At 46.4% G+C, this 60,948-nt stretch overlaps 1 protein-coding gene across 2 annotated transcripts; it reads right to left on the reverse strand.

The window, feature by feature from the left end:
- Nucleotides 1-27,844: 27,844 nt before the first annotated feature.
- On the reverse strand, nucleotides 27,845-55,819 carry ankrd50l (ankyrin repeat domain 50-like). Of its 2 annotated transcripts, none has more exons than XM_060826396.1 (5): nucleotides 55,643-55,819; nucleotides 41,888-42,436; nucleotides 35,488-35,717; nucleotides 31,295-34,838; nucleotides 27,845-29,428 (listed from the first exon to the last, which is right to left on the reverse strand). In XM_060826396.1, exons 2-4 carry the CDS (start codon nucleotides 42,286-42,288, stop codon nucleotides 31,297-31,299), a joined length of 4,173 nt encoding a protein of 1,390 aa, XP_060682379.1. In that variant the 5' UTR covers nucleotides 42,289-42,436; nucleotides 55,643-55,819; the 3' UTR covers nucleotides 27,845-29,428; nucleotides 31,295-31,296. The 2 variants fall into 2 exon arrangements, with proteins under 2 accessions (XP_060682379.1, XP_060682380.1); XM_060826397.1 differs by lacking the exon at nucleotides 55,643-55,819 and adding an exon at nucleotides 46,705-46,725.
- Between the last annotated feature and the right edge of the window lie 5,129 nt (nucleotides 55,820-60,948).

The raw sequence follows: 60,948 nt of genomic DNA on the forward strand, positions 1-60,948 counted from the left end.
GTGTGGCAGCAGTGCTAACCACTGAGCCACTGTACCGCCCATAATAATTCACTAACCCAAGGAAAGACCTAATCTCCAGTACAGATGTGAGAGCTGGGGCTCTTTTGATCACCTTCAATTTATCTTCCAGTAGGTCACCTGGGGTGTCTGGAACACACATTTTTCCCTCCAAAAGTTATTTGCCCACCTGGGAGCAATGTTTAAGTATTATGATCAGGTTCTCCAAGTGCTCTTTATTGGTCTTCCCTGTTATTAGCACATCATCCAGATAAATGGCAATCTGGGGTAGCCCTTGTAAAATGTTCTCCATGGTCTGGCAGAAAAGGATGCTGCCTGATGATATCCCAAATGCCAGCATTGTACATTGATGTAAGCCCGAATGGGTATTAATTGTAAAATCCTTCTGGGACTCCTCAACCAGTTGCAATTCCAGTTAGACGTGGCTCATGTCATTTTTGCAAAGGAGATCCCCCTCTCCCGACCCCCATCCCCCCACCCTACCAACTTTGCATATAGGTCCTCTATGTGAGGGATCAGGTATTTATCTAGCTGTGAGAAGTGGTTGACCATTTACTATTTGCTTAACATTCCCTCAAAGGTGAACCGACCCGTTAGGTTTCATTATCACTTTGACTGATGCTGCCCGTTCCACAGACTGCAGTGAATTGATGATTGCTTCGCTCTCCAGCCTCCTGATTTCTGGCTCGACCTTTGCACATAAGAGGGGGCTTGCAAAATCTTGGAATTGTTTCCTGATCAACATATAAAATGGCTTTGGCCCCTTTGATAGTCCCAAGCCTTTTCTGAAATTCTCCTGAATATTTCCCCCGGACTTCACTCAGGCAACCATTTTCTAATTGAAAATGTTGAGCCAATCCGTTTAAATCTTTCTCAACCAATTCCACCCCAATAGGTTTGGGCCCAAGTCTTTCACTACCATCAATGGTAACTGTTTCTCATAGGAGACCAGAACCAAAGTCGTACCCTTAATTTGCAAGGGGAGTTGCAAATGTGAATGTTCTCAGTCTGGCTGGGGTCTAATGCAAACTTGACGGTCATGGTTCCAAGTGAATCTTGTTAACCACAGATTCTGCAATCATAGGTGCAGCTGCGCCAGTATCGATCTCCATTGGAACTGAGTGACTTTTTTTTATCTATTAATTTTAATTGGTTCCAATTTGGATGTCGCTAAGCAATTTAGTTATTCTAACCCACATGTAGGGGCATCTCCTAGGCTTTGCACTCTCCTGAGTAAAGGAGACCTTTGCTGTCTCGGGTCCGGTTACCAGCAGCAACTACAATGGCTTGCAAGCCCAGATCCTGAAGAGCCACTTGGCCGAGGCTTGGCTTTGTTGCGGGGTGCTGCTGTGGGCTGGCCGAAGGTCCATCTGCTCAGGATATGCCCTGCGTGAGGCTCTGAGATTGCCTACACTCAAGTGGTGTACCCCCAAGCTCAGTTGGACAGGTGGAGAATGGCCTGTAGCTTGCCACTAAGCTGGCCCCTTTTGTCTAAAAGCCGTTCCTTTTCTCAAGGATATGGTGTCCTTGGTTTTTTTCAGAGGGGTAATAAAACACTTCCAGCTCTGATTACCAAAAGAGAAAATGCTGGAAAATCTCAGCAGGTCTGGCAGCATCTGTAAGGAGAGAAAAGAGCTGATGTTTCGAGTCGAACTGACTCTGTCAAACTTTGACAAAGGGTCAGTTAGACTCGAAATGTCAGCTCTTTCTCTCCTTACAGATGCTGCCAGACCTGCTGAGATTTTCCAGCATTTTCTCTTTTGGTTTCGGATTCCAGCATCCGCAGTAATTTGCTTTTATCCAGCTCTGATTAGTCTGGTTTGGTACAGAGATTAAAGTTGATTGAGAGGCCTTTTTTGTTTATATGTAAACAGATGAGACTTAAGGCCAAAGTGGTCATGTTTTAGAAGTGACCTGTATAATGGAAAGAGAGTGCTCAGCTCTCTAGCTGAGCAGTTTAGACCAGAACTAGTTAGGTGTTCAGCTGTGTGGAAACAGGCTGTCTGTCTCTCTGCCCTTCTAACTTCAACCTGTAAGCATCTGTTCCATTTTAACTGTTTCTTAAGGGGGTTTGCTTATTGGGGCTGTTATGTATTTTCGGAACAGCAAAATTAAGTCGATTTTAGATAGACTGCATTCTGTAGGCGTTCTTTTTTCTTTGAATTTCATTGCATAATTTTGTGAATAAAGTTTTGACTGTTTTAAAACTGGGTAGTCAACCTCGCTACCTTATTCCGGGTAATTTTCATTGTACACCTACCAAAACAAATTGCAAAGTTATGGTCTGGGCTGCCTGCTTAAGAATGTTTTGAATGGTCTGGCCTAGTCCATAACAAGGTCCCCATGCTCCACTTAGTGCATTTTCTAATGATAGAGCCAGTTGTAGTGCCTGTTTGAAGTCCAGTTGGGCTTCAGCTAATAGGAGCTTCTGCATGGTCATGTCATTAATCCCACAAAACAAGTGATCCCTCAGCGTCTCATTCAGGGTTAATCCAACATCACATGCCTCTGCCGGTTATCACAACTTGTCAAAAATCCTGATCTGGATCCTCCTGATTCTCTAAAAGCTAAATAAAATAGATAGCGTGTCAGAATTAGAGGAGGCTTAGGGTTGTAATATTCCTTACCAACACTCTTGGAAGGCTTTAATATCTACTGAAGTAACTACATCCCATCACCAAGTCACCCGTTACTTGTGGCCAGCCAGCTCAGAATCACTCGCCTGAACCAAGGAGATTCCAATCTCCTGTTTTTTTTTCTTGTTTCTCTTGGTTATATCGGTCAGTCAGGGCTTTCCTGACTGGACTGTGTTAATAACCCCAATCAATGATCTCATAGTCAACAAGATCCAATTGGTACCAATCACTACAGTGGACATGTTAAAAAGACTTCAGTAATTCTGGGTGACTTTAATCTTCATGCAGATTGGGATAGTCAGATTAGTAGAAGAGCACGAACAGCCAAGTTTCTGGTATTGAGATTGTCTCTAATGCAACGAGGGGTACGTCAGCTTCCAAGAGATCAATTGTGTTAGGGGATTCTGTAGTCAGAGGTACAGACAGACGTTTCTGTGGCCAGCAGAAAAAAAGCAGAATGGTGTGTTGTTTCCCTGGTGCCAGGATCAAGGATGTCTCAGAGAGGGTGCAGAATTTTCCCACGGGGGAGAGGGGCCAGCAGGAGGTCATTGTCCACATTGGAACCAACAATATAGGAAGGGAAAAGGTTGAGATTCTGAAGGGAGAATTCAGAGAGTTAGGCAGGAATTTAAAAAGGAGTTCCTCAAGGGTAGAAATATCTGGATTACTCCCAGACCTGCAAGCTAGTGAGGGCAGGAATAGGAGGATAGAGCAGATGAATGCATGGCTGAGGAGCTGGTGTATGGGAGAAGGATTCACATTTTTGGATCATTGGAATCTCTTTTGGGGTAGAAGTGACCTGCACAAGAAGGACAGATTGCACCTAAATTGGAAGGGGACTAATATACTGGCAGGGAAATTTGCTAGAACTGCTTGGGAGGATTTAAACTAGTAAGGTGGGGGGGTGGGACCCAGGGAGATAGTGAGGAAAGAGATCAATCTGAGACGGGTACAGTTGAGAACAGAAGTGAGTCAAACAGTCAGGGCAGGCAGGGACAAGGTAGGACTAATAAAATAAACTGCATTTATTTCAATGCCAGGGGCCTAACAGGGAAGGCAGATGAACTCAGGGCATGGTTAGAAACATGGGACTGGGATATCAGAGCAATTACAGAAACATGGCTCAGGGATGGGCAGGACTGGCAGCTTAATGTTCCAGGATACAAATGTTACAGGAAGGATAGAAAGGGAGGCAAGAGAGGAGGGGGAGTGGCATTTTTGATAAGGGATAACATTATAGCTGTGCTGAGGGAGGATATTCCCGGAAATACATCCAGGGAAGTTATTTGGGTGGAACAGAGAAATAAGAAAGAGATGATCACCTTATTGGAATTGTATTATAGACCTTCCAATAGTCAGAGGGAAATTAAGAAACAAACTTGTAAGGAGTTCAAAGTTTGGGAGAAGATTTGTAGCTCGGGTGCTCGTTGTTGTGGCTCTGTTCGCCGAGCTGGGAATTTGTGTTGCAAACGTTTCGTCCCCTGTCTAGGTGACATCCTCAGTGCTTGGGAACCTCCTGTGAAGCGCTTCTGTGATGTCTCCTCCGGCATTTATAGTGGCTTGTCTCTGCCGCTTCCGGTTGTCAGTTCTTGCTGTCCTCTGCAGTGGCCGGTATATTGGGTCCAGGTCGATGTGCTTATTGATTGAATCTATGGATGAGTGCCATGCCTCTAGGAATTTCCTGGCTGTTCTCTGTTTGGCTTGTCCTATAATAGTAGTGTTGTCCCAGTCGAATTCATGTTGTCTGTCATCTGTGTGTGTAGCTACTAAGGATTGCTGGTTGTATCGTTTCGTGGCTAGTTGATGTTCATGGATGTGGGTTGTTAGCTATCTTCCTGTTTGTCCTATGTAGTGTTTTGTGCAGTCCTTGCATGGGATTTTGTACACTACATTGGTTTTGCTCATGCTGGGTATCGGGTCCTTCGTTCTGGTGAGTTGTCTGAGAGTGGCTGTTGGTTTGTGTGCTGTTATGAGTCCTTGTGGTCGCAGTAGTCTGGCTGTCAGTTTGGAAATGCTCTTGATAGTGTGGGAGTGTGGCAAGTCCTTTGGGTTGCGGCATGTCCTCGTTCCGTTGTCTTTCCCTTAGGCATCTGTTGATGAAATTGCGCGGGTATCTGTTTTTGGTGAATACTTTGTATCAGTGTTCTTCTTCCTCTTTTTGCAGTTTTGGTGTGCTGCAGTGTGTTGTGGCCCTTTTGAATAATGTCCTGATGCAACTTTGTTTGTCTGTGTTGGGGTGGTTGCTTTCATAGTTCAGGACTTGGTCTGTGTGTGTGGCTTTCCTGTATACCTTTGTGCTGAATTCTCCATTGGGTGTTCTCTGGTACAACAACTCACTAGAACAAAGGACCCGATACCCAGCATGAGCAAAACCAATGTAGTGTACAAAATCCCATGCAAGGACTGCACAAAACACTACATAGGACAAACAGGAAGACAGCTAACGACCCGCATCCACAAACACCAACTAGCCACGAAACAACAGGACCAGCTGTCCTTAGTAGCCACACACACAGATGACAAACAACATGAATTCGACTGGGACAACACTACTATTATTGTGCAAGCCAAACAGAGAACAGCCAGGGAATTCCTAGAGGCATGGCACTCATCCACAGATTCTATCAACAGACACATCGACCTGGACCCAATATACCGGCCACTGCAGCGGACAGCAACTGACAACTGGAAGCGGCAGAGACAAGCCACTATAAATGCCGGAGGAAAGATCACAGAAGCGCTTCACAGGAGGCTCCCAAGCACTGAGGATGTCACCTAGACAGGGGACGAAACGTTTGCAACAAAAACTCCCAGCTCGGTGAACAGAACCACAACAAACTTGTAAGAAGATCTCAGCTAACTGTAAGAATAATAGGGTAGTTATGGTAGGAGATTTTAACTTTCCAAACATAGACTGGGACTGCCATAGTGTTAATGGTTTAGATGGTGAGGAATTTCTTAAGTGCGTACAAGACAATTTTCTGATTTAGTATGTGGATGTACCTACTAGAGAAGGTGCAAAACTAGACCTACTCTTGGGAAATAAGGCAGGGCAGGTGACTGAGGTGAGAGTGGGGGGTCACTTTGGGGCCAGCAACCATAATTCTATTTGTTTTAAAATCGCGATGGAAAAGGACAGAGCAGATCTAAAAGTTGAAGTTCTAAATTAGAGAAAGGCCAATTTTGATGGTATTCGGCAAGAACTTTTGAAAGCTGATTGGAGGCAGATGTACGCAGGTAAAGGGACGGCTGGAAAATGGGAAGCCTTCAGAAATGAGATAACAAGAATCCAGAGAAGGTATATTCCTGTCAGGGTGAAAGGGAAGGCTGGTAGGTATAGGGAATGCTGGATAACTAAAGAAATTGAGGGTTTGGTTAAGAAAAAGAAGAAAGCATATGTCAGGTATAGACAGGATAGATCGAGTGAATCCTTAGAAGAGTATAAAGGAAGTAAGGAGTGTACTTAAGAGGGAAATCAGGAGGGCAGAAAGGGGACATGAGATAGGTTTGACAAATAGAATTAAGGAGAGCCCAAAGGGTTTTTACAAATACATTAAGGACAAAAGGGTAACTAGGGAGAGAACAGGGCCCCTCAAAGATCAGCAAGGCGGCCTTTGTGTGGAGCCACAGAAAATGGGGGAGATACTAAATGAATATTTTGCATCAGTATTTACGGTGGAAAAGGATATGGAAGATATAGACTGCAGGGAAATAGATGGTGACATCTTGCAACATGTCCAGATTATAGAGGAGGCAGTGCTGGATGTCTTGAAACGGTTAAAGGTGGATAAAGCCCCAGGACCTGATCAGGTGTACCCGAGAACTCTGTGGGAAGCTAGAGAAGTGATTGCTGGGCCTCTTGCTGAGATATTTGTATCATCGATAGCCATAGGTGAGGTGCCGGAAGACTGGAGGTTGGCTAACGTGGTGCCACTGTTTAGGAAAGATGGTAAGGACAAGCCAGGGAACTATAGACCAGTGAGCCTGACGTCGGTGGTGGGCATGTTGTTGGAGGGAATCCTGAGGGACAGGATGTACATGTATTTGGAAAGGCAAGGACTGATTTGGGATAGTCAACATGGCTTTGTGCATGGGAAATCATGTCTCACAAACTTGATTGAGTTTTTTTTTCTGGAGAAGTAACAAAGAGGATTGATGAGGGCAGAGCAGTAGATGTGATCTATATGGACTTCAGTAAGGTGATCGACAAGGTTCCCCATGGGAGACTGATTAGCAAGGTTAGATCTCATGGAATACAGGGAGAACTACCCATTTGGATACAGAACTGGCTCAAAGGTAGAAGACAGAGGGTGGAGGTGGAGGGTTGTTTTTCAGACTGGTGGCCTGTGACCAGTGGAGTGCCACAAGGATCGGTGTTGGGCCCTCTACTTTTTGTCATTTACATAAATGATTTGGATGTGAGCATAAAAGGTACAATTAGTAAGTTTGCAGATGACACCAAAGTTGGAGGTGTAGTGGACAGCAAAGAGGGTTACCTCAGATTACAACAGGATCTGGACCAGATGGGCCAATGGGCTGAGAAGTGGCAGATAGAGTTTAATTCAGATAAATGCGAGGTGCTGCATTTTGGGAAAGCAAATCTTAGCAGGACTTATACACTTAATGGTAAGGTCCTAGGGAGTGTTTCTGAATAAAGAGATCTTTGAGTGCAGGTTCATAGCTCCTTGAAAGTGGATTCACAGGTAGATAGGATAGTGAAGAAGGCGTTTGGTATGCTTTCCTTTATTGGTCAGAGTACTGAGTACAGGAGTTGGGAGGTTATGTTGCAGCTGTACAGGACATTGGTTAGGCCACTGTTGGAATATTGCATGCAATTCTGGTCTCCTTCCTATCGGAAAGATTTTGTGAAACTTGAAAGGGTTCAGAAAAGATTTACAAGGATGTTGCCAGAGTTGGAGGATTTGAGCTACAGGGAGAGGCTGAACAGGCTGGGGCTGTTTTCCCTGGAGCGTCGGAGGCTGAGGGGTGACCTTATAGAGATTTACAAAATTATGAAGGGTATGGATAGGATAAATAGACAAAGTCTTTTCCCTGGGAATGGGGAGTCCAGACTAGAGGGCATAGATTTAGGGTGAGAGGGGAAAGATATAAAAGAGACCTAAGGAGCAACATTTTCACGCAGAGAGTGGTATGCGTATGGAATGAGATGCCAGAGGATGTGGTGGAGACTGGTACAATTGCAACATTAAAGAGGCATTTGGATGGGTATATGAATAGGCAGGGTTTGGAGGGATATGGGCTGGGTGCTGGTAAGTGGGACTAGATTGGGTTGGACCAGTTGGTTGGCATGGACAGGTTGGACCGAAGGGTCTGTTTCCGTGCTGTACATTTTTATGACTCTAAGCCATGGGGAAAAACTCAGAGAGTGTATTTGAGATATTTTCCTGGAGCAATATGTTCAGTGTGAAATGATGGACTTTGGATGAAGGAACAAAATGAGGGAGTAGTCAGTGAATGGCAGGATACTAGGAAGGTCAGTTGGACAGAGGGATCTTGGGGTCTTGTCCACGGATCCATGAAGGTGGCAGATCAAGTTAATGGAGGTAGCTAAGAAGGTCAATGGGACATTTACCTCTTTCAGTTAAGGCATAGATGATAGGAATAGGGATGTTACATTGGAAAAAAACAAAACACTGTGGATGTTGGAAGTCAGAAACAAGAACAGAAATTACTGGCAAACCTCAGCAGATCTGGCAGCAACTGTTCAAGAGAAAACAGAGGTGACGTTTTAGGTCCAGTAACCTGAAATAACTCCACAAAGGCTGGTATCCTGTTGCCAACTCACCCTTTATTTATATGTGCATAGTACATGACACTGACCCAGCTAGCTTAAAGTCAGCTCCTAGAGTGAGCAGAACGCCTAACACACCTGTTTATATCTGTTAGCCAGATATAAATTAACCAGACCAAATTAACAGTGCCAACCAGGGACCTCATATTCTCTGCAATCCACCTGGCTGATCTTGTTCCAATCACTACATAATCTTTCTTCAAAACTGATAGTAGTTAGACAAATGCTGGCGTATATATGCTGAAGATGGGGAGGGGGAGGGAGGTGGAAATTTTGATTTATTTATTGTCATGTCTATTTTGACAAAACGTGCAGTGAAAAGTGTTGTATAGTGTTGAAACTCTCAGGCACCATCTTAATATGCAGAAAAAGAAGTCAGGACTTAGTATATAAAGGCAGAAAAATAAAGAAATAGAAAAAAGGTGTTCAACTTGACAGTCCTCCATGGGTCATGACCCATGGGCTTTGTCCCTGCCCTTGGAACAAAGGTCATCGGTGTCATCTTGCCTCCACTGATACCCTCGCCACCATCAGTCCTCACTGGACTTTGCCAATTCAGAGGCCACTGATGTTGCCAGGTACTGCACCAGCCCAAACTCAACACTGGAAGAAAGTGAGGTCTGCAGACGCTGGAGATCAGAGTCGAGAGTGTGTTGCTGGAAAGGCACAGTAGGTCAGGCAGCATCCAAGGAGCAGGAGAAACCTCCCAAACCCGATGCTGCCACCACCATGAGTCTGCTTCAGGCCCACTTCAACTCACCAGCTGCTGCCAATGATGTGCGGTCTCATACTCACCTCTGCGCCACCTCCATGAATCTGCGCTGGATACAAATGTGAGCACGATCTCAAACTCACCTCCACTGCAGCAGCCAGGAGTCAGCACTAGGGCCACCTCATTGATGCAGAAGCTGCCGGCAACCCAAACACACCACGAATCCACGTCTGGCTCACTGACCGCTGCCAGTACCGTCACTGCAAATGAGCTCTTCGATAAGACGTAAGTAAAAGGGGAAGAGAAAAGAAATAAAAACACAAGAAAAGGGAGAGAAACAAAGAAAATAAAATGAAAAGAAACGCGGACAGAGGGAATGAACCCCGGGCTCAGAAGCCCTACTCCACTGCCATCTTACCAGAAGAACTGGAAGAGATTGCAGACGCCCAGATGGAGCACACAGAGAGACAAAAATAGTTGGGCAGCCAAACACATAGGTAAACATCAGTCTGGGGGGATGAACAGCTGCTTGTGGTGGTGGATGGGGTGATTCAGGCCATTTCTCAAGGAAGAAAACCACAATTGGAATTACCCAGACATATTGTTTCCCCCTGCTCCTACACCTTCATAACCGCTTTACATGTCCATTCCCCATCAGAGTGGTCTTAAGGCTGTCCACTTTGTCCTGGAAGAAAGGCCTGAACTGTTCCCATCCACTACTACCCTCTTCTGCCTGGCTGGGCTCGTCCTCACTCTGAAAAACTTCTCTTTTAACTCCTCTCACTTCCTTCACATTAAAAGGGTAGCCAGGGTACGCGCATGGGCTCCAGTTCTGTCTGCCTCTTTGTCAGGTACATGGAACATTCTTTGTTCCAGTCCTACTCCAGCCCCCATCCATATCTTTTTCTCTGGTCTATTGATAACATGCTTCCCTGTCTCATCCAGATTTGGAAACATGCATCAATTTTGCTTCCAACTCTCACCATTATCTGGTCCATCTCTGACTCCTCCCTTCACTTCCTTGACATCTCTGTTTCCATTTCTGGGGATAGCCTGGTCACCAATATCCAATACAAATCTATCGACTCACACAGTTATCTTGACTATACATTCTCACACCCCACTTCCTTAAAAGATTCTATTCCATTCTGCCAGGTTCTCCATCTCTGATACATCCAATGATACCAGCTCCAAAATATCCACCTTTTTCCTCAACCACTGATTCCCCACCATCAACGTTGACAGCACCCTCAGCCAGGTCTGATCAATCTCCCACATTTTTGCTCTCACCACCTCTTTTCTCTTCTGCAACAGCGATAGGATCTCCCTTGTCCTCACTTACCACCCCACTAGCATACACATTCACAAGATCATTAGCCGTAACTTTCCAACACCTCAAATAGGATGTCATCACCAGACTCATATTCCTCTCTCCATTCTTAGACCTGTCTGTTTATCTCCTCCTTCCTCAGCATCCAAGATCCTAGACATTGCTTTCAGGTAATGCAGCGATTTATCTGCACTTCAGTCAATCTAGTTTATTGCATTCACTGCTCATGATGTGGGCTCTTCTACATTGCTGAGATGAAGTGCAGACTAGGTGACCATTTTGCTGAACACCTCCACTCTGTCCACCGGAGTGACCCTGCCCTTTCCAGTTCTTGGCCGTTTCAATAAACCATATTGCTGTCAGACCAATAGTTCTGACCTGGCCCTGCTGCAATGTTCCAACCATAACGCAAGCCCAAGGAACAATACCTCATTTTCCACTTGGGCCTTTACAGCTGTAGTTTCAGAGCCTGATTGCATACTGTCTGTCGTCCAATTTTTATATATTCTGTCTCTTCAACTTTGCACTCCTACCCCTCAACCCCACTTTCTCCATCATTAACAACTCCTTTGTTTTTAACATGTGGCCTCTACACTTTATTTCCCTTTGCTCTCCTCTGCCTATGTCAAAATTATTTTAAAAAGCCATTTACTAACAACTCTCAGTTTTGAAGAAGACTTGTATGGGTTTTGAAATGTTAACTTCATTTTTCTCTCTCTACAGAAGCTGTCAGACCTGCTCAGTTTCTCCAACATTCTCTGTGTTTATCTCAAAGATATGATGAGAGCTAAATGTATTCTTTCATGGGTTCCACTTCCATTTCTGAATGCTCACAGTTCTGGATTTGGTGTATTATTGCTCCTGTTTAGGACACCTCCATTCTGAAGTGTCCCCTAAGTCTCCCTCTTCTTCCATAACTCCTTTTGCAATGGAATTCTTAGCCAGACTTTCCTTTGGACCCTCCAGAATTCTAATGCTGTCTGCTGTCCTTTATAAGACAATGAATACTCAGGTGACCAATTACCAGTATCACATTGCCTCCAATAAACTTGTACCAGTGGGTACAGTACCAAACAGCACAAATGACCCGAAAATGATGCACACATCAGGTTGCCAATAATTTCAGCCAATTACCTCAGGGATCTGTATGTTTCTCTTTCAGACTTGCTCGATCTCCACTTGTGTGGCCCTCCCTTTCTGTCAGTGAACATTATGAACAAAGCAGTCATTTAAATTTAATCATAGAGAACACAATGCTGGCTTTGGTTTCAGTTACACGAGATGATCACCTGCAGTTCCTGTGCAGTCATTTCATTGTTTGATCTCTGAAAACTATGAGAAGAATTTGCAATTAAAAGGAAATGAACTGTGATCGAAGGTTTGCTTTGTGTTTGGGTCTTGTGCTCCAGACTTGAGTCTGTGGTTACGACCTGTTTGTTTTCGGTCTCTATATCAGCAAGCCCAGGCTAAGTGGTAAGACATGAAGACAATTTTTCACTTAAAAAGTGCTATATTCTAACCTATACCCATGAAAAGCTCCTTCAGTTCAACCTGTGATAACGTCCCACTCTCACCTTTCATGCTAGGTGATCTGTGCTGATGACTCAGCTTCTATATTAGCCCCTAGTGATCCACTGTTGTGAGTGCTCACCCAAGGGTCTTTGTGTCCAGTGGGCTGGTATAAAGCTCCTTGCAAGAACAAGGGCAGGACTTATACATAGAGTCCCAGAGCTCTACAGCATGTAAACAGACTACTCAGTCCACCTTGTTTATGCTGACCACATATCCTAAATTAATCTAGTCCCATTTTCCAGCATCCTGATGAAGAGCTTATGCCCGAAACATCGATTCACCTGCTCCTCTGATGCTGCCTGACCTGATGTGCTTTTCCAGCACCACACTCACGGCATGGAAACAGACCTAATCCAGGCTGAACATAATCCCAAACTAAACTAGTCCCATCTGCCTGCTCCTGGCCAATATCCCTGAAAACCTTTCCTATTCATATCTATCCAAACATCTTATAAAAATTGTAATTGTACCCACATCCACCACTTTCTCAGGAAGGTCATTGAACACATGACTCACTGTCCGTGTAAAACAATTGCCCCTGTGCCTTTTTAAAATCTCTCTCCTCTCACCTTAAAAATGTAACCCCTCATCTTGAAATCCATCATCCTAGGGAAAAGACAACTCCCGTTAACTCTATCTGTATCCCTCATTATTTTAAAACTTCTACAGAACAGAGAGGTAGGGGTTCAGGTATATAATTCTTTGAAATTTGTGTCACAGGTAGACAGGCTGGTTAAGGATGCGTTCAGTGCACTTGCCTTTATTGCTCAGACCTTTGAGTAAAGGAGTTGGGACATCATGTTGAGATTGTGCAGGATGTTGGTGAGTCCCCTGCTGGAATATTTGTGCAGTCTGGTTGCCCTGTTATAGGAAAGATATCATTAAACTACAGAGGGTTCAAAAAAGATTTACCAAGATGTTGCCAGGACCGGAGGGTTTATATTATAAAAATATAAACTTTTGCATTGGGGTTCGAGGGGTGACCTTATAGACGTTTATAAAATCATGAGGGACATCAATAATAGCAAAGGTCTTATCCCTAAGATGGGGGAGTTCAAAACTAGGGGACAGATTTTTAAGATGAGAGGAGGAGGATTTAAAAAGGACATGAGGGACAGCTTTCTTACACAGTGTGGAATGAACTGCAAGAAAACGTGGTGGATGTGGAGGCAGTTCTAACATTGAAGACATTTGGAGACATATACGAATAGGAAAGGTTTGGAGAGATATGGGCCAGGTGCAGGCAGGTGGGGCTGGTTTAGTTTGAGAACGTGGTCAGCATGTATTAATTGGACTGGAGGATCTGTTTTCATGCTGAATGACTCTGTGACTTGATGACTATATGGACAATGTGAGAGCACATTTAATGAGTTGACTGTTTTCCTGTAGGTAAGAATTGAGCCGAAAGTGGACGAACTTGATCTTCACCAGTTAAGGAAACATTCAATCTCATCTCATTATCATACACATCACAACAAGACAGCAATGGAGGAATATGTAAACCTGTTGACCAAGCTTCAAAAAGGCTATCAGAGGCTTGAAGACCTCAGATCTAACAATATTAAGGAACATGAAAAGGTCTACAATTCCTCTGAATGTGTTCGGTTGTTAATTCTTCAACAAGAACAAGTCTTCCTGAACAAAATAGAGGAAGAACAGTGTGAACTGAAGAGACAGCTGACAACCCTACAGGATTCTAACCAAATAAGCCTCCAAGAAGGAATCTCCAAAATTGACCAGAGACAAGAGCAGATTTTACTGCTTTGCTCTGAACTTCAGACATTGATAAATTCTGAAGGCAAGCACACAGATGGCAGAGAGATTCAGAAACAAATAGCCAAGTTGTTCTCCAAAGACAAGAGCTTCAATATCACATTGAAGAAGCCTCAGTTTGTTCCTAGGCTCCATCAGGGCCTGAAACTGGGAGAGATAGTATCAGAGGAACAATCAATTCAATTCTCCTTCTCTTTATGCCAAAGTGATGAGGTTTGGAGTCCGGTGATTCTTGGACAGCAGAAAGGTAACTCAGTGGTGCAACATAAAGTTGAGGCAGGGAATGCAACTTTAAGTGACAGAGCAGAATGTATTACATATAGTGCAGTCTCTTGGCAAAATCCAGACTGCAGCAGCATTAGTCAAAACTATACTCTGTCAGAAAATCCTTCAAATGTTCAAGATGCTTTAGGTTTCTCCTTACAGGGCGGCATGGAGGGTAAAGTGAACTGGAAAGGGACTGATGGAGAAATACTGAACAAAGGGATGGTGCTTCACCAGAGCTCCCAGCTTTGCAGCAACATGCTAGCCTCAGGAAATAAGAGTCCTCTGAAGGTTACTGACCATCAAACAACTCCATTTCCAAACACAGTGAACTGTAGTCCAAGGCAGAGGGAAAATCCTGGAGGTGAAGATTACACAAAGTGTGCACCTTCAGCCTTTCCTGAAAAGGGGAATACTTCAGCCTCATGTCTGGATGGTGAATGTGTTCCTCTGATTTCACCAAATGAACTGGAGAAATTAGACATGCTGGAAGAGAGAGTGAACAGAGATCCCTCAATGATTCAAGACATAGATATTCATGATTCAATGAGCTGTCAGTCCCCTGGTGTACAAAGTTCAAGTCTGTCCAGTCAAAATAGGAATGAACTAGGAATAGCATCTTTGGCTGAGGAATCCTTACATTCATCTGTGACCTCTCATACTTTACAGACTCAAAGGGATCAACAGCAAATTAATAGTAACTACTCAGTGATGAGAAATCACATTGAACCTGCACTGGCTTCTCAAACTATCACCTCTCCAACTAACAGCCATGAAGTCTCATCAACACAGATCCATCGAAAGACTTGTGTACCCTTTAGTGATCTCCACAACTCTGTCTCACAATTTCACAGGGCTGTGACGTACAGAAATGAAGCAAATCAATCAAACCCCACCAAACAACAGGAGTGTCTTGAAGCTGACTCAACAGTTGATTCATCTCAGACAGAAACTTCCCAACCAACTGATCATGATTCACTTTACAGAGTGACTGCAGCTTTTATCTTTGATGACGATGCGGAAGATCTCACCTTTATTGAACATCCTATTGGGATGAACACGAAAGCAATGAACCAGACCAAGGAAAATGATCCTGAGCTCTGCAGGGCACAAGCCATCAAAGCCAGTCATGTGCCTTCTGCATTGCAAAGGGGTAGTCTTAAAATGTCACATTGGACATCAATTAACTCGATCAGCAAAGCACCAAGCAAGCATGACTGGAGGAATATTGCAGCAAGTGACACTGAGACCCCAAAAATGAACAGAAGATTTAAGATGAGCTTCAGTAAAAGTTGTCTGGATCTATCTGCAAATGACAGACCTATAATCCCGGATCTCAGGACTTCCAATAATTCCGAACAAAATAAGCTCGAACATCTTTCACAAAGGAGTTTCTCATCCACTGAAAGCCTGGACTCTTCCAGTACCTTCCTGGTCAATTCACCTCAAAGCTTTGAAGAGAGGAAGAAAATGCCCAGCAGGGCTTTGAAACCTCGGTCAGCATCAAGATCACTGCAGCATCACTCAAAAGGGAAATACCAGTCTCATTTTACCAAAACTGTTGGATGTGAGACTAATGAGAAAGGCTCATCTCAAATCAGGAATTCGAGAGGGGGGTCCCCAATTCCAATTAGAAGACAGAGAACAAATATAAACAGTGGCTCATTTCCAAACTCTAAAGAACGTCCATCCTTTTCTGTAGATAAGATTAAGTCTCCGAGTCACCATAGAATGTCGTGTATTAATTTCTCAGAGTTCAAAGTTCACAGGTCACAGTTTCAGCCAAAAGTGACTAGGAAACCTGAAGACTCAATTCGAGGAGATGGGAAGATCTCACGATCTCCAATGTCACAGTTCAGCTTTATTTCTGACAGTGGGGCCTCTGCTAAGGTGGCTGCGTGGATGAAAGCCAATGACCATTATCGAAGAGAGAAATCTCATTCATCCCTCGCTGCTTCAAAAGCTTGGAGCAAAAGTGAGACCAACCTGAGCTGCCAAGTCCAGAGAGGAGCTCATTTCTTCAAAAATGTCCTTGTTGAACAGTTTGGAAAGTTTGGTTGTGGTCAAACAGATCTGAACCTTCCTTATGGTATCCACACTACTCCCCAAGGTGCCATGTATGTGGTGGATTATGGGAACAAGAGGCTGAAGGCCATGGACAGAAAAGGCAATGTCACCCAACAAATTCGATTAGAGCGCGGCACTTACTTTGACATTTCAGTGAGTAGCCAGGGCCTGCTTGCCCTGAGCAACATCTCCAATAAGTCATTGGATATTTACAGCAAGCATGGAAAACTCCTTAGCATCATCACTGAGGACTTCCAAAATCCACGGGGTATCACTGTCAACATGTCTGACCAGTTCCTCATCACTGACACAAAGCAAGGAACCATTTCAGTCTTGACACTGGACCCACAAACCGCACAAAAGCTGGACAGCAAGGTCGTGTCTGGCTTTAATAAGCCTTATTTTATCAGCATCAATAGCTCAGAGCGTGTTGCTGTCTCAGAGAGAGGTTTTGATGGTGGTTGCTGTGTGAAGGTTCTGGACAGAGACTTACAGGTTCTTCGTGTCCTGGGCAGCACCAAACCCAGTTTGACCACTGAGCTTTCAAACCCATGGGGTGTCTGCATCGATGAGCAAGACAATGTATTGGTGGCAGATTGGAGACACAAGCACTCAATCATCCTGTTCTCTCCATTAGGTCCTGCCAGCATTGTTGTAGAGAGTGGACTCAACAGCCCTCGGGGCCTTGGGCTTGTCCAAGATGGGCACATTGCTGTGGTGGACAGCATGCACAATTGTATCAAGGTGTTTCGTTACCGATAGGGTCAATTCACCAATTGACAAATACTCACTGAATCAGTATAAATTGACCACACAGAGTTCCACCCCTATAGCCTCCCACCAAAATCAAAATTATTAATGTAGTTTTTAAAAAAATTATGCCTAATTCTGAATGTTTTTGAACTATTCCTATTGCGTTGATCTTGGTAACCTTTTATTTCACATTCTGAATCTTTTTTACTCTGGCAGATGGCAGTCAAAGGGGTTTTCCCAGCATCCTGGCCAACATTCCTACCTTAATAAATATGAGCAGAACAGACAATCTGATTGGGGGAGGTCCTGCTCAGTGTTGCTTTGGATACACATTTATAATTTGAACCCAAGTGAGGAGCTGGTGAGATTATCAGAACAAAAGATTTTGTTGGTGACAGACAGAAAGGACAATGTGGTGTAAGCATTTTTGGTATTGTGTTCTTCAAGTGAAGAGAGGTTGGTTCATCTTGACTTACAAGATATAAAAGCTGAATTGGGTCATTTGGTCCATTGAGTCTGTTCCATCATTCCATCATTCATGTGTTTCTCAGCCCTATTCTCCTGCCTTCCCCCTATGGCCCTTGATCCCTATACTAATCAAGAACCTATTTATCTCTGTCTCAAATGCATTAAATGACTTGCCCTTCACGGCTCTCTGTGTAATGAGTTCCACAGTTTAATAGCTTTTGGCTGAAGAAATTCCTTCTCATCTCAGCTCTCATCCTTTCACTTTGAGGCTGTGCCCTTGAGTCCTTGTCTCTCCCACTAGTGGAAACATCTTCTCCACATCCAGGAGAGTCAATGGCCTAGTGGTATTACCATGAGACTGTAAGCCCAGAAAGAGGTCATATTCAGGGGACCTGGTTCTATTTGCCCCACTACAACAAATGATGGAATTTGGATCCAATAAAAATCTGGAATTAAGAGTCTAGTGATAACCATGAAATTGTTGCTGATTGTTGTAAAAACCCATCTGGGTCATTAATATCCTTTAGGGAAGGAAATCTGCCATCCTTACCTGGTCTGGCCTACGTGTGACTCCAGACCCACAGCAATGTGGTTGATTCTCAACTGCCCTCTGGGCAATAAGGTATGGACAGTAAATGCTGGCCTAACCCGTGATGACCTCATTGCAAGAGTTAATTTAAATAAATTTAAACTTTATTCAGGCCTTTTGGTGTTGAGCCCTATGTCAGTGGTGGTTAATTTATTAGAGGGGATTCTGAGACCCAGGGTTTACATGCATTTTGAAAGGCAAGGACTGATTAGGGATAGTCAGCATGGCTTTGTGAGTGTCTCACTAAATTGATTGATGTTTTGAAGATGTGACAAAGACATTGCATCGCACTGACCAGACATCTCGATCGGACCTAGTCCCATTTGCCAGCACTTGGCCCATATCGCTCTGAACCCTTCCTATTCATGTACCCATCCAGATGCCTTTTAAATGTTCTTTTTACCCACCTCCATCACTTTGTCTGGCATATATACACCACCCTCTGTATGAAAAAGTTCCCCTCTCACCTTAAACCTAAGTCCTCTAGTTTTGGAGTCCCCCAACCTAGAAAAAGACCTTGGCTATTCACCTTATTGATATCCTTCTTGATTAAGACTCCCTCAGCCTCCAATGCTCCAGGGAAAAAAGTCTCAGCATATTTCGCCTCTCCCTATAATTCAAACCCTCCAGTCCTGGCAACATCCTTGTAAGTCTTTTCTGAACCCTCTTCAAGTTTAACAACGACTATAGAAGGGTGACCAGAATTGTCCACAGTATTCCAGATGTGGCTGCACCAATGTCCTGCACAGCTGCAACATGACATCCCAACTCCTATACTCTGACCAAGTTCTGACCAATGAAGGCAAGTACGCCAAATGCCTTCTTCATCAGCCTGTCTACCTGCAACTCTGCTTTTGAGGAACTATACACCTACACCCCCAAATCTCTTTGTTTGGCAACACTCCCCAGGGCCCTACCATTGACTGTATCGGTCCTGCCCTGAATTGCCTTACTAAAATACAACACCTCACATTTATCTCTTTGTGTCATCTACAAACTTAGCAACAATGCCCTCAGTTCCTTTGTCCAGATTGTTAATGTATAACGTGAAGGATTGTCCCAACATAATCTTGCAGAACTCTAATAGTCACCGGTTACCATCTGAAAAATATTTATTTATTCCTCATTTCTGCCTTCTGCCAGTCAGCCAATCCTCTATCCACGCCAGTACCTTGCCCCTAACACCATGGGCTGTTTTCCTATTTAGCAGCCTCCTGTGCGGCACCTTGTCAAAGACTTTCTGAAAATCCAAACAGATCATGTCCACTGGATCTCTTTTGTCTAACTTGCTCATTACCTCCTCAAAAAATTCTAACAGATTTTCCCCTTGAGAAAGCCATGTTGATTATTTTACCATACACTTCCAAGTACTCCACAATCACAGGCTTAACAATGGACTCGAAATGGACATTTGAGGAAAGATTGGGTTTGTATTTGCTGGAATTTAGAAGAATGAGGGGGGATCTCATAGAAACATATAAAATCCTGATGGACTGGACAGGCTAGATGCAGGAAGAATTATCCCAATGTGGGGATAATCCAGAACAAGGGGTCACAGTCTAAGGCATACGCCATTCAGGACTGGGATGAGGAAGAATTTCTTCACTCAGCGAGTTGGGAACCTGTGAATTCTCTCCCACATGAAGCTGTTGGGGCCAGTTCACTCAATATATTCCAGAGGAAACTGGACATGGCCCTTGAGGCTAAAGGGATCAAATGGAGAGTGTGTGGGAATGGGATAGTGAGATTGCATGATCAGCCATGGTCATATTGAATGGTGACGCAGGCTCGAGGACACCAAACTGCCTACTCCCGCACCTATTTTCTATGTTTCTATGTTAAACTGGACTGTTACATTTGTCATTTTTCGGTCCTCTGGGACTTAATGATTGTTCAGGATGATGGGGTTGAATCATGCAGTCAAGGAATGAAACCGAAAGATGAGGTCAGCATCAGTGTACACATGGACATCCTCCATTTGTATAGTGCTAGAATGCTTTACAGCCAATAGAGAACTTTAGAATGAGCAAGCTCAGTTGTAATTTAGAAAATGTAGATAATTTGCTTTTATATTGAGTCTTTAGTCTAAATAAACATCATCACAGAAATGTCATGAAAAATCATTTGGAACCAAGCCACATCAGGAGCTATTATTGTAGGTGACCAAAATCTCAAAGGAGCATATTGAAGAAGAAAAGAGGGGAAGAGAGTTCCACTGTGGGCAGAGAAATCCAGCAGCTAAGGGCAAGTCACCAATGAAGTAGCAATTAAAATTGGGGCTGCTCAGGAGGCTGGAGTTGGTGGAGTGTAGAGATCTTGGTTTTAAGGTTGTAAGTGATAACGGAACTATTACAGTGGACTGTCCCATGCCCCTCACTTGAGTACTTTCAGAAAGAAAGCTCTATCATCACGCCAAAAAAGGAGACTTTGGGGCTGCTTGATAAGGTCAGTTTTGTGAAGCATCTCAAGTGAAAGAAGTGCAGATACTTTGAGGGTGATACCACAGGTTAGGGCCTGGTAGAGTGAAGAATGTGCAGCTGAGGCCAGAAGTGGAAAAAAACAGAAACTTCTTCAATATTGAGATAGGGAGCAGCAACAGCTTGCTGAGATGTGAATGAGGAGAGAATTTTCAATTAAAAGCAAGGGTGAACACAGCCAGTGTAGGCCAAAAATCAGAGATATGAGACAGCAGGAAATGAGGTAGGTCTCAACATAAGAACACAAATTCTAAATTTACCTAACTCTTTCCTCCTTAAGTTTTATTTTAAATCACTGAATTAGAATTCCTTCAGAAAGATCTTCATTGTTTTACTGAATTTCTCACTGTAAGATACATGTAACAATAAAATCATTCATTTATTCAAAAAATAATTCATTCAAAAAATCATTTATTCATTCTTTCATTCAAAGAACCTTCACTGTGGTCAGCAGCAGTACAATAGATAGTGAGGTTCCAGTTGTACTACTCCGTGTAATTATCATTGCAGTGTTCAAAACATTTTATTCTTTGAGTTTAAACAATGTGAAATAGATAATTGAGTAACATAATGAATTGCCCTACATAATATGTTTCTGTTATACGTCGCTGAGTGTATACATATTAAGATGATTGGTGTGTGATTTATATGTACCTAAACTTTTTTTATGTTTGGATTTTAAACTAGTGACATATGGGTGTTAGGCATTATTATGAAGGGGTTTAAACATTAACTAGGTCAGTCCTGGAAAGGCTCGGAAAGGAATTTGCAAGTGTAGTGTTCCTGTGTATCTGTCCTTCAGGTGAAGTCAATGAAGTGAAGTGGTGAATTTCTAAAGTGCATGTTGCAGGTAGTACACAGCAGACTGTTGGTGGTGGAGGGAATGGATGATTGTGGACGTGGTGCCAACCAAGTGAGCTGTTTTGTCCTGGAGGGTGTCAAGCATCTTAAGCATTGTAGGAGATGCCTCCATCCAGGCAATTGCAATGAATTCCATCACACTCCATATTCCTGTGCCTTGTCGATGGTGGAAATGCTTTGGGAGTCAGAAGGTAAGTTATTTGCTGTAGTGTAGCGAGCCTCTGACCTGCTCTTGCAGCCACTTTGTTTATTTGGTGAGTCAAGTTGAGCTTCTGGTCAATGGTAACCCCCACGATGCTGATAGTCGGGATTCAGTGATGGTGACACCATTGAATGTGAAGGGATGGTGTTTAGATTGACCCTTATTATAGATGGTCATTGCCTGGCATTTGTATGGCGAATATTACTTGTCACGCATCAGTTCAAGCCTGGACATTGTCCAAATCTTGTTGCATTTGAACATGGACTGCTTCAGTATCTGAGGAGTCATGGATGGTGTTGAACATGGTGTAATCATTAGCAAACATCCCTACTTTTGACTTTATCATAGAGGAAAGTCATTCATGTAACTCAGTGAGTCAAATGGACTACCTCCGCTCCTACATCTTCGGATCTTAGGTCACCAGTTTGAAAGCTGCAAGTTCCTAGCCAAGCCACTCACCGTCCTAACTTGAAAACTTATTGCTATTCCTTCAGTGTTACTGGGTCAAAATCCTGCAATTCCCTCCCGAAGGCATCGTGAGTCAACCTACAGTGTCTAGACTGCAGCAGTTCAACAAAGCAGCTCACCACCACCTTCTCCAGGGTTACTAGGGATAGGCAATAAATGTTGGCCCAGCCCCATGACCACTTTTTTTTAAAAATGACATTGCAAAATATGGAAATGTAAACAAGACTATTAGTGAGCCTGAAGGTATGCTCCAAGTCCTCATGCAAGACTTTAATAAAAGCATTCATTAATACCATTTCATCAACTGGAAGTTGTAGGTGGTTTAATCTCGTTTAGAAGTCCCATCTTTATTGAGCAATGTTCTTATCACAACATAATCCTCATTATTCTTCTACAGGTAACCCAAGCTTAAATATAAAATGTTGCTTGCTTTCCAAAACCGATTATATTTTAAAAGTTTATTATATCCCCTACCGACACTCTCCCAATGAATAGAAGATTAGTAAATCAAAAATTATTTTCCAAATTACAAAGTGAATTTATAGGGAAACAGAGGAAAATGTTTCCACTTACTGCAAAGACTAAAACTTTGGTTTATAAATAAGAATCCCAAATAAATCCTGTGGAGGACTTAGGGGAAACCAAGAGATTGCTGAGAATGCAACTCACTGTCTTGAAGAGTGGTGGAGGTGAGTAACATTGATGCTGGATAAACATGATGGAGAACAAATATGGCTTGCTGATTAAATGTGATTAAGAGAAATGACTGATGTGCAGCTCTATACTGGCATGATCCAGGTCAGTCCAATAACCTTTGTTTATCCTGTACTTTCCCAATCCACACAATAATGGCAAATCTTGGGCTTCAATTTTAGTTTCTTATCCACTCCCCAAATCCCTCGATTTCCTGAAAGACCTGAGAACCTGTCAATCCCAGCTTCACACTCTAGACGATAACATATCCACATTTCTCAGCAAACAGAAAACAAGCTCTCCATTTTTAATGAACCATGTCCTCATCTCAGTCCTAAGTGACTGACCCCTCACCCCAACACTGTGCCTGCGTTTTAGATTCCTAACCAGGCAGCTGGTCTCTCCATATTGACCTTATCAAAGACCTTTAGAATTTTGGATGCCTTAATTAGACCATCTCTAATTCTACCAAATAAGATACCATACACCAGTTTACTAGACCTCTTTTCAAACGACAGTCTATTGATGATAAAAGGAGATATACCTCATGGATCTGTACCACTCCCATTAGAGAGTTTCCCTTATAGCAATAGTCTTCACAGACACCAGCTGAGTGGCAGGTGTGCCATTTGCTGCAAAGACACTGTTCGGACTGGAAGATCAATCAAGGATATTACTCTCAACACGCCTGCTTCAGTCTCTTTCCCAAACTACGAGTTAGTTAGTGCACTATCCATGTGTAAAACAAATGGGGGCCTGCCACATTTGCTTCCAGCAGGAGAAGCAAAACACTGCTGCTCAGCAACTGTGTGCACCTGCATTTTCCACAGAGAATGGAGCTGCTCTGCACAGAGTGCCCAGCAGGTGGAAACAGTACCCAGAGATTGGCTGAGCTGAGAGTTTCATTGCTGTGAGATTTCTGAGTTTACATTCATCCCCTGCTGAACGTACTGAGCAGAAGTGATTTGTTAAGAACCTGGGGAGAAAGGCAAAAATTGTATTGTTGTTTTAAAATATACATGTCCCTTTCTGAGGCTGGCATTTATTACCCATCCCTAATTGGCATGAGAAAGTAATGGTGTGCTGCCTTGTTGAACCATTCAATGTGCTGGACCCTAACTGAATGACCACCTCCGGGGTCAGTTTAGAATCAATCACATTAGAACATAGAACATAGAAGGATACAGCGCAGTACAGGCCCTTCGGCCCTCGATGTTGCGCCGACCGAGTCCTACCTAACCTATACTAGCCCAATAACTTCCAAATGCCTATCCAATGCCCGCTTAAATGAACATAAAGAAGGAGAGTTCACCACTGATACGGGCAGGGCATTCCATGAACTCACAACCCGCTGTGTGAAGAATCTACCCCTAACATCTGTCCTATACCTACCACCCCTTAATTTAAAGCTATGTCCCCTAGTAACACCTGACTCCATTAGCGGTAAAAGGTTCTTAGTATCTACCCTATCTAAACCCCTAATCATCTTATACACTTCTATCAGATCTCCCCTAAACCTTCTCTTCTCCAATGAGAACAGCCCCAAGTGCCTCAGCCTTTCCTCATACGATCTTCCTACCATTCCAGGCAACATCCTGGTAAACCTCCTCTGCACTCGTTCTAAAGCTTCCACATCCTTCCTATAGTATGGCGACCAAAACTGCACACAATACTCCAGATGAGGCCTCACCAGAGTCTTATACAACTGCAACATGACCTCAGGACTCCGGAACTCAATTCCTCTGCCAATAAAGCCCAGTACACCATATGCCTTCCTCACAGCACTATTTACTTGGGTGGCAACTTTCAGAGATCTGTGTACATAGACACCAAGATCCCTCTGCTCATCCACACTACCAAGTAGCCTACCATTAGCCCAGTAATCCATCATCTTGTTATTCCTACCAAAGTGAACGACTTCGCACTTAGCTACATTGAATTCCATTTGCCACATTTCCGCCCAGCTCTGCAACTTATCTATATCCCGCTGTAACCTACCACTTCCTTCCTCACTATCCACAACTCCACCGACTTTTGTGTCATCCGCAAACTTGCTTACCCAGCTTTCAAGTCCTTCCTCTAGATCATTTATAAAGATAACAAAAAGCAATGGTCCCAAAACAGATCCTTGTGGTACACCGCTAGTAACTGCGCTCCAAGATGAACATAATCCATCAACTACTACCCTCTGTCTCCTTCCAGCCAGCCAATTCCTAATCCAAACCTCTAATGTATCCTCAATGCCATACCTCCGAAGTTTTAGCATTAGCCTACCATGGGGAACCTTATCGAACGCCTTACTAAAATCCATTTACACAACATCTACTGCTTTACCCTCATCCACTTCCTTAGTCACCTTCTCAAAGAACTCAATAAGGTTTGTGAGGCACGACCTGCCCTTCACCAAACCATGCTGGCTATCCCTGATCACGTTATTCCTACCCAGATGTTCATAAATCTTATCCCTTACCATTCTCTCTAAGACTTTGCCCACCACTGAAGTCAGACTCACTGGCCTATAGTTACTAGGGCTATCCCTACTCCCTTTCTTGAACAATGGGACCACATTCGCTATCCTCCAGTCCTCTGGTACTATTCCCGTTGACAATGACGACATAAAAATCCAGGCCAATGGCTCTGCTATCTCCTCCCTAGCTTCCCATAGGATCCTGGGGTAAATGCCATCAGGCCCAGGAGACTTATCTATATTCATCCTTTCCAATATTCCCAAAACCTCTTCCCTGCATATTTCCAGGGCATCCATTCTAATTATTTGTGATTCCATATTCACATCAGCAACAGTGTCCTGTTCCTGAGTGAATACTGATGAAAAGTACTGATTTAATGTCTCTCCAATCTCCTCCGCCTCCACACACAACTTCCCACTACTATCCTTGACTGGACCGATACCTACCCTAGTCATCCTTTTATTCTTGACATACCTATAGAAAGCCTTTGGGTTTTCCCTAATCCTACCAGCTAAAGACTTTTCATGTCCCCTTCTCGCTTTTCTTAGCTCCCTCTTTAGCTCCTTCCTGGCTACCTTATAACTCTCAATCGCCCCTACTGAACCTTCACGCCTCATCTTTACATATGCCGCCTTCTTCCCTTTCACAAGGGACTCCAATTCCTTACTAAACCACGGCTGCCTCACAAGGCCCTTTACACCATGCCTGACTGGTACATACCTATCGAGGACACGCAGTAGCTGCTCCTTGAACAATCCCCACATCTCATTAGTGTTCTTCTCTTGAAGCCTGTTTTTCCAATCCACACAACCTAAGTCATGCCTCACTGCATCATAATTTCCCTGCCCCCAGCTATAGCTCTTGCCCTGCGGCGCACGATTATCCCTCTCCATCACTAAAGTAAAAAATTGCTCTAGGTCTGCAGTGGTACATGGCCAGACCCAGTAAAGTTGGCAGAAGATGACTTTCCCGAAAGGACACTGGGCCTGGGGTTTTCATTCCCTAAAGGACACTGGGCCTGGGGGTTTTCCTTCCCTAAAGGACACTGGGCCTGGGGGTTTTCCTTCCCTAAAGGACACTGGGCCTGGGGGTTTTCCTTCCCTAAAGGACACTGGGCCTGGAGTTTTCCCCATTCAGCAGCATCTCGGTTATTCTGATTGCAATTCTAAAACTGAATTTGAATTTTCCAATATCCCATGTCAGATTTCAAATCACAGACCGGATTTTTAACAAAGCAACTGTGGTTAAGTGAAAAAGCATGAATCCCAACTTGTATAAATAGCACATTGAGATTATGGCTCAGATAACTTCATAACCTTCTGTACATTTGGTCTCAATGCAAAGAGAAATGAACTCAGCCTGCAACAAGCTGGTATCGGGAGCTATCCCAATATTTAATTTGATTTGCAAAAGTGGAAATCACATGAACTCAAGTGTGCAAAATAGGAACTGGAGCCCAACTCTAAGACTGACTCAAAGGTTCTGTTACAGGAAAAGGAACTTGCAATCTTACAGTACCTTTCACAAGCATAGGACTTTCAAAAGTTCTTTCTAGTCTTTGTAAAGTAGTTAGTGCTACGAAGTAGGAAACAGAGCAATCAACATGCAGACAGCATTGAAATAATGGCCATGTCTGAAATACCTCCCCAGAGGCCGGTGTTCCATCACCGAGTCACTGTTTATTTATACATGACAAGGTCTTGTCACTAGTACAGCTCCCTCAGAGCCAGCTCTCAAGGCTGTCAGCATGTGGGATACTCCTGTTTTTAACTGTCAGCCAGGGCTCCATGAATAGACCTCAATCAGGGAACTCCGATTCTATGAGGTCCACCTGGCTGACAGCTAAAATCACGACAATGTCACCTGTTTCAGTGATGTTTGTTGAGGGATAAGTATTAACTCGAGGTCATTTGGGACAGTTGTCCCCTGCTCAATTTCTAAAGTACCCAGATTACCAGCAGCGTGTACCATCTACAAGATGCACTGCAGAAATTCGCCAAGGCTCCTTAGACAGCAGTTTCCACACCTATGACCACTTCCATCTAGAAGGGCAAGGGCAGCAGATACATGGGAACACAACCCCCTGAAAGCTCCCCTCCAAGCCACTCACCATCCTGACTTGGAAATGTATCGCTATTCCTTCAGTGTCACTGGGTCAGAATCCTGGAATCCCCTCCCTGAGGCATTGAGGGTTTATCTAGAGCACATGGACCATAGCGGTTCAAGAAGGCACTACCACTTTCCTAATGGTAGTAAGGGACAGGCAATAAATGCTGCTCCAGCCACTGATCCCCATCCCCTGTGAATGAATAACAAAGTCCCAGAGTGTCTGCCCATGGTTTGTGTATTCTCTAGAGGGTGGAGTATTGTTTTTGAATCCTCTAGCTTATCTCTCCACGCTTCAGGCTCTCTGCCTTTATTCCTGATGAAGGGCTTTTGCCCGAAACGTTGATTTCGCTGCTCCTCGGATGCTGCCTCAACTGTTGTGCTCTTCCAGCACCACTGATCCAGAATCTGGTTTCCAGCATCTGCAGTCATTGTTTTTACCTAGAGAATGTTGCTAGCTGAGCCCAGGGGATTGGTGCCACAAGTGCTAAAGGATTTCTGTCTGTTTTTACCTGTTCACATGGACAGCATAGTGAATGAGCCAGCAGCAGTTTAGACACAAGAAAACAATGCACTTAAATCCAAAACCGTTGTATTTGGCATGAGAGGGAAAGAATCTCCAGTAGTAACACTTTTATCTCAAAAAAATCCATGTATAAAAACCAGAAAGAGAGGAAACAGCAGCCAGCTGAATATTTCAGAAATGATCAGTAACCCTCCATACAAATGAACATCAGAACAGCACCAAAATTAGCAAATCAATTCAACACTGCCCAGCAACCCCTGCTTGCCCCTCTAAAAAACACAATCAGAAATTTTACAGTACATGAGAAAATGGGGAGTTAGGGCAACCATTGAGATTTTTTTCCCAAAGCCCAAAATCAGCCCCAAAGGTAATCTGGAATGCTGAGGTCAGGCTCGGAGGGTCAGGTGAATGCTTGTGAATCTCTCCCTAATTCCATCAAGAAACCCAAACGCCGCAATCCGTCTCCCAAACTCAGAGTCCAACATCTGTGACCCCCACTCAGGACTTAACTTGGTCAAGGTTCCCCTCCACTGGAGCCCTGGATTCTCTTCATTGCTGTCCTTTTCTTGTGAACACTCTGTGAAGCAGTAATAAGCAGATGTACCCATTTCAACATCCAGCAAGTATAACTGTGTATTTCTCTCAACCTGGGAAATGGCTCCCTCTCACTGCCCCCTGAGAGGTAAACAAGGGGCAATGATGAGCTGGCATATGTCTGGGGCAGAGGAAGGTTGGTGGACTGTTCCCCAGAGGAAATATTGCAAATTGTGTGGAGAGCAATACATTATGGGGCTGGAGAGTCCAGTTCATGCTGCACATAAACACAGCCTCCCAACATATTCCCATCTCAGCCAACAAAACTATTGAAAACTTTCTTCAATCTAATATAACCAGCATTCACAAACCAAAGATACAATCTGTGGTACTTGCATGATTCACATGGACAAATACATCACCATTAATCATCGACAACATCATGGGCACAACTAGTTGTGTCATTTGAACTGCTCGGATGGGCATATACACCATTATAATGATAAAACAGGGACACAGCTTGTGATGGGTTGATGAGAATAATATAGGACACAGAAGGTTGCTTCCCATCATTGCCAGTGGTACAATGTGACTGTACTCCTAAACTCAGATGAACCTGCTCATATTGAACACAGTTTAAACTCCAATGTCTTGACTAGGGGTCAGAGGGCAAGATCTAGAGGAGTAGAGGGAAGGGGCATCCACTCCAATCAGGGATTAGGAAACATCCCCACTGACCTTTCACACTCACTTCCCATGAGCATTAACGCTGAAGGAAATAAAATTAAGAAAAATAAAAATTGTATCCTGATTGCATCAGGAAAAGCCCCGAATACTGTACACACTGTTTTACAGCAGATGTAGGCCATTAAACATAGCAGACTGCAATGCATATTCACAGAATTATACATTGATATGATGAGGAAAAGGTCAGTCCTTTCCCTGAATTACGTGGTGCTATCCCAGAGAACTGAGCCTGATGAATACTGCTGCGTCTCTCTGACATCCCATCCTACGGCACAGAATAACAAACAAGCCAGGGAGCCCGAACCCAGCGCAGTGATTCTCTGTGCAAACAAGCCAGTCACCAGAAGCATTCCTGAAAAAAGGACAGAAAGATCAGGTGAGTGAAAGCTATTTCTTCCTCATTGTCTCACTCACTGCTCTGTAACAGAAAAACAAAGAAAGATTTAACACACTCTACACAGCATTCAGAGAGTGCCGCACTGTCGGAGGTCAGTACCAACGGAGTGTCACACTATCTGAAGGTCAGGACTGAGGGGTCATCGCATTGCTGAATGGTCAGTACTGAGGGAGCATCACATTATCTGAGAGTCAGTACTGAAGGAGTGTTGCAATGTTGGAGGTCCGGTGCTGAGGGAGTGCCACACTATCAGAGGATCAGTACTGAGGGAGCGCTGCATTGTCGGACAGTTGTCACACCGTCGGAGAGTCAGCACTGAGGGAGTGTCGCAATGTTGAAGGATCAGTACTGAGGGAATGCCACACTGTCAGAGGGTCAGTGCTGAGGGAGTGTCGCACTGTTGAGGGTCAGTATTGAGGGAGTGCCGCACTATCAGACGGTCAGCGGTGACAGAGCGCCGCACTGTTGGTTGGATCAGTGCGGAGATCACTTGTCCAAATGGCTGTGCACCCAGCAGGTCATACCCCATCAACCATATCCAGTGTCACACTGACAACGCCATTATAGCACTAAGAGGTAACAAGCAGAATAACTAAAAGGGAAGCAGGGGATGTAACATATTTGGATTTTCAGAAAGTGTTTTATAAGATACCCAAATAAGGCTACTTAATAAGATTAGAGTCCATTGTGTTGGGATGATATATTGACATGGATAGCTGGTTGGCTAACTAATATAGGACTCAGAGTTGGGATGAGGGGACCTATTTTCAGACTGGCAACCTGTAATTAGTGGAAAGCCAAGAATCAGCACTGTGGTTTTCAACCCATTTTTGAATGAGGAAAGTGAATGTACTATCGCCAAGTTTATTAATGACACAAAATTACAGGGGAAGGCAAGTAGGGAGGGTGACACAAAGATTCTACAAAGGGATTTAAACAGTTAAGTAAATGGGTAAAAAAACTTGCAAGACAAGACATAATGTGGGAAAATGTGTGGTTATGCACTTTGACAGGAAGCATAGACAAAGTAAATGTTATTTAAATGGAGAAAGACTTCAGAAAGCAACAGCATTGAGGGATTTGGAAGTCCACAATCATGAATCACAAAAAGCTATCATCCAAGTTCACCAGGTACTAGGCAAGAATGGCCTAATGGCCTTCTTTCAAAGGAAATGTCGTGTAAATGTAGGGACGTATTGCTGAAACGATACAAGGCACACATCAGGCCAGAACTGAAAGACTGGAAACAGTTGTGGTCCCTTTTACTGTCCTTGGAGACAGTCCAGAGAATGTTTATTCGGCTGATCCTGGGTATGATGGGATTTCTTTATGAGGGGAGATTGGACTTTTATTTAATGGAGTTTAAGAGAATGACAGGAGACTTTATGACAATATGCAAGATTGTTCGAGGCCTTGACAGCACAGACGTGGAGAAGCTGTTTTCCCTTGTGGGAGAGTCTAGGACCAGAGGCCATCATTTCAATAATAGGTCACACATTTAAGACAAAGCTGAGGAAGAATTTCCTCTCTCGGGGGGGAGTGAATCTGTGGAATTCCTTTACCACAGAGAGCTACGAGGTTGGGACTTGAAGTATATTTAAGGCTGAGACAGAATTTTAATCAGTGATGGAATTGAGGGCTATGGGGAAAAGACAGGAATGTGAGTTGAGGATTATCAAATCAGCCCATGATCTAATCGAGTGGATAAGACTTGATGGACTGAATGATTTCCTTCAGCTCTTTTCGCTTAGCACAGCCATTGTAATATATCTGGTCAGTCAGTGACATAACAACAGCTTACCCCTCATAACAACAGCTTACCCTCATAACGGTGTTTCCTTCTTGTAATTAAAACCACTCGTTGGGCCCTCGAATTGAAGTTTGATAGCTTGTTTGAGATTTAGTTCAGGATCCAGGGTTGTGATTGTGATCAATGGCTCCATCATCACTTTCTCTACTGCGCTGGTGCTGTTCAACTTCTGGGGAGAGGCCTTTGGGCTCCTGGGATCTCTGCTGTGAGACTTGCTGAGGATTCCATTCTGTTTCTCCTCCAGCCCTGAGGACACAGTTTGTTTGTCACGGCACCAATAAAAGGGGGAGATCTCCCGCTCAGTGTGCAGTTTGTTGTTGTCAACTGATGTTATGAGTGGTGATCCAATCTTTGAGCTCCCCTTGGTGATTTCAGCTTTGGACGTTTGCTCTGGGACACTGGTCAGAGCAACTTTCCCTGATGCTCCCTTCTTGCCCTTGGGACTGGTCTGTGTCAACTCAATGCCCAGCACTGGACTCGATAAGCATGAGCTCCCCCCATGTCTGCTGGGGCTCTTTGCTGACTCTGATATGGCACTGGTCTGTGAGCTGACTTTGGGTTTGACCAGTGTTGACGAAGGGGAGGTGAGGATGGAGTGTCGGCTGCGGCTGCGAGGCAGAGAGTGTTGCTGGATCTGTTGAGTGAAGGTCAAGCTATCGATGGGCACTGTCTGGTCAGTGGCCAGGGAATGGGAGGTGGAGGAGGTGACAATGGAGGAGTTTTTAGAACTTTTCAAAGAGTTGTTGGACATGAGAGACTTGCGATGATCCACAGTGGAATCTGGGGACCCCGAGGGAGAGCTTGTTGCCCCCATTTGCTTTTTCTCACTGACCATGCGGTTGGTAGAAAGCGTCTCCACAGCCACCACACTGGGACTTCCCGAACTGTTGGATGTACCAGAGGACAGAGTCTTCACGGTGGTGGTGTGTTGCTCCCCTTTCTGCCCAGGCACTGGTGCCACATAACCGTTGAATGCCGGTGCACCAAATTTCTCTAACAATTTCATGATTTTTGTCTGCCCACGTTTGGCTGCCACTCTCATTGGGGTCCGGCCATATGAGTCAGCATGCTTAGGATCTGCTCCCCTCTCCACAAGGATCCTTACCACCTCAGTATGACCTTCCTGAGAGGCTATGCAGAGGCCGGTGGCTCCCTGGTTACAGGCATGATCAACAGGAGCACCACTTTCAATCAGAAACTGCACCACAGACGAGTGGCCTTGCCAAGCTGCTGAATGCAGGGCTGAGCGATGGTCATTATCCAAGGCGTTCACCTCTGCTCCATACTTGACCAGTAACTTTACCAACTCCAGGTTACCCTGCCAGCTACACACGTGCAGAACTGTCCGTCCGTCCAAGTCCCGTGCCTCCAGGTTGGCAGCTCCTTCGTCCAGGAGCAGCTGCAGCATCTCCATCTGGTTGTCCAAGGCCAAGAGGTACAGCAAAGGCCTCCCGTCTGCATCCTTCACGTCTACACTTGCCCCTTTGCTCAACAGCATCTTCACCACATCCTTATGACCTTCGAGAGCTGCAGAACACAACGCTGTTCGCCCATCATAGCCTCGCCAGTCCACAGGAGATTTATATCCCAGCAGGACCTCAACACACTGGCAATGGCCTTCCTGAGCTGCCAGGATCACTGGGATCCTTCCATCATTGTCCACTTCTGTCACCCTGGCACCCTGCTCAATTAGTGCCAGACAGACAGAGCAGTGACCCTCAAAGCTGGCCATGTGAAGGGGTGACCAGCCCATGTCATCGCGGTGATTCTCATCCAGACCTCTGTCCAGGAGGGTCTGGACCACCTCAGTGTTACCATGAGCAGCAGCAATGCTGAGTACGGTTCGACCTTCACTGTCAATGGTGTCCACAGCCGCTCCCCAGAACAGCAGAGCATTGACAACAGCTGCATGACCCATGGAGGCTGCAGCCAGGAGTGGCGTACGCCCAGTGGAGTCTGCCTCATCCACATCGGCTCCACCCTCCAGCAGCAGATCCACCACGTCTGCGTGACCTTCATATGCAGCCACCAAAAGCGGGGTCAGGCCATCGCGGTCCCGGTGCCCCACCTCCGCACCCTGCTCAATAAGCAGGCTCACCACATTGGCATAGCCACGGCTGGCAGGTACACAGAGTGCTGCCACAGACAGCGCCGAACGCCCATCTGCATCTCGGTGATTGATGTCAGCACCGTGGTCCAGCAGGATCTCCACCATCTCTCGGTGACCCATGTAGGCAGCAGCAATCAGCGCAGTGCGTCCATCGGTGTCCACCTTGTTGACATCAGCCCCATGCCGTAGCAGGGTGAGGGCAATGTCTTCGTGCCCACCCCAGGCGGCAGCCCGTAGTGCAGTGCGATGGTCAGTGTCTACACTGTCCACCTCAGCTCCCCCAGACTCCAGCAGCACAGTGACAGCTTCAGAGTGCCCTCCCCAGGCCGCTGACCGCAGTGCAGTCCAGCCTTCCTGGTCAGCATGATTGATGTTGGCATTGTGTGAAATCAGGCAGTGAAGGACTTTAGTGTGGCCCATGCGAGCTGCCAGGGTTAAGGGTGTCTGTCCTTGATGGTCTTCAGTTTCTAGATCAGCCTGCCTGGACAGCAGCAGGTTGACCACCTCCAAGTTGCCACTATAAGCTGCGTTGGCAAGCAGTGTGCGCCCATTCGAATCACGCTGGTGGACACTTGCCCCATTCTCCAGCAGCATCCGGATGGAATCCTCCCTCTCCAGTGCGCGGTGAATGACTCCCGAGGAATCTGCTCCCTCCCGGTCAGCCGCGTAGGCACCGGCTTTGACCAGCAGCTGCAAGACCTCCTGCTCCACCGGCAAAATGGAGGCCAGGGAGTCTCGGCTGACTGGTGCCCCACTCCACACCATCCACAACGCCAGGCAGGAAGGCTCAGGCTGGAGCTGGGAGTGGACGAGGTGCCGGGCGTATTCTTGTACCTGAGCAGCGGTCAGTTCCTTGGCACGGCAAGTCAGAGCCATGGCCAGCATGGCATGCCCCTGTGCCACATTGCACAGGTACTTCTGAGTGCAATATTTAACATCCAGCAGCCACTCAGCAAAGCTGTGGTGAAACACAATCTTAGTGCCCCCTTCCCCATCTAGCAGGAGTTTGGACAATGTCTCCATCTTGCGCTGGAAATCATTGGCTGTTAAACAAGTGCCTTTGGTCCACACAGCTTCAAACAACTGCCGGGGGGTCAGAGGTCTCTGGGCAGCCAGCATCACATTGAGAATTGGCTGGATCTTGGTGAACTGCTTGCGGGTGAAGAGTCGTTGGCACAGCCAAAGGTAGAGGCCATTGAGGGTGCCCGGAATATCACGAATCTCACGCAGCATGATAAAATTATCCAGCACCCCGTCCAACACTCTCTCCAAGTATAGGAAGCAGCCATTGCTCTTGATGTGAAGCTGATTTAACATTTCCGCAGTGTCACGGCTCAGGTGCTGCCTCAGAGCTTCCTCCTGGTCTAATCGGCACAGAATATACTGCTGCACGTCCTTCACAATGTGGGATTTACGGAGATCGTCCAGGCAAATTTTCCGGAAACCTGTCAAAAGTAAGAGCAGGTAGAATGAGTAATTTGCTGCTGGCTCCTGTAGAATGGTCATGCAAAACACGGACAGGACACGCAATTCATTCAATTCAAACGCAAAGGAGCCCATCTGGGTCCATTTTGCCTTTGACCATCTCTTTGAAAGAACGATCCAATTCACCACTGACTCTTCCCCACAGCCCAGCAATTAATTTTCCTTCCAGTTATTTCTCTAATTCCCTTTAGAATATAGAACATGGCAGTGCAGTACAGGCCCTTCGGTTGCACCACCCTGTGGAACCAATCTGAAGCCTGTCTATCCTACACTATTTCATTTTCATCCATATGTTTATCCAATGACCATTTAAATGCCTTTAAAGTTGGAGAGTCTACTACTGCTGCAGACGGTGCGTTCCACACCCCTAGTATTCTCTGAGTAAAGAAGTTACTCTTGATTCTGCTTTCTCCTCAGGCATCATGCTCCAGATCATAACACCCCACGCCTTCAAAAAACTATCCCTAACACCTGCTCGTATTCATTTGCTGATTCTCTTCGATCTGTGACCCTTTGGTGACTAACCCTCCTGCCCCGGGAACAGAGTCTTCTGTTAAAACTTTCTGCCAATCTGAACTCCTCGATAAACCTCCCCTGAACCATCCTCACCTGAAAACATTCTGCTAATTGTTTTATTTTGTTTTCGAGCTGAACACGCCAGGAGTAACCAGGACGGGAAGAGTTCCTGGTGATTGGACAGAAGCTCAGCGATGGTCCCACTCTTCCCAGAAGGCTTCCAGTCGGCATCTTTGAAGATCTCCCCTTCATCGATGGAGTCCACGAGCAGCAGGAGATTCTGTGATGGGGGCTGCAGGTCCAGCAGAGGAAGAAGGAGGGCTCTGCGTGAGGGAAAGTGGAAAGCTGAGAGTCAATCTGAGACACTTCCATCCTTATCTCAGGAAACCTAACTTTCATATAGAAAAAGCCAGCCCTGACACGTGAACACTATACCAATAACTCACAAAACACTGCAGACAGGCAGGGGAAATGCGTTGATGGACTGCAGCAAGAGAAAGCAAGACTCAAAGAAAGAGGTGGATTTTGGTCAGGGTGTAGGCTAAAGGAACATCCACAAACATTGGGAACACTTGAGATAACAGAGTGAGAGGAATGGAGAGAATGATGAGATAGTGAGGAGGGTGGGATAGGGGCAAGAGGAACTTACCGAGATAGAGAGGGGTGAAGGGGCTAGAGGGGGTTACAGAGATAGGCAGGGGGTGTAGGGGCTAGAGGGGGTTACAGAGGTAGGGAGGGGATGGGGTTAGAGGGGGTTACAGAGGTAGGGTGGGGGTGTAGGGGATGGAGGAACTTACAGAGATAGAGAGGGGTGAAGGGGCTAGAGGGGATTACAGAGATAGGGAGGGGGATGGGATAGGGGCAAGAGGAACTTAGAGATAGAAAGGGGCGTAGGGGTTAGAGGGGGTTACAGAGGAAAGGAGGAGGTGTAGCAGCTAGAGGGGGTTACAGAGGTAGGGTGGGGGTGTAGGGGCTAGAGGAACTTACAGAGATAGAGTGGGGTGAAGGGCTGGGTGAGGTGACAGAGGTAGAGAGGGGTGTAGGGGCTAGAGGGGGGTTACAGAGGTAGGGAAGGGGTGTAGGGGCTAGAGGGGGTTACAGAGATAGGGAGGGGGTGTAGGGGCTAGAGGGGGTTACAGGGACAGAGAGGGGTGTAGGGTCTGGAGGAGGTTACAGAGGTAGGGAAGGGGAGAAGGGACGGGAAGGGTTACAGAGGTAGGGATGGGGTGTAGGGGCTAGAGGGGGTTACAGACATAGGGAGGGAGTGTAGGATCTGGAGGGGGTTACAGAGATAGAGAGGGGGTGTAGGGTCTGGAGGGGTTACAGAGGTAGGGAGGGGGAGAAGGGACTGGAGGGGGTTACAGAGGTAGGGAGGGGTGTAGGGGCTTGAGGGTGAGGAGGGAGGGGTTAGACCACAGAGAGCTTTGAAATCTGGGGTCAGAATTATAAAATTGAGGTGCTCCTGAAATGGACATGCTGATAATGTTAAGGACAGCAAATGTTTCTCTTCCTCAAAAGGCAGTCGATGCAGAATATTTCTAAGGCAAAATCGATAAATTCTTGATTACCAAAGGTTATTGGGAGAGGTGTGGGTTGAGGTTAAAATCAGATCAGCTGTGATCTTGTTGAATGGTGAAGCAGGCTCGAAGGGCCGAGTGGCCTCCTCCTATTCCAACCAGCTTATTGTTGGTAGAATGTGGAAGGTAGTCTAGAGAGATCTGGAACCGAGGAGATTGGAGCTTTGGTGGTGAGCTGAGAAAGGGGTGAATGTGGTGATCCTCATGTAGGGAATTCAAGTGGCGTTGGTGATGGAGGATGGGGAGGAAGGCTGAGACACAGAAAGCGGTTCGATAATTGAATAATACATGAAACACAGTTGTGTGTGTGTGTCTATGCGTGTGCAGCAAAGATCACAAGCCAAATCGAATCTACCCCTCCAATTCACATTCTGAGTGTGGCTCAGGGAGACCTGAATACAACTGAAGACAAAGACAACCAAATGGTCTCATGTTCAGTTGCACTTTTCACTTGTAACCAGGGCTGGGCAGTATGCAGCAAGAAGCACATGTTGAGGGAACTGATGAAAACCTGCAGCATCATATACATCTGACCATCGCTGGCTACATAGGGCCTGATAGAAAAGGAGCACATGACTGACCAGACTTATTAGCTGAAAATGTGTTGCTGGTCAAAGCACAGCAGGCCAGGCAGCATCTCAGGAATAGGGAATTCGACGTTTCCAGCATAAGCCCTTGGGCTTATGCTCGAAACGTCGAATTCCCTATTCCTGAGATGCTGCCTGGCCTGCTGTGCTTTGACCAGCAACACATTTTCAGCTCTGATCTCCAGCATCTGCAGACCTCATTTTTTACTGACCAGACTTATTACAATAGCTAATGACCCTGAGCACACAGGGAGTATCCGAATCAGCTAACACTGGAATGTGCACAACAGACACATCACACATTCCTCACATTCTCGCCCTTATGTTCAGCTTCAACATCACACTCTGCAGAAACTTGTCCACCTCCCAGGACAGGGAGTGTACTGGGTGGGGTTAAAAACAATGACTGCAGATGCTGGAAACCAGATTCTGGATCAGTGGTGCTGGAAGAGCACAGCAGGTCAGGCAGCATCCGAGGAGCAGCGAAATCAACGTTTCGGGTAAAAGTCCTTCATCAGGAATAAAGGCAATGAGCCTGAAGGGTGGAGGGATAAACTAGAGGAGGGTGGGGGTGGGGAGAAAGTAGCATAGAGTACAATAGGTGAGTGGGGGAGGGGATGAAGGTGATAGGTCAGGGAGGAGAGGGTGGAGTGGATAGGTGGAAAAAGAGATAGGCAGGTAGGACAAGTCCAGACAAGTCAAGGGGACAGTGCTGAGCTGGAAGTTTGGAACTAGGGTGAGGTGGGGGAAGGGGAAATGAGGAAACTGTTGAAGTCCATATTAATGCCCTGGGGTTGAAGTGTTCCGAGGCGGAAGATGAGGCGTTCTTCCTCCAGGCGTCTGGTGGTGAGGGAGCAGCGGTGAAGGAGGCCCAGGACCTCCATGTCCTCAGCAGAGTGGGAGGGGGAGTTGAAATGTTGGGCCATGGGGCGGTGTGGTTGATTGGTGCAGGTATCTCAGAGATGTTCCCTAAAGCGCTCTGCTAGGAGGTGCGCAGTCTCCCCAATGTAGAGGAGACCGCATCGGGAGCAACAGATACAATAAATGATATTAGTGGATGCGCAGGTAAAACTTTGATGAATGTGGAAGGCTCCTTTAGGGCCTTGGATAGAGGTGAGGGAGGAGGTGTGGGCACAGGTTTTACAGTTCCTGCGGTGGCAAGGGAAGGTGTCAGGATGGGAGGGTGGGTTGTAGGGGGGGCGTGGACCTGACCAGTTAGTCACGGACAGAACGGTCTTTGTGGAAGGCGGAAAAGGGTGGGGAGGGAAATATATCCCTGATGGTGGGGTCTTTTTGGAGGTGGCAGAAATGTCGGCGGATGATTTTGTTTATGCGAATGTTTGTAGGGTGGAAGGTGAGCACCAGGGGCGTTCTGACCTTGTTACGGTTGGAGGGGTGGGGTCTGAGGGCAGAGGTGCGGGGTGTGGACGAGATGCGTTGGAGTAAAAAATGAGGTCTGCAAATGCTGGAGATCACAGCTGCAAATGTGTTGCTGGTCAAAGCACAGCAGGCCAGGCAGCATCTCAGGAATAGAGAATTCGACGTTTCGAGCATTAGCCCTTCATCAGGAAGGACGTTTCGAGCATAAGCCCTTCATCAGGAGATGCGTTGGAAGGCAACTTTAACCACGTGGGAAGGGAAATTGCAGTCTCTAAAGAAGGAGGCCATCTGGTGTGTTCTGTGGTGGAACTGGTCCTCCTGGGAGCAGATACAGCGGAGGCGGAGGAATTGGGAATATGGGATGGCATTTTTGCAAGAGGTAGGGTGGGAAGAGGTGTAATCCAGGTAGCTGTGGAGTCGGTGGGTTTATAAAAAATGTCAGTGTCAAGTTGGTCATCGTTAATGGAGATGGAGAGGTCCAGGAAGGGGAGGGAGGTGTCAGAGATGGTCCAGGTAAATTTAATGTCAGGGTGGAATGTGTTGGTGAAGTTGATGAATTGCTCAACCTCCTCGCGGGAGCACGAGGTGGCGCCAATGAGGTCATCAATGTAGCGGAAGAAGAGGTAGGGAGTGGTGCCGGTGTAATTACGGAAGATCAACTGTTGTACGTAGCCAACAAAGAGACAGGCATAAATGGGGCCCATACGTGTGCCCATGGCTACCCCTTTGGTCTGGAGGAAGTGGGAGTATTTGAAGGAGAAATTGTTAAGGGTGAGGATCAGTTCGGCCAAACGAATGAGAGTGTCAGTGGAAGGGTACTGTTGGGGACGTCTGGAGAGGAAAACAACGGAGGGACTTGGAGGCCCTGGTCATGGCAGATGGAGGTGTAGAGGGATTGGATATCCATGGTGAGGGATAAGGGTAAAGCTCCCTCTACTGTTTTAAACTGAAAGTAAAGCTCTCTCTATACTGTCCTCATCAAATGCTCCTAATTATCGGTTGGTGGGATCTTACTGGCCACAAACGTAACCTTGCCGTTTTCCAGATTACCGCAGTCAGCACTCGATGGTTCTATGATTGTAAAAGTGACTGCTTTCGACTTTTGAAATTTTTGGCAGTTGGGATTTGGGTGTAAGGTGTGCTGCTGCCCCTCGATAGTGAATCTGGAAACAGAACCCCAAAAGCAGCAGGAGTGGCTCACCACACACACACACACACACACACACACACACACACACACACACACACACACACACACACACACCTTACTGTAAGACAGAGACTAGTTTTTCTAGCCTGATGTGACACACCCTGACAAATTGACTCAGCACCCAGTCACATCACGACAACTCTCAGACTGCCTGAGTTTCCAATGCAGTCAGGGAGAGGTTACAATGAATCATCGCGACCTGCCTTCATTTGGACTGATCAGTGCCCAAAACCTGAACTCCAATAAAATTCAACCTGTTCCCAAGCTCAGAGAGAATCAGAGAGTAAGTGAGCACAGTCCTGAAGTTCATGACCAAATAACAAGGTCAAAGTGAGACAGTGAAAGCCCAAGACTGACAAAAGACAGTCACACTCCCCTCAGACTGAGATGGCACCTCCTCCAATTCCCCAGATTTACTCGGACCATCGCCCTCCCGGCCCCCAGTCTGACCGGGACCACTCCCCATCAAAGTGATTCCAATTTAGCTCAAGCTCCTTGATGCCACACTCGGTCAAACATGACCTTATAAATCAGAGGTCAGAATCTCATCTCGAGGTCACAGTTGACACCGATGTTGTGAACTATCTAGTGCAGCCTCAGATGGGGGTGAGTCTGTTTGGAACACTGTGAAAATGCATTTCTGTAGCTGTATCAGAATAACCTTCAATTCAATGTCTGAGGTGATACCAGTAGCGATATAAAAATAAACAATTACAGAAACTGGAAATCTGAAATAAAAACAGAAAGTGTTCGAGGAACACGGCAAGTCTGGTAGCATCTGGGACGAGAAAAACAGAGTTAATGTTTCAAGTCTGGTATGACAGCTGTATTCTGAAGGAGACTCATACGTGATTAAAACACTACACCGCCCCCCCCCAAAGATGCTGCCAGACTCACTGAGTTCTCCAGCATTTCCCGTTTTTGTCTTGATCCCAGCTGCAGCTGGTTCAGAGTCAGTGACACTCCAACAGAGGGTTATTCATGAGCAAATGGAGGCATATTTGGCTGGGACCATTCAGTCCCTTTCACCTGCATTCCCATTCAGTTTAAATTAGATTACTGTTGATCTGTATCTCCCCAGGGCACAGCCTCAAAGTGAAGAGATGTCCCTTTAACTGAGATGAAGGGGAATTCCTTCAGCCAGAGATTAGTCAACCTCTGGAACTCATTGCCACAGAGGGCTGTGGAAGCCAGGTCATTGAGTATATTTAAGTCAGAGGTAGATAGTTACTTGATTGGTAAGGAGTTCAAAGGTTATGGAGTGAAGGCAGAAGAACGGGGTTGAGAAACACCAGTAATGATCGAATGGTGGATCAGACTTAATGGGCCAAATGGCCCAATTCCACTCCTATATCTTATGGTCCAATTACCCTGCAACTGCAAACTCTTGAATGGTGTCAATCAACACAAATCTCTTTCTTTGGAAGCTCACACTAATGCACAGATTCAGTGGGGGCTCAGTGGTGTCAGGAGAATTGTGCAGTTGAGCCCACAATCAAATTAAGCATGACACTGAATAACAGAGATGGCTAGAGGGGCAGAGTGGCCTACTGCTTCTCTGAATTCATGTCAGCTGCTTTTCAGGAGAGACAGTTCCAAGTGACAAGGAATGTCAGAGGAAGTACTTCCAGACATCACTCTGAATGGCCGTGCTTCAATTTTCATGTTAATTCTTCCACGTTCTGACTCTTAGCAATGATGATGAAATCAACAGTCACAGGGCATCTTATTAATGTTACCTTTTGAAGGTTTCATCGGGGTTTTTCTCACACTCGCTGCGCTCCAGTAATGCCTGCAATGAAACCTCCCGCAGTCTCTCCCTGTAACTGGGCAGCCAAGAGCTTCTCTCAATCTGCTCCACCAGGCTCAGGACAAATCCACTGACCGACAACGTCTGGACATCCTGAGCTTGGCAGAAGTGATAGGCCACAGTCCTGACCGATAGGTCAAACCGCTGGCCATGCTCAGAGACTGGCCACAGCACCTCACTGCACAGGGCAGTCTTACCGCTGCCTGGACCCCCAGTCACCAAGACCCCAGTGCTCCGGCTGCATGCACCATAGTCCAGGCAGCGCTGCAACTTGTGCAAAGCCCATTGTCGACAGTAGAATCTCTTCCCCTGCAGCAAGCTCTGAGTCATTGCTCAATCCTTTCCATGCTCCCAGTTCTGCACTTCATTCATGCTGGACTCCGGAACGGGTGTGGCCATGGCGAGTAATCACAGCGGGAATGCCCGAAGCTCGGCTGTCTTGGATCTGCAGCAAACACATGTCACGGCATGTGGGAACCTGGGGAGGGGGGGGGGGGGGGGGGAGAGAGAGAGAGAGAAAACATGTGTCAGACAGATTCAAAAACTGAAATTCAACTGAAGTCTCAGTAAGGTACCGGCAAAGTGTACCATCTGTTGGAACGTGGCAAACAGAGAAATAAATTGATGCACAGTCAGCTGCACAAACAATGTGATAATGACAAAATAAAACTGATCACTTCATACTGACTGGACGATTAAATATTCGCCACACCAACAGGAGAACTGATTCCACGGGTAAATTTATATTTGCCAGAGACACACACACTGCCTCTGTTTCACAACCCATCTGAAAAGATTGACCCTCCGCCTGACCCTCTGACGGTGCAACAGTCCCTCAGCACTGACCGTCCAACAATGCTGGCATTCCCTTCATACCAATCCTCTGACAGTGCGGCACTCCCTCAGCACTGACCCTCCAGTGTAGCACTCCCTCAGCACTGACCTCCGACAATGCAGCACTCCCTCTGCACTGACCCTCCGACGGTGCAGCACTCTCTCTGCCCTGACCCTCCGACAGTACAACGCTATCAGTGGGGTACAGTCCCACACTTGATCCCAATCGTTTTCCAAACTATAGGATTTGAAGAAGTAAAGAAGAGGTCTGATGGGGACAAAGCTGTGGATATGATCTACATGGACTTCAGTAAGGCATTTGACAAGGTTCCCCATGGGAGACTGATTAGCAAGGTGAGATCTCACGGAATACAGGGAGAACTAGCCATTTGGATACAGAACTGGCTCAAAGGTAGAAGACAGAGGGTGGTGGTGGAGGGTTGTTTTTCAGACTGGAGACCTGTGACCAGTGGAGTGCCACAAGGATTGGTGCTGGGTCCTCTACTTTTTGTCATCTATAAAATGATTTGGATGTTAGCATAAGAGGTATAGTTAGTAAGTTTGCAGATGACACCAAAATTTGAGGTGTATTGGACAGTGAAGGAGGTTACCTCAGATTACAATAGGATCTTGATCAGATGGGCCAATGGGCTGAGGAGTAGCAGATGGAGTTTAATTCAGATAAATGTGAGGTGCTGCATTTTGGGAAAGCAAATCTTAGCAGGACTTATACACTTAATGGTAAGGTCCTAGGGAGTGTTGCTGAACAAAGAGACCTTGGAGTGCAGGTTCATAGCTCCTTGAAAGTGGAGTCACAGGTAGATAGGATAGTGAAGGTGGTATCTGGTATGCTTTCCTTTACTGTATTAGTCAGAGCACTGAATATAGGAATTGGGAGGTCAAGTTGCGGCTGTACAGAACATTGGTTAGGTCACGTTTGGAATATTGTGTGTAATTCTGGTCCCCTTCCTATCGGAAGGATGTTGTGAAACTTAAAAGATTTAAGGATATTTCCAGGGTTGGAGGGTTTGAACTTTTGGGAGTGGCTGAATAGGTTGGGGTTGTTAGTCCTGGAGCATTGGAGGCTGAGGGGTGACCTTGTAGAGGTCCAAATGATAAGGGTAAATAGCCAAGGTCTTTTTCCCAGGGTAAGGGAGTCCAGAACTAGAGGGCATAGGTTTAAGGTGAGAGGAGAAAATATTCAAAAGGGACCTAAGGGTGGCTCATGCCCTAAACGTCAATTCTCCTGCTCCTTTGATGCTGCCTGACCTGCTGCACTTTTCCAGCAACACATTTTCAGCTCTGATCTCCAGCATCTGCAGTCCTCACTTTGTCCACAGTGACCCTCAGGTCAAACCAACAGCAGTTGTCTCTCTCTTTTTCTCATGCACAACCCACAATCACCTGATGAAGGAGCAGCATTCCGAAAGCTAGTGCTTCCAAATAAATTCCAAATGGGTGGCACGGTGGCTCAGTGGTTAGCATTGCTGCCTCACAGCGCCAGAGACCCAGGTTCAATTCCCACCTTGGGCAACTCTCCATGTGGAGTTTGCACATTCTCCCCGTGTCTGTGTGGGTTTCTTCCAGGTACTCTGGTTTCCTCCCACAATCCAAAGATGTGCAGGTTAGGTGAATTGGCCATGCTAAATTGCCCGTAGTACCCATTGCTTTCCTGCGGTGAGGTGTAATCCATTGCCGCGTTAGTGCTCCCCAAGTCCATTTGAGCCGTAATGTTCCACAGTAAACAGGCCCTTCAACCCACTACATGTACGCTGACAAATGAACTACTACATTAATCCTATTACCCTGCATGTGCTCAATAGCCTACGATGCCCAGGTGTTTTAAGTGCTTATCCATATGCCTCTTGAATTCTGAGAGTATCTCCCTCCACCACCCTCTCAGGCAGCACCTTCCATATTTCTACCATCATCTGGGGGAAAACATTTTCTGAGATCTCCTCTAAATGCTTCACCTTAAACATATGTTGTCTGGTCTTAGACACGTCTGCCATGGGGAAAGATTCTCACAATCTACTCTGTCTTGTCTCTCTCATAATTGTGTATGCATCAATCAGACCCCCCCTCAGCTTCTTCTGTTCCAGAGAAACAAGCCCGGCTTGTCCTGTCTCTCCTCATAACGGAGACTCTCCATCCCAGGCAGCATCCTGCTGAATCTCCCCTGCATCAAAGTAGGCACAAAGTATTTGTTGATGACTGTGCCCATACCTCTGGGCCAACACACACACACATTACCTTCTATAGAACAGTACAGCACAAGAACAGGCCCTTTGGCCCATCACTATAACCCCATCTAGGATCTAAATGTGTTTATCATCCACTCAAACAGTATCCTCATCCCATTCCCAATATATTAACCAAGTACATAACTCACCCTAAAAGCTGACATGGTCCTGTGTTTAAGCTGTCAGTTCCACAGCTTGCAAAAACAGTGTTTTGTGAAAACAGTATTTTGCATTCACTCCCAGCTCACATTGAAAGCAACATTTGTAAACATTGAAGAGGAAAATAACAGGCTGTAGAAGACTAGGTTGGTGATCGAGACATACACATGGAAGATTCAATTCAATAGAGAAGGTGAACTGATCCATTTTCAGGAAATAAAATCATTGGTCTAATTGGAATTTAAAACAGCAGAATGTGCTGGGGCTTTATACATGCACATTAAAGTAGACAGGGCAAGTTAAAGAGTATATTGTGAAGCCTGACCCTAACTATAACCCTAATGCACTACTTAATGCTCACAGACATAGAGTATAAAAACAAGGAGGAATGGATAAACCTTTATAAAACTCTACTTCGACCTGCAGTGGAGATTCCTGTCCAGTTCTGGACCCCTCACTTTCAACTGTCAGGATCTTGGAGAGGATGCAGAGAACGTGGTACCAGAGACCAACCTCACAACGCAGGGGACAGTGTACTGGGAGCTCTCCTCTGTGTTTAATCCTAGGCTGCCCCTGAAGCATTTGATGGGGTCAGTGTAGAGAGAGCTTTACTTTCAGTTTAAAGAGTAAAGGTATTTTACTTTAATGTTAAAAGAGTAGAGAGAGCTTTATGCTGTTCCTAACCCTGTGCTATACCTTAACAGGAGAATCAACGTTTTGGGCATAAGCCCTTCTTCAGGAATGATTCCTGAACAAGGGCTCATGCCCGAAACGTCAATTCTCCTGTTCCTTTGATGCTGCCTGACCTGCTGCGCTTTTCCAGCAACACATTTTTAAGCTCTGATCTCCAGCATCTGCAGTCCTCACTTTCTCCTGTGCTATTCCTGTCCCTAGAGTGCTTAGTGGGAACAGTGCTGAGGAAGCTTTACTTTCAGTTTAACAGAGTCGAGAGGCTCTGCACTATTACTAACCCCATGCTGTCCCTGTGTGGGCGTATTTGATGGGGTCAGTGTTAAGGTAGCTTTACTTTCTGTTTAAAAGCGTGCAAGGAGCTTTACTCTGTAGCTAAGTGTGTAACGTCTTCAACAAATTCTCTGTGCAGTCCAAACTTGTGGAAAGATCTCTTTCATATCCTGATCACAAACCCCACCTCAACACAGGTGAACACCTGGTGTAAACACCCCCCCTGGTTTCCTGCTGACTATCTAACTCTCAGTACAATCACACTGAGGGCTGGGGGATCCACGGAATGCAGACGGTGTACAGGAGAATGAAGAATGACCAACACACAGGGGTCACTCTCGACTGATCATCGAATCAATTGTGTTGGCACTGCCTTTACTTTTCAGTTGGATGAAAAAGTTTGAACTCCAGAATTTAAAAGAATGAACTATGTCAAACATTGCACACAGGTGTCTCCCTGATCTGCCCACACATGTAAGACACAGTGAGAGCAGCCTGACTGATTCACATCAAATTCAACCTTACCCCAGCTTTAACGTAGTCTTACCCCAATCTTATCCCAGGTTAAATCCACGCTGTTCCCGACTCTGCACAAGAGCTAACTTTTCACAAACAGTTATAACGAATAACAGGAAGACCAGATCACTGTCAAAGTTCACGCCCGCTCACTAACTCTCAAACTGAATCAATTTTCCTTTAAAAAACATTTCTCCAGTGCCGGTGGGTTACAGGAAATGACGGCGCAGGGAAAACTGGAAACACCAATCTCTCCTTGTTATTCATCCCAGAACATTCTTGTCATCTGAAGTTTGTTTAATCCGGGAAAGATAGTTCACAAAAACAGAGCTTTAACTCCATCGACTCCACCTTCCTGAAAATCTCATGACCCTCTCACTTCACAACTGAAGTCACTCTCACTCTCATTCCCAGGGAGAATCTAACCCTCTCAGCCTTTTCACAGGGATGTTCCTGAAAGTGTAAAGTATATGACAACATTGAACAGCCATTTATGACGGTTGGGTCGTGACGGTTGGGTCGTGACGGTTGGGTTGAGCTGCATTGTGTGTCAGGGCCAAACAACCATCTTCACTGGACACTGACCCCGTACCCTCCGCAGCAGCAGGACCCTGAGTTAGGCTGTACATCATTTTCTAAAATTTATTCATGAGATGAGGGCATCTCTGGCTGGGTCAGTATTTATTGCCCATCCCTAATTCCGTAGAGGGCAGTTAAAAGTCAACCACATTGCTGTGGGTCTGGAGTCACGTGTACACTGGACCAGCTCAGGACAGCAGTTTCCTTCCCTAAAGGTCTTTAGATCCCCAGATAGGTTTTTACGACAATCGACAAAAGATTCATGGTCATCATATAGTACAGATACACAGATGATGCTGGAGTAACAATAGATGTCCGTGCTCAATTCCCAACAGCTCACATTGTCAACATCATTTTTATTTGTTTACAAGGTTGTGGCATCACTGGCTGGGCCCGGCATTTATTGCCCGTCCCTAGTTGTCCCTTGAGAAGGTGGGGGTGAGCTGCCTTCTTGACCCACTGTAGTCCATGTGCTATAGGTAGACCCATGATGCCCTTGGGAGGAAATTCCAGGACTTTGACTCATTCAATAAGATTACAACTGATCTGATCAGTCCACATTTACCCCACTCCATCTGTTGTCTCACAGCGCAGGGACCTGGGTTTGATTCCAGCCTCAGGTGACTGATTATGTGGAGTTTGACCCAATGACAGGGAACTATGATGTATTTCTAGGTCAGGATGGTGAGTGGCTGGAGGGTAACTTGCTGGGTAGGTGTTCCCATGTATCTGCTGTCCTCGTTCTTTTAGGCTGTGGATTTGGACGGTGCTGCTGAATTTAATAAATCTGGTTCTGTCCAGCTTTGCAGCAAAGAACATAAACTGTTGCTCAATACTGTCGGATGTTTTTACAAATTAAGGAACCGGAGGAGACCATTCAGATTTTCGCATCCATTCTACCAATCAATGAGATCGTGGCTGATCAGTGCGTTAACCCCAGCACACACTTACTCCTTATGTCAGTAATGGCCTTTGATTAATAATAACCTAGCAATTTTAAATGCAAACAAACAACTGACTGATCATTGATTACTAGGAGAAAGTAAGGACTGCAGATGCTGGAGATCAGAGTCAAAAAGTGTGATGCTGGAAAAGCACAGCAGGTCAGGCAGCATCTGAGGAGCAGGAGAATCGACGATTTGGGAATAAGTTCTTCATCAGGAATTTCCAGTAGCACACTTTTTGACTCTGATCATTAATTACTGTTTACAAAAGTGCTCCAAACTCTGACACCCTTGTTATGTTGATGTAATTCCTATCTTCTCTCCTGTAAAATCTAACTTTCAGATTCTACCTTAGCCCTAGACTCCCTGAACAACAGAAACTCTTTTTCTTGACGAACCCTAACAGTTACAGACATTCACATAAATCAAGAATAGGCCATTCAGCCCTTCAAACCTGCTCCACATTCAATAAGATCACAGCTGATCAGATCAGTCCACATTCACCCCACTCCATCTGCTGCCTCCAGGGATCTGGGTTCGATTCCAGCCTCAGGTGACTGTCTGTGTGGAGTTTGCATGTTCTCCCCATGTCTGCGTGGGTTTCCTCCGGGTGCTCCAGTTTCCTCTCACAGTCCAAAGATGTGCAGGTCAGGTAAATTGGAGATGCAAGATTACAGGGATAATTGCTTACTAAGAAACCAACCCTGCCCATAAAATACTCAGGGATTCAGCCTGCACCTCCTTAGGAACAAAGACTCATGACCTTCCAGGAAGACAACTTCATCTCATTCCTATCAAAATGGGTGACCCCTGATTTTAAACTGTTCTAGATTCTCCCACAAGAGGAAACATTCTCTCCACATCCACTCAGTAAGGACGCCTCAGGATCTTGTCACCTCTGACTCTTTGAAACACCAGTCAATACAGTTCAGCCATCCCTCTGAAGACAACCCTCCTACTCCAGATACTGGTCTAGAAAACTTTAATATCTTCAAAATCACACTGCACATTCTGTATTCCAGGAAAACAAATCATATTTTGGACAATGTTTATTCACAATTTAACATTTTGATTTCTGGTATTACTCTGGTAAATCTACACTGCACTCTGTTCTAGACTAATATTTCCTTGCAGAGCCCAGAACTGCCTGTAGGGTTTGGACTGACTGGCCATGGAGTGTACACTGAAGACCAATATTCCATCAATTCATTATTGTTTTCTGAATCACTTCACAACATCATCCAATGAAATTCTTGTAAGGTCCAAAACTTAAACTGAGAAACCAGATTTTGCAACATACTTTTCCTGTTGTCTCTGTGTTTCTTTCTAACCTCATGTTTCCAACTACACTCTTCAGAATCCAGCCCATCTTGGTATCATCAGTAGGTTTAAGGACATAATTTTGTATTCCATTCTTGCAGTGGAAGCTACTGCTATTGGCAGGACTGGGCATAAGACTAGATCTAGGTAATGCCCTGTGGGGAGACAGTGACCTGGTGAGAATATTAGGTGATAGTAAATGAGAGACCGAGGTAATGGACCAGGAAACCAGATTCAAATCCTACCACAGGAACAATCTGAAATTAAAAACCTAGGATCATACCGGGGGGAAGAGGCTCTTCGGCCCATCAGGTTTGTATCAACAAAATTTACTTCTACCTGCACTAGTCCCACTTGACCACTGCCTTGAATGTTATGACATTTCAAGTGCTCATACAAGTACATTTTAAAGATTATAAAGTTTCCGCCTTAACGGTCCTCCCAGGCAATACATTCCAGTTTCTCACTGACCTCTAAATGAAAACATTGTTCCTCAAATCCTCTCTAAACTTCCTGCCTCACCCTTGAAAATTATGCCCCTTGTTTATGACCTTTCAACAAGGGGAAACAGCTGCTTTCTATCCACACAGACCATGCCCCTCAAAATCTTACACACTTCTACCAGGTCCCCCCTCAGTCTCCTCTGCTCCAAAGATAACGAGCTTATCCAGCCTCTCTTCATTGTTAAACTGCTCCATCCAAGGTAACATCCTGGTGAATCTCGTCTGCACCCTCTCCACTATAATCATATCCTTCCTAGAGAGTGGGGACCAGAACTGCACACAGTACTCCAGCTGTGACCTGACCAAAGTTCTCTACAACTCCAACATCACCGCCCTACTCTTATAATCTGTGCCATGACTGATAAAGGCAAATATCTCATATGAATTCTTAATGATCATATTAATTTGTCGTGTTCATTCGTCCAGTATGCATTACTTCACAGTGATCAGGGTTAAATTTCATCTACCACTGATCTGTCCATCTGACCCATCCATTTACATCCTCCTGTAACCCAAGACCCTCCTCCACACTGTCAATGCTGATCCTTGTGTCACATCGTGCTCCAGTCACACACACAGCCCTCTACCACCACCCTATGGCTCCTCTCTCTAACAAAATTCTTGATCCATCTTGCCAAGTTACCCTGGATCCAAAGTGCTTTTACATTTTTCGTCTGTTTCCAACATGGGACCTCGTCAAAGGTATTGCTGAAATCCATATAAATGGCATTATCCTCATCAACACTCCTGGTTACCTCCTTGGATAATTCCACTAGATATAAATGATGTGAATATAGGAGGTATGCTTAATAAGTTTGCAGATGACACCAAAATTGGAGGTGTCTGAAGGTTACCTCAGAGTACACCAGGATCTTGACCAAATGGGCCAATGGGCTGAGAAGTGGCAGATGGAGTTTAATTCAGATAAATGCAAGGTGCTGCATTTTGGGAAAGCAAATCTTAGCAGGACTTATAGGCTTAATGGTAAGGTCCTAGGGAGTGTTGCTGAACAAAACGACCTTGAAGTGCAGGTTCATCGCTCCTTGAAAGTGGAGACGCAGGTAGATAGGATAGTGAAGGCGGCATTTGGTATGCTTTCCTTTATTAGTCAGCATACTGAGTACAGGAGTTGGGAGGTCATGTTGCAGCTGTACAGGACATTAATTAGGCCACTGTTGGAATATTGTGTGCAATTCTGGTCTCCTTCCTATCGGAAGGTTGTTGTGAAACTTGGAAGGGTTCAGAAAGGATTTACAAGGATGACAAGTGCTGATTTAACACTCTCCCATTATCCTCCTGCTCCACATACAAATTGTCCCCTTGGTCCCTTATGAGTTCTATTCTTTCCCTGGTTATCCTTTTCTTCTCAAATACTTCAGAGAATATCTTGGGATTCTTCCTAACTTTACCTGCCAGGGGTTTTTCACACCCCCTGTTTATTATCCTAATTTCTTTTTTCAGATACCCTCCTGCACTTTCCACCTTCCATTGGGCTTCCAACCAGTAACTATTGTGAATGGCAGACGTCAAACTAATGTCTTTTATTTTAAAACGGGTCTCGGCTACCTGTGACTGCAGACCCACAGCAATGCGGCTCCCTCTGAAATAACCTAGCAAGACACTCATTCGTATGAAACTGTGAAAAAGTTTCAAAGGACTGAAACCAGCCCACCTGGCATCGTCCTTGGCACTGGGAATGGTAATGCCAGAAACAGCCTTAATGAACCTGCAAAGTCCACCTGACTAACATCTGGGGAGTAGTGCCAAAATTAGGAGAGCTGTCTCACAGACTAGTCAAGCAACAGCCTGACATAATCATATTAACAAAATCATATCTTACAGACAATGTCTCAGACACCCCCAGTACTATGTCCTATCTCACCAGCAGGACAGACCCAGCAGAAGTGGCGACACAGTTGTATACTGTCATGAGAGATTACTCTGGGAGTTTTCAACATTGACTTTGCACTCCATGAAATCTCATAGCTTCAGCTTAATCAAGGGCAAGGAAATCTCTTGTTGGTTGCATTGTACCATAGTCCCTCAGCTGATGAGTCAGTACTCCTCATAGCTGAACAACACTTGGAGGAAACACTGAGGGTGATAGGGCACAAACTGTATTCTGTGTGGGGGATTTCAATGCCCACCACCAAGAGTGGCTCAGTAGCAGTATTACTGATGGAGCTGGTTGGGAGCTAAAGGACATCGCTGCAGGACTGGGTCTGCAGCAGGTGGTGAGGCAACCAACAAGAGGCAAAAGCATACTTGACCTCATCCTTACCAATCTGTCGGCTGCAGGTGCATCTGTCCATGACTGTATCGGTAAGAGTGACCACTATATAGTTCTTATGGAGATGAAGTCCCGCCTTCACTTTGAGAATAACCTCCATTGTGCTGTGTGGCACTATCACTGTGCTAAATGGGACTGACTTCAAATAGATCTAGCAACTCAAGACTGGGCATCTATGAGGCACTGTGAGTCAAGAACAGCAGCAGAACTGTACTTCAGCACAACCTGTAACCTCAAGGCCCAGCATAACCCCCACTCAACCATTACCATCAAACCAGAGGATCAACCCTGGTTCAATGGAGCGTGCATAAGTAGCACCAGGCAGACCTGAAGATGAGGTGTCAACCTGATGAAGCCACCAAACAGGACTACCTGCAGAAACAGCAAGTGATAGACAGAGCCAAGGGATCCCACACCCAATGGATCCAATGTAAGCTTTGCCCTCTTGCTACAGCCAGTTGTTAATGGTGGACAAGAAAACAACTCACTGGAGAAGGAGACTCAACAATACTCTCTTCCTCAATGATGGGATGGTAGAGTATATCCACTCCCTCCAGCATTGACACTCAGTAGCAGTAGTGAGCACTATTTAAAAGATGCACTGCAGAAATTCATCAACTATCCTAAGACTACTTCTATCTAGAAGGATGAGGGCAGCATATACATGGGAATACCATCCCCTTCTAATTTCCCAAGACTTTCACCTTCCTGACTTGGAAATATACCACTGTTCCTTGAGTATCACTGGGCAAGGGCTTTGTCAGGGTCACCCTGAGAGCTTTGTGGCTCGCACCAGGGGCTTTGTGGGTCACCCTACAGCTCATAGACTGCAGCGGTTCAAGAAGACAGCTCTCAAGGGGCACGCCAGCCCAATGAATCACTCAGCAAGCAGCTCAAACATGAATCTCTGTAATTATAAAAGGGACTTTCCCAGAGAAACGAAAGTTTCCTCAAGAGTATGAAAAAGACAAAAAATACACGAGCATTTGCGAAAATAATTATCAGCCACAAACAATTTAGGGTTCATGCAACAGTTCAAGGCCATCCATTATATTCAGAATACTGAGACATGGAACATTTATTCATAAAAATTGCAAAGCACTACAGTACTGAGAGAACACCGCACTGTCTGAGGGTCAGTGCTGAGGGAACACCGCACTGTCTGAGGGTCAGTGCTGAGGGAACACCGCACTGTCTGAGGGTCAGTGCTGAGGGTGTGTCATAGAGTCCTCCCCTAACAGACAGGCCCTTTGGCCCAAATGGGTCCATGCACTCCAACCTCATTGCCATGCACTTGGCCCATGTCCTTCGAAACCTTTCCTATCCATGAATTTATCCAAATGCCCTTTAAGTGTTGTTAATGTACCTGCCTCAACCACGTCTGCCGGCAGCCAGTCAGTACTGAAGGTCAGTGCTGAGGGGCTGCCAGACAGTTGGAGGGTAAGCGCTGAGGACGTGCCGCAGTGTCAAAGGGTCAGCGCTGAGGGCGTGCCGCAGTGTCAAAGGGTCAGCACTGAGGGAGTGCCGTACTGTCGGAGGGTCAGTGCTGAGGGAGCACCACACTGTCGGAGGGTCAATGCTGAGGGAGTGCCACATTGTCAGAGGGTCAGTGCTGAGAGAGTGGGCACTGTCAGAGGGTCAGTTCTGAGGGAGTCTCGCACTGTCGGAGGGTCAGTGCTGAGGGACTGGGGTCTGTCGGAGGATCAATGCTGAGGGAGTACCGCACTGTCAGAGGGTCAGTGCTGAGGGAGTGCGCACTGTCAGAGGGTCAGTGCTGAGGGAATGCCGCATTGTCAGAGGGTCAGTGCTGAGGGAGTGCCGCAATGTTGGAGGGTCAGTGCTGAGGGAGTGCGTACTGTCGGAGGGTCAGTGCTGAGGGAGTGCCACACTGTCGGAGGGTCAGTGCTGAGGGGGTGCCGCACTGTCGGAGGGTCAGTGCTGAGGGAGTGCCGCACTGTCGGAGGGTCAGTGCTGAGGGAATGCCGCAGTGTTGGAGGGTCACTGCTGAGGGAGTGCGTACTGTCAGAGGGTCAGTGCTGAGGGAGTGCCGCACTGTCGGAGGGTCAGTGCAGAGGGAGTGCCACACTGTCAGAGAGTCAGTTCTGAGGGAGTGCTGCACTGTCGGAGGGTCAGTGCTGAGGGAGTGCTGCACTGTCGGAGGGTCAGTGCTGAGGGAGTGCTGCACTGTCGGAGGGTCAGTGCTGAGGGAGTGGGCACTGTCGGAGGGTCAGCACTGAGGGAGTGCTGCACTGTCAGAGGGTCAGTGCTGAGGGAGTGGGCACTGTCGAAGGGTCAGTGCTGAGGGAGTGCCACACTGTCGGGGGGTCAGTGCTGAGGGAGTGCCGCACTGTCGGGGGGTCAGTGCTGAGGGACAGCCGCACTGTCGGAGGGTCAGTGCTGAGGGACAGCCGCACTGTCGGAGGGTCAGTGCTGAGGGAGTGGGCACTGTTGGAGGGTCAGTGCTGAGGGAGCGCCGCACTGTCGGAGGGTCAGTGTAGAGGGAGTGCCGCACTGTCGGAGGGTCAGTGCTGAGGGAGTGGGCACTGTTGGAGGGTCAGTGCTGAGGGAGTGCCGCACTGTCGGAGGGTCAGTGTAGAGGGAGTGCTGCACTGTCAGAGGGTCAGTGCTGAGGGAGTGCCGCACTGTCAGAGGGTCAGTGCTGAGAGAGTGCCGCACTGTCGGAGGGTCAGTGCTGAGGGTGTGCCGCACTGTCGGAGGGTCAGTGCTGAGAGAGTGCCGCACTGTCGGAGGGTCAGCGCTGAGGGTGTGCCGCACTGTCGGAGGGTCAGCGCTGAGAGAGTGCCGCACTGTCGGAGGGTCAGCGCTGAGGGAGTGCCGCACTGTCGGAGGGTCAGCGCTGAGGGAGTGCCGCACTGTCGGAGGGTCAGCGCTGAGGGAGTGCCGCACTGTCGGAGGGTCAGCGCTGAGGGAGTGCCGCACTGTCGGAGGGTCAGCGCTGAGGGAGTGCCGCACTGTCGGAGGGTCAGCGCTGAGGGAGTGCCGCACTGTCGGAGGGTCAGCGCTGAGGGAGTGCCGCACTGTCGGAGGGTCAGCGCTGAGGGAGTGCCGCACTGTCGGAGGGTCAGCGCTGAGGGAGTGCCGCACTGTCAGAGGAGCTGGTATCCATGTAGAGTGTTCCTGTGTTGATATTTAAAGGGGGGCTGTGAGTGTGGGCTCGGGGCAGTGTTTCTCTCTCAGTGGGATCGCACTGTGTACCCGCAGTGGAGCGTTTCCTTGCCCAGGAGACCAGTGAGAGGATGAACCCGGCGCTATAGGAATGTAAGTCCGTGTGTCTGTTCCCCCCCCCCTGCCCAGTCCCTGGGATCCTCTTACCTCCGTGTCCGGGGAGCGGCGCCGTGTTAGGGCCGAGGCCTGGGCCTGGAGTAGGCCGCTGTCCGGGGGCTGACGGCGCCGCGGGCCCGGGGAGGAGCTGAGCTCCAGGCGGCGGAGGCACCGACACTCGCTCCGGCTCCGGCTCCGGCTCCGGGGGCAGGAAGCGGGGGGCAGGAAGCAGGGGGCGGGCCCCGGGGAGGAGCCGGCCGGGAGGAGGGGCACAAGGGCCCGGCCCAGGCGCAGGCCGAGAGTCCGAGGCCCAAGGCCTGGGAGGGGGAGCGGCCGGGGCCTGGGGTCTCTCCCGGGGCCTGGGGCCTGTCCTCGGGGACCCTCGGGTTGTGTTTATCTCCATGCCCCCCCCCAGCCCCCTCCCGATGGGGATTTATTATAAAAATTCACCCTCACCCTCTCTGCCCCTCCCCCAGTTTCTGAGTTGGTGACTGAGGCCATTCAGCCCATCAGCTCCTTTACTGGGTGAGGGGTAACCCAGCTCTCCCTCACTCAGCAGATCCCCACTACCTCCAGCTAAACTGAACCCTTCACATTGCCCTCAAACCCCCAAACCCCACACGGTCTCAGCAGAGAGCTCCCTGAAAGGACCAGGAGATCCTGGTTCAACGAAAACATTCAGAGGGAAAGTGCAGAGACATTGTGATTAATTGAATAGCTCTTTCAATGGGCAGAATGGCCTCCTGTGCTAGCTGGTTCTGCCCATTCAATGTGGCTGTTTGACCGGACACTCTGGTATCCTGATAGCTTGTTGCCAGTTCTTTGTGGGTGAGGGACATGTAAGGGATTGGTTTCAAGCAATGGGGGACATGGATGAGGCAGTTAGCAAACAATGTCCCAGGAAACGAAGAATGTTCTCATTTAAATCAAGAGATCAGCAACCAAACAACAGATTAGAACATAGCAGGTCAGATAACATCCAGGGAGAGACAGCAATCTAACGTTTCGAGTCTTGAGGACTCAGATGAAGTATTTGTTATTTTTAGTATGGATTCCAATATCTGCAGTAATTTGTTCCTTCAGATCACAGCCTGGCATATCCCCCACTCAACCATTACCATCAAGCCAGGGGATCAACCCTGGTTCAATATAGAATGCCGGAGGGCATGCCAGGAGCAGCACCAGGGACATATGAAGATGAGGTGTCAACCTGGGGAAGCTATCAAACAGGACTACTTGCAGGGCAAAAGTGAAGACTGCAGATGCTGAAAACCAGAGTCTAGGTTAGTGTGGTTCTGGAAAAGCACAACAGGTCAGGCAGCATCCGAGGAGCAGGAAAATCGCGTTTCGGGCAAAAGCCCTTCATCAGGAATAGAGGCAGAGAGCCTCCAGGGTGAGAGATAAATGGGGGGGGGGAAGCAGGAGAGAATGTAGCAAAGAGTACAATAGGTAAATGGGGGTGGGGGTGGGGGTGTGATGAGCTTCAGGGCAGAGGAGATTACCTGGGGGTTGCAGTGAGAGAGGAGACTCACTGAGATTCTTGTACAGAGAGGAGGAGAATATCTTCAATAGAAAGGACTACTTGTATTCCAAATAGCATAAGCAGCAAGTGATAGACACAGCCAAGTGATCCCATAACCAATAGATCAGATCCTAGCTCTGCAATCCTGCCCATCCAGTCACAAATGGTTGTGCACAAATAAACAACTCACTGGAGGATGAGGTTCCACAAACATCCCCATCCTCAATGATGGAAGAGCCCAGTACATTGAGACAAAAGATAATGTTGAAGCATTTGCAACAGAATGATCCAACTCAGCTTCCACCAGTGGTCGCAGATACCAGTCTTCAGTCAATTTGATTCACTCCACATGAGATGAAGAAACTGTTGGAGGCATTGGATACAGCAAAGGCTATGGGCCCTGACAACATTCCAGCAATGATACTGAAGACTTGTGCTCCAAAACTTGCCAATCCCTAATTCAAGCTCTTCCAGTAGAGTTACAAGGAGAAAGTGAGGGCTGCTGTTCCTGGAGATTAGAGCTGAAAAATATGTCGCTAGAAAAGCACAGCAGGTCAGGCAGCATCCAAGGAACAGGAGAATCGACGTTTCGGGCATGAGCCCTTCTTCAGGAATGAGGAAGGTGTGCCAAGCAGGCTAAGGTAAAAGGTAGGGAGGAGGGACTTGGGGGAGGGGCGTTGGGAATGCGATAGGTGGAAGGAGGTTAAGGTGAGGGTGATAGGCCGGAGTGGGGGTGGGGGCGGAGAGGTCAGGAAGAGGATTGCAGGTCAAGAAGGTGGTGCTGAGTTCAAGGGTTGGGACTGAGACAAGGGGGGGGGGGGGGGGGAATGAAAAAGCTGGAGAAATCTGCATTCATCCCTTGTGGTTGGAGGGTTCCTAGGCGGAAGATTCCTAGGCCTCATTTTCCGCCTAGGAACCCTCCAACCACAAGGGATGAATGCAGATTTCTCCAGCTTTTTCATTTTCCCTCCCTCCCCCCCACCTTGTCTCAGTCCCAACCCTCACACTCAGCACCGCCCTCCTAACCTGCAATCTTCTTCCCGACCTCTCCGCCCCCACCCCCACTCTGGCCTATCACCCTCACCTTAACCTCCTTCCACCTATCGCATTCCCAACGCCCCTCCCCCAAGTCCCTCCTCCCTACCTTTTATCTTAGCCTGCTTGGCACACTCTCCTCATTCCTGAAGAAGGGCTGATGCCCGAAACATCGATTCTCCTGCTCCTTGGATGCTGCCTGACCTGCTGCACTTTTCCAGCAACACATTTTTCAGCAGTAGAGTTACAACATTAGCATCTACCCGACAATGTGGAAAATTGCCCAGGTATGTCTTATGTTCTAGGGTGATTAAGAGGGCAGCTGAGAGTCATCACAGCAGAATTCTGGGAGACAAGGTCAGTGTACAGGAGACCTCCACTGGACACCCTCCCTCATCAAATCAGAGCACAGCAGAGATGTCACTGAGAGGCATTCCGATCTGAACATCGCAGAGGGTCTGGTATCTTGGATTGAGTCTACAGTATTCGTAAAGGTAAGGATGAGCAGCCAGAAGTTGTAGTTCATGTCGGTGCCAATGACATAGCTAGGGAAATGGATGAGGTCATGAAAAGTGAAAGTAGGGAGTTAAGAAGGAAGGTAAAAAGAAGGGCTTCAAGGGTATAATCTCTGGGTTGCTGCCTGTGCCACATGCTAGTGAGGGCAGGAATAGGAAGATATGGCAGACAAATGCCTGGCTGAAACGTTGTGTAGGGGGCAGGTTTGTAGATCATTGGGTCCTCTTCTGGGGAGGGTATGACCTGTCCAAAAGGGACAGGTGACACCTGAATTCGAGGGGGACTAATATCCTTGTGGGTAGGTTTGCTAGAGCTGTTGGGGAAGCTTTAAACTAGGCTAAAAATCACACAATACCAGATTATAGTCCAACAGATTTATTTGAAAGTACTAGTTTTTAGAGAGCTGTTCCTTTGTCAGGTAGGTTGTCAGGGGGATAGCAACCAGAGAGTCAGGTAAAGATGCAGCTGTTGCTATAAAGGTAGTTGCAGAGAGCCTGAGAAAGGGATAGACTAAAATGGCAAGAGGTTGGGAATCCAGACAGAGGGAAGCAATGCAAAGACCAAACAAAAGTTAGAAAAGAAAAACAATAAAATTGGGTGACATAATTATATGCTGAAAATGTGTTGCTGGTTAAAGCACAGCAGGCTAGGCAGCATCCAAGGAACAGGAAATTCGACGTTTCGGGCCGGAGCCCTTCATCAGGCTCTGGCCCGAAACGTCGAATTTCCTGTTCCTTGGATGCTGCCTGACCTGCTGTGCTTTAACCAGCAACACATTTTCAGCTCTGATCTCCAGCATCTGCAGACCTCACTTTTTACACTGACATAATTATATGCAAAAGACAGGGAAATTGTCCATTTAAAATCTAGCAATGAGTATAAGGGCATTTATCTGAAACAAAGTTAATGAACTTGTGCAAATCAGTACAAAGGGGTATGATTTAGTTGCCATTACAGAAATATGGTTGAGGGTGATGATATTAGATTAGATTCCCTACCATGTAGAAACAACCCCTTTGGCCCAATAAGTCCACTCCGACCCTCCAAAGGTCAACCCACCCAGATCCATTCCCTACCCTATATTTACCCCTGACTAATGCATCTAACGCTATGGGCAGTTTGACATGGCTAATTCACCTGACCTTGTGGGAGGAAACCAGAGCACCCAGAGGAAACCCTCACCAACACAGGGAAAACATGCAAACTCCAAACAACAATCACCTGCGGCAGGAATCGAACCCAGCTCGCTGCAGCTGTGAGGCAGCAGTGCTAACCACTGAGCCACTGTGCTGTCCCTGATGTCTGGGAATTAAATGTCCTCGGATAGCAGGTAATTAGAAAGGATAAGCAGGAGGGAGGTGGGGTCGCACTCTTAATTAAGGACGAGATTTTAGAGCAATAGGAAGAGGCAATACAAGATCTAAGGAGAAAAATGTTGAATCCATTTGGGTGGAGATCAGGAATAGCAAGGGGAAGCAGTCACTAGTGGGAGTAGACTAGAGACCACCCACTAGTAATGCTACAGTGGCATAGGTGATCAATCAAGGAGTATCTGACGCATGTAAGAATGGAATGGATCATCAGGGTCTTTAACATGCACATTGATTGGCCGAATCAAGTCAGTAAAGGCAATCTTGAAGAGCAGTTCTTAGAAACTAATTTCTTAAACAGAATGTTACCGAACCTACAAGGAAGTGTGCAATCTTGGCTCTGGCCCTGTGTAAATGAGTCAGGATTAGAGTGGTGCTAGAAAAGCACAGCAAGTCAGGCAGCATCCGAGGAGCAGGAAAATTGACGTTTTGGGCAAAAGCCCTTCATCAGGAATAAATGAGACAGTGACATTAATGATCTAGTAGTTAAGGATCATCTTGGAAAGAATGATCACAGTATGGTTGGATATCAGATACAAATGGAGGGTGAAATAGTATCATCTAAAACCAGGCTGTTATGCCTAATCAAGGGAGACGATAATGGGATGAGGAAGGAGTTGGCTAAATTAGACTGGGAACACAAGTTATATCTTAGAACAGTTGAGAAACAGTGGAGAGCTTTCAAAGAGATTTTTCACGTGCTCAAGGAAAGTATATCCTGGTCAAAAACAAGGATAGCAAGATTAGGAAGAGCCAGCCTTGGATAACCGAGGAAATAAAGGAAGGCATACAATTAAAAGCTCAGGCTAACAAAGTAGTCAAGAAAAGTGGGAAACATGAAGATTGGGAAAACTGTAAAAAGCAACAAAGAATAATAAAGCAAGCAATAAAGAAAGGAAAGATAGATTATGAAT

This window comes from Hemiscyllium ocellatum, chromosome 6 (genome assembly GCF_020745735.1).
Source record: "Hemiscyllium ocellatum isolate sHemOce1 chromosome 6, sHemOce1.pat.X.cur, whole genome shotgun sequence".
Classification (NCBI taxonomy): Eukaryota; Metazoa; Chordata; class Chondrichthyes; order Orectolobiformes; family Hemiscylliidae; genus Hemiscyllium; species Hemiscyllium ocellatum.

Bases quoted from the DNA above. Each gene is read 5' to 3' on its own strand.
- ankrd50l (XM_060826396.1), bottom strand. From the start codon at position 42,288: ATGACTCAGAGCTTGCTGCAGGGGAAGAGATTCTACTGTCGACAATGG. The intron at 35,718-41,887 runs GTAACATTAATA...TCCCTCACGCAG, and splicing joins CCCGATGAAACCTTCAAAAG to AGCCCTCCTTCTTCCTCTGC. The intron at 34,839-35,487 runs GTGAGGATGGTT...TACTTTTGACAG, and splicing joins AATTAGCAGAATGTTTTCAG to GTTTCCGGAAAATTTGCCTG.